This window comes from Amblyomma maculatum, chromosome 11 (genome assembly GCF_055883805.1).
Source record: "Amblyomma maculatum isolate TAMU_Amacu chromosome 11, ASM5588380v1, whole genome shotgun sequence".
In the NCBI taxonomy this organism is placed as follows: domain Eukaryota; kingdom Metazoa; phylum Arthropoda; class Arachnida; order Ixodida; family Ixodidae; genus Amblyomma; species Amblyomma maculatum.
The window spans coordinates 2,734,642-2,806,088 of record NC_139354.1 but is presented as its reverse complement, the minus strand read 5'-3'; the positions used below and the strand labels follow the sequence as shown (position 1 = coordinate 2,806,088).

Sequence of the window (71,447 nt, the reverse complement as noted above, 5' to 3'; positions counted from 1 at the left end):
TTCCACAAAGAACGCGAGACTTCTCAGAACGCTGTCATGCGGTTGGAAAACAGGTCTTGCGGACACGCTTCCAAAGGAATCTGCAAAGTTTCACACATGAGTCTCGTCTTTTGGTGCTTCGCCTACTATTGTGGCTTCCCATGACATAATGCTACTTAGTATATCCGTTTCGCATCAGAGTTCCCGGGTTCGAACCCGACCTCGGCGGCTGCGTTTCGATGGAGGCGAAACGAAGTGGCGTCCGTGTGCTGTGCGATGTCAGCGCACGTTAAAAATCCCAGGTGGTCGAAATTACTCCGTAGCCCTCCACTACGGCTCCCCTTTCTCTCTTTCCACTTTCACTCCCACCTTCCTCCCTTCCCTTACGGCGCGGTTCAGGTGTTCACAGAGCCAGTGTGACAGATACTGCGCCTTTCCCTTCCTGTGAACCAACCTAACCTAACCTAAGCGTTTTTGTATCGCCAAATAACCGCCAGGCGCAACGCGATCGCCGCGCGTGCACAGGAAGCTAGCGGAGCGTCTGCTCTGCACATTTCGCCACCACATCAGGAATGCGGCGCTGTCGTCGCGCGGCGGAACTTGAGCTTGGGTTCCCTATAGGAAGAAGGAAAAGAAAATGAACGGGCCTGCTACTGGCTCCGCAGCTAAGCCACCTCCGCTGCCTCGTGCGGACAGAAGAGAAAATAGATAAGAAAGAAAAGAAGAGGGAGAGAAAGACGCGCGCCGCAACAACAGCCCTCGTCCACCACCACCGAAGAGGTGGCGGGTGTAATGACGACCTACAACAGATAAAAATCAGTGGCTGGCTAGCGCCCGCCGCAAGCGGCGTTGACCTACCGTCCCAGCCCCGTAGGGCCAGGAACTGCCACCCTTCACCACTTCAGTACAGTAACCTCAGACTCTGTCCGCCACCATCTAGCGGCGCGAGCTGGGGCCCCGTCTCTCGGTCTTGCGTGACGTCACGCGGTCATGTGCAAATGACGTGACGTCACCGCGGCGGCTCCTATAAGGACCGTCCATCTGGCGGAAGAGGCCGCAACAAGCCAAGGGTTACCTGCCAGCCTCTAATCCGCGGGCGCACGACTCCCCGTCTTCCCCGGCCCGTGTGCCGGGGGCGGGGAAGAGGATGCCCATTTCCGTTGGAATTAAAAGTTGTGCAACCAACCAACCTGTAAGGACTCACCGCCACCATCCGATGGCGCGAGCTGGGCCCCCGTTTTTCGGTCTGGCATGACGTCACACGGTCACGTGAAATGTCATGTATGGAGGCGCCACGACACGCCAAAGCCTCGGAGTGCTAGCAGTAATGCTTTCGCAATAAAAAACTCCTTGTCTTCCACTTGCGCACCCCTTTATCTCTTTTACACTTTCGATCCCACCTTTCCTCATTCCTTACGGCGCGGGTCAGGTGTCCACAAAACGTGTTTGATAGCGAAAGTTGTCCGCAAAACGGATGGGGTTGGGGCAGGTAAGTCACCGCCGCTTGCGGCGGGGGCTGACCTGCTGCCTCCGAATTTTTATCTGTTGTAGGCCGTCATTGCACGCCGCCACTGCTTCGGTGGAGGACGACGGCTGTTGTTGCGGCGCGCGGCTTTCTCTCCCTCTTCTTTTCCTTTCTTCTCTATTTTCTATTTTGTCCGCACGAGACAGCGGAGGGGGCTCAGCTACAGAGCCAGTAGCCCCCCCGTGCATTTTCTTTTCCTTCTTCCTACAGCCACAACAACAACAACAACCGCAAAACGTCACCCCTAGCTGTAGTCGCAGTCATGTGAACACAACAGAGGAGAGATTAATTGATGAAAATGAGCTATAAAGAAAATGAATAAATGAAAAACGGAGGAAGTAAGGACAAAAGTATAAAAAATAACGGTAAAACTAAAAACAAATAACAAAAAGAATAATTGAAAGGTACCTAAAATTTAGAACTATACAATGCAGTAATTACAAAATAAACGATTTAGACACTAGAAAAGCGACGAAACGCAGAACGAGTTCATATCGAAACTAGGCACAGAACTCGCAATGCTTTCGCATTTCAGCACTTAGGCGACTTAAGTGCACCTCTGAAATTTTTACTAGTGATGCGACCATTACGTGAAAATCAGTCATTTGTAACTGATCATTCCATTAAGGCAGCCATGTCTTCTTCCTGTTGTGGAAGAAGAGGAGTACGGTACTCGGTTGCGCGCCTTTGGCATTATTCGAGCCTCACGAAGTCCAGCTACACAGCCCTGTCTCTTTTCACGGACTCTCACTGCCACGTTGAAGCATCTGTACGTGATGAGCACCCCTAAATTCAATTTGCTCCTTCTCCTCGGCTTTCTCTATGGCGGCGCAAGGTACGCGGTTGACCAGGCGTCCCTCATGGCCTTCCCCTGGTGTGACCACCCGACGGACTGCTTCGACTACGCCACGGAGCTTGCCGCAAGCTTGGACACTGCCGTCGACCCATGCGACAACTTCTTCGACCACGTGTGTGGCCGGTGGGATCGAAATCACCCCATGGACTTAGGTGGTGGCAATTTATTCCTGGTCCAGACCCGAGTGTGGAATGTCTTCCTGCACGCACTTGAAAAGCAGCCAACCCATCCTTCGCCGTCAGTTAAAAAGGCAATTCTGGCCTATCAGGCTTGCCTCAGCGTGCACAAGGACCGTCGGCAGGACGCAAAGGTGAAAAGGCGGCATTTCTAATATACAGCGCACAGCTACCAACGCAGTTACCTATCGAGCTTTGTACGCTGCCGGTCAGTGAGGGGTTCACGATGGTGTCAGCTCGGAAAGCCTCACAACTGTGCCCATCTGGGAAACATTAGAAACATTTTTGGGCGCAGTGGTAATGCCTTCCCCAGTGAGGGATTTCCGTGTAATGCTTTGCTCCACCACAAGAATCTCGATAGTGAGCGTAATAAGAATAGCAATTTAAAAAGAATATTTACGGAGGCACCATAAGACTACTTACAAGTTCTGAATTTCGACAACAGTAATGCCTCGTCGTGAGTTTCGCCGCAAAGGCCATGGAGCGTCAGGCATTATACCAACCGAATCCCGCTTCTTCCCGAGCAGTCTAACTTTGTTTAGTGCTTCAGTCAGTTGCATTGTGGATCTTAATCCAAACGTCGTATGTTCGAGTCCCTTCAGGAAAGTAACTTTCCTTCCAGCGAAATCAATTACACACTAAAGTAAATTATTGCAAGTATGCGATTGTTTTCACTTGCATAGCATGTACTGTTTTATTTATTTTTATTCTGCGAGTGACGTCATAATGAGTGGGAATGTTGGGGGTGTTTAAAATTTCTGTGCGAGGGCATGAACTACCACGTCTTTTTTGGACGACACCGGGACTCGTTGCCGTTGGTACATATAATTCTATCGCGTTGCAGTTTATTGATAGGAGTGCAAAGCTGTCTGTGCGTGTCTAGTTCAAAGTATTTCCAAGCTGCATAGCTTAAAGAACGACCGCAACTTCGTTCGCCAGCTATGAGAGTAACCTACGCCATTTGCGAAAACAGTAGTAAATTGTAGGCAAGAGAAATGGGTATCTGTTTTGTGCTGTGCACTCCAAACAAAACACTGTGTGCGTGTGCGTGTGCGTGCGTGCGTGCGTGTGCGTGCGTGTGTGTGTGTGTGTGTGTGTGTGTGTGTGTGTGTGTGTGTGTGTGTGTGTGTGTGTGTGTGTGTGTGTGTGTGTGTGTGTGTGTGTGTGTGTGTGTGTGTGTGTGTGTGTGTGTGTGTGTGTGTGTGTGTGTGTGTGTGTGTGTGTGTGTGTGTGTGTGTGTGTGTGTGTGTGTGTGTGTGTGTGTGTGTGTGTGTGTGTGTGTGTGTGTGTGTGTGTGTGTGTGTGTGTGTGTGTGTGTGTGTGTGTGTGTGTGTGTGTGTGTGTTTCGAGAGTACGTGTGAGCCGGCCGATGTCGGTCCCCAAAGTATTCAAATGAAAGCTGTGACTATACTAAACAATCACAATCACTCTAAGTGGTGAAGCTGTAAGCAAAGCTATGCTGTAAGCGAACTTCTATTGCACAATGCGGCACCATGCAATAGGTCTGAAGAAAATAAAGAAGGCCGCATCGATTGTACGGGACCTTATCATGTGCACTGATATGAAAGTCGATTCGTTAGGAGATGCATGCGAAGGAAGCAAACAATCGTAGGCGCAAAGGAACTGAAAGGTGATTTTTTATTTATCACTGAGGAAAAATGCAACTATGACAGAAATAGTTGGTTAAAAGTAAAGGTGGACGAAAAATGACATATATATATATATATATATATATATATATATATATATATATATATATATATATATATATATATATATATATATATATATATATATATATATATATATATATATATATATATATATATATAACCCTAGGGCAAGATGCAGACGTAGAGTGCACAAACTCTTCTACAGGAATATGCCGCTATCATGCTATCATGAGGATTGCATGATGACCTGAAACAAACGACCGCCTAAACTTCTAACGGCCGGATGACTGATACTTGGCAGGAAAATCATAATCACGACCGCGGCTTGCAAATTCAGTAACTTCGAAGAAATGGCACCAGCGGAAGGAGGCACGAACAGAGAGGTACAAAACATAAAGCTTGCGTCGTCTTGTGTGCCTCTCGGTCTGCGTTTTTCCGTTGGTTTTAATTATTCGAAATATGAACCACGTTCGCCAGCTGTGCACAATACGGTAACCTCAGAGCACTCAATTACACTGAACCTTAGCTGAAGGCACCGGAAATTTCGACAACCAGCGGTTCATTAACGTGCCCTGACATCGCACAGCACATGGGCGCCTTGGTTTTCGCCTCCATCGGAAAGCTGCAGCCTTGACCGAGGTTCGATCCAGCATACTTGGTCACAGTGCAGTACAGAATAGTAATAATCGCCGCCTGTTCGTATAATGATACAGATGCGTGGTGCCGTTTACGAACACACTCACTGGTCGTTTTCAGGTCATCTTCGACGTCTTCAAGGAGTTTAAATCTGACTGGCCCGCACTGAACCTCCCCGGCGACTTCAACGTCATGGACTTCCTACTGGGCATGTCCCTGGAATATGGTCTTCCAACACCGATCCTGTTGCGTCTGGAACCTTACCTGAAAACAGACAAACGCTTTGGGCTGTCGTTATCTTTCGGTGGCTTGGCAGGTTCTGAACAAAGCAATTACGATGCCGAAGTGATGAAGGGGTGCATTCCAGCCGTAGCGCCATCGCTCACAAATAATGATCTAGATGCTGTAATCGAGCGCATAATCAAAGTTTACAATGATCTCACATCAAGCTTTCAAACAAAACGATTAATACGCTCGTACAGCACCCTGAAGCTCATTTCAAATCACACCGAGCCGCACGCCTCGCTCGACATCTGGCTGGAGGTCATCAATAAGCACTTACCCCAGGATAGGCAGATCGATGCGGACGAGGACGTGCTCACAACCAACGAGACAGGCATCGTTCTACACGAGACACTTGCTACCACCAAGCGTTCGGGGTACGTGGATCTGGTCTTGTTTGCTGGCTGGAACATCCTTCTATTCTTTCACTACGGGACCTCGTACGCGCTGACTGACTGCCTTCGCCGAATGAGACCGCTGGCTTCCCTTGTCTTGCCGATCTATTGCGTCGAACTGGCCACCGAGGTGAGTTGTGATAGTACAGCATGGTGGCGCCACTGTGTGCGCAGAACCGGTTTGCATTGAAATTTAGCGTTTTTCGACCGTCTATTCCTATCCGGTAGACTCAGGCATTGCACTGAACTTTCACACACTCACCAAATGTATAACGAGTTGTCTCGGCAACCAAATGACATGAAATATTGAAATCATTATAGCGCTGAAAATTGTGGACAGTCTTCCGTAAACAATACAATCCAGTAGCCTGATAACTAAACTGAAAATTGGTTTGCACAGAATAAATTGCGCCATATATGTCGCACTTCTCGGTGGGCACCTGTAAATTGTAAATTTGCTTCTATATAAAGGAAAGGCGGCATCTCGTGGCCACCTCAACCGCGCCGTAAGGGGAGGGAGGGAAGTGGCAGTGGGAAGCATAAAGAGAGAAAGGAGTTTTGATAGAGGAGGACTGCGGAGTAATTTCGATCATCTCGGGATCTTTACCGTGCACTGCCATCGCATAGCACACGGACGCCTCTCCGTTCTCCCTCCATTGGGACGCAGCGGCAGGTGGTCTGGTTTGAGCACTCAGATTCACTAGTAGGGCGTCTGGAGCACTAAGTCACCACAGTGGGCCCCATATGCCGAGTTTTCCTCGTCTTTTTTTTTTTTCTTTTGTTCCCCACCATCGTGGCTCAGTTAAGATGCCTACCTAGTGAAACAGAGTACCCTGGTTCGAACACGATCACAGGCCGCTGCGTTTCGGTAGAGGCGTGCTGTGCGATTTCACTACACGTTAAGATCTTAAATTGGTTCACAGGAAGGGAAAGGCGCAGTAACTGTCACACTTGCTCTGTGGACACCCGAACCTCGCCGTAAGGGAAGGGAGGAAGGTGGGAATGAAAGTGGAAAGAGAGAAAGAGGAGCCGTAGTGGAGGGCTACGGAGTAATTTCGACCACCTGGGGATCTTTAACGTGCGCTGACATCGCACAGCACACGGACGCCACTTCGTTTCGCCTCCATCGAAACGCAGCCGCCGCGGTCGGGTTCGAACCCGGGAACTCCGGCACAGTAGTCGGGCGTCTTACCACTGCACCACTCCAGGAGGTTGAAATTGCATAGCACATACCGTTTCATTTTACCCTGTTTCGTAATGAGAAGCTGACAAGAGGATACAAATATCCTCTGCATAGGGAATACGTTCAGAGATCATATAATATATATATATATATATATATATATATATATATATATATGAAGGAAAGTAGCCAACAGTCGGCGAGGACAAGGAAAGCATTGGGGATGGTACTTTCTTTTTTTTTTTAATGTTTACTTGGATAATCACAGAGATTAGTAATGTAATCTGTTTTAGGGGAAAGATAATTAAACACAAAGTAGAATAAAAAACAACGTGCCGATGGTGGGAACCGAGCCCACGACCTTCGAACATCGCGTCCGGTGCTCTTCCAACTGAGCTACATCGGCCGCTGTCCCCCCTGCTACTTGCTTGGGTATTTATGTTGTCTGTATACGAACCTTGAGAGTGTTCACCCGATATATATATATATATATATATATATATATATATATATATATATTGAATAGAAGTGGGCCGAAAATACTAACTAGCAGAAACGCTCCATTGGCCTTATTTCATATCAACAGTTTTCAATTCTAATAAATTGCTATTTATTGTCAAAGCATATTTGTATACGTTTTTAATAATGTTCCCGATTACCATAAATTTCAAGCTCTTGCATTGGGTATCAAGATGAACGCAATCAAAGGCTTCAGTAAAATCTGCATCTATGCCAACTATATGAACTTTTCTTATCAAACCGAGGAACATCAAATTCTCCGTTAAAGTAAAGCTAAGTCTAATTTCTTCCTAAAAGCAAATTGTCCAGGTGAGATGAAGTCCTCTTTTTCGAAGAAAACTTGAGATATGTTTGTGGAAAAGTTTCTTTAACCGCTTTGAAGGTATAGGGAGTGCAGAAAGAGGCCGATATTTTTCACGTTGTTCCCGCCGTCCATTTTTCACATGGATGAAATAGAACAGTTAAATTGAGGATTTGCATTCGCTTCGAAAATGAGGCGTTCAGCAAGCAGGGTTAAAAATTAGGGTTAGGTAACGACGCATAATACCGATAATATATTGATTGATTCGAATTCGCACATACTCACCATCACAGCTGGGAGAACTTTAAGTGTAGAAGAAATTGACATCACTTTAGAGTCGCTTACATCTCTAGGAAATACGGAAGAGAGTGCGGGCAAGCATAAAGTAGATGAACTCACTGCGTATTCACATTTCAGGTACTGAAGCAAATGATCAATAACATGGTTTGAGAGTGCATTCTCGGATGTTCATATGCCATAAACAAGCAGTTTCTCTACTTCTAGTTTCAAATTTGTTAGCTTTAAAATTGTATTTTTTTTTTCCACAACAGCTCAGAGTTTTAAAAGCAACTCTAAGCTCAAAGTAAAGATAATAAGATCTGATTCCCTTTAATTTATCTCTTAATTTGCGGAACTTAATATGATATATGATATATATTATTTATTCACAAGGTTTGTGCCTCTGGCCTTCGTAATGTTATAGAACAGCATATTCTTAGCAGAGCGGTGCGTTCCCGACGGCACTACGGGTCGAAGCCAACGCCACCCGAGCGCGATGCGCGTAATCAGATAGAACAACGGCTGATATACAAGAAAAGTCTCACGTGTCACGTAACAGCCGCAGTTTCATTCCAAAAGTGGGGTTTCAGAATTACACATTTTCGGCGAATGCATCTTCATAACAGAACCTCTTTACCCTCTCTATAAAGGCGTTGTTTGGCGACGTTAAGGGCCACGCTCTTGAGAAAGTTATCGTCGGCGTTATGAGTGAAAGTATCAAGAATATAGCTCTGGCTGACGGTAGTTGACAGTTAACATATGGCCGTGTGGAATCTGGCCATTGGATCGGGTGACATCAGGACACCCCATGATAGATGAACTGGCATGCTCTGCCAACTCGGGCTCCGCCTTTCTGATGGATGAATGAGATCGGAATCCCTTTCGTGTTCCTTCGATTTCGAATTAGACGCGATACCCCTGCCAGTGCAGTGACGGTCGTCATCATCATCATCATCATCACCCTGACTATACCAACCACAGGGCGAAGGCCTGTCTCATATTCTTCGAATTGACCCGGTCCTCTACTAGCTGCATACACTTGACCCCTGCGAGCTTCTTAACCTCATCCGCCCAGCTAACTTTCTTTCGGCCTAGCGACGCTTTCGTTTCCTTGGAATCCAGTCTTTTACCCTAAGGCACCATCGGTTATCCTCTTTACTGGGTTACGGTCGTATGGCCTGGTAAACACGGGAATTTATGTGCCTGTCAGATGGCCTTTCCAATAATCTGGTATCTTTTTAGCGTATACATACCGGGTAATTGCGGCGCGAAAGATTCAGAAGCGCCACTTAGCATAGTTTATGTGTGCAAGAGCAAAAAGCATTAGACTTATCGGCCGTAATTTCGTATCAAACATTTCCACACGCATTAGCGTTCTGTCTGCTATTACATCTGTTTGGGTATTGGTCGCGCACCAGAACCTTGATGTTTGGGAATCCTCGCGGCAAAGCAAAGCGATCGCTTTAAAGAAATTTGTTGAAACAATGGACCACTATTTAAACAGAACATAAACACAAAGTTCTTATTACAGATTCATAAAACAACACACTGCCTTACCAATTCTCAAGCGACCGCAGGTTTGCTTCGTGATGTAGTAAACCACAGGTTTCAAATACAGGCGTAGGCAGTCCAGCGACTGGTCAATCGAGCAAACCAGGATATCTGAGACAGCAGAGAAAACCTGGCGAGCTTGCGTGGCCTGGCAGCCAACCATAGCTGAGGTGTATTTTTTTTTATTTCATCTGCGTTTATCGATTTTTGCTTCATTCGTCAATGCCGATGGGGATATCGTTGCCGTTCGCATTCGCCTCAGCCGGCTGTCTGTTTCATGGTGCCGCATTTTATAGGTAGCACGTATGTGTTCACAACAAATCACACCGACGAGAAAAGGGTTTTTCCATAACGGGGCTGATAAGGCTTTTGCCATATGAAAAAGCTACGCAATATGTGAACAATAAAGTGAATTGTCATAAAAAAAAAAAACCTTTAGTCTCCAATTTTTTTTTATAGCGCAGCTCTTTGACGCGCGTTTCTAGGTTTCGCGGCGCCGCCGCTGTCCCTCGTAACCAGCTCCATAAATAAATGAATAAATCTTGTCGTTGCCCCTCATAACATATCGGGGAAAAATGGTACCACAAGATAGAGCGTCAAGGAAAGGTGTGCAAATGACAACATTGTTGTTGTGGTTTAATTAGGCAATTAGAGCGAAAATAATTAATTGGCCCACAGAAAAGGTAAGCCGCAATGTGTGTCACACCTGTTCTTTGGACACCTTAACCGCGCCGTAATGGAAGAGCGGAAGATGTGATTGAAAGCGGGAAGAGAATAGGAGGAGTCGTAGTGGAGGGCTACGGAGTAATTTCGACCACCTGGGGTTATTTGCGGATGATACCACTTTAATGGCAGAAAGTGAAGTGGAACTCAAGAGACTTGTGATGCGCGTACAAGAAGAGAGTGAGAAGTTTGGACTTAAACTGAACATTAAAAAGACAAAGATCATGGCGTCTTGCCCTATCAAGTTCTGGAGCATGAATGGACAAGAAGTCGAAACTGTGACAGATTTTCTCTTCTTGGGCTCCAAGATTACCTCGGAAGGAGACTGCAGCCATGAAATTAGGAGACGCCTACTTCTGGGAAAGAGAGCAATGGTTAGCCTTGACCGCCTAGTAAAGAGCAGAGACATTAGTCTGCCAACCAAGATCCGTATAACTCGTGCTATGGTCTTTCCAGTTGTGATGTATGGATGCGAGAGTTGGACTGTGAAAAAGGCTGACCGCCGAAGAATTGACGCGTTTGAATTGTGGTGCTGGCGAAGACTCTTGAGAGTTCCTTGGACTGCCAGAAGATCAAATCAGTCGATATTGTCGACCATAAACCCTGACTGCTCATTGGAGGGTCAAATTCTAAAGTTAAAGCTCAGCTACTTTGGTCATCTGATGAGAAGAGAGGAGTCGCTGGAGAAAGATTTGATGTTGGGAAAGGTTGAGGGTCGCCGGAGAAGGGGTAGGCAGTGAACGCGATGGTTAGATGGCATCTTCGAGGCGCTGCAGATGAAGTTATGTGATGTTAGGAAGATAGTGAGAGACCGGAAAGCGTGGCGTGATATGGTCCATAGGGTCACGAAGAGTCCGATATGACTGAACGACTGAACTGAACTGGGGTTATTTACCCTGCACTGAAATCGCACAGCACACGGACGCCTCTCCGTTTCGCCTCCATCGAAACACAGCCGTCGAGGTCGGGTTCGAACCCGGGTACTCCGGCACAGTAGTCGGGCGTCTTACCACTGCACCGCCCCTGCGAGGCGTTTCACCTCCATCGAAACTTAATTAGAGCAAGTTAAGTGTCCGACGGGGTGGTGCAGTGGCAAGACGCCCGACTACTGTGCCGGAGTACCCGGGTTCGATCCTGACCGCGGCAGCTGCCTTTCAATGGAGGCGGAACGGAGAGGCGTCCGTGTGCTTTGCGAGATCAGCGCACGTTAATCTCCTGGTGGTCAAAATTACTCCGTAGCCCTCCACTACAGCTCTTCTTTCTTTCTTTCTTTCTACTTTATCTCCCACCTTCCTCCCTGCCCTTACGGCGCGCTTTAGGTGTCCACAGAAACAAGTGTGACAGATACTGCGTCTTTCCTTTCCTGTGAACCAATTATTATTTATTACGTTAAGTGATTTAGAGGAATGAAAAGGCCCAGTATCTGTCACTCGCGGAAGAGAAACTAGTTGGTATAGAATACGTGTAAAAAATAAAAAGCTGCATGTAATTGTACATCATCACCATCATCATCAGCTGGACTATACCGCCTGCAGGGCGAACGCCTCTCCCATATTCCTACAATTAACCCAGTCCTGTTGGACTTGCATCCGCTTGACCCCTGCGAACTTAACTTCATCCACCCACCTAACTTTCTGCCGCCTCCTGCTGCGCTTTCCTTCCCTTGGAATCCAGTTTGCGACGCTAAGTCACCATCGGTTATCCTCTCTTCGCACTACATATCTTGCCCATGCCCATTTCTTATTCTTGATTTCCACTAGAATGTCAGTAAGGAGTTATTTCTCTGAACCACTCTGCACTCTTCCTATCTCTTAACGCTACCTCTACAAGTTTTCGTTCCATGGCCCTCAGCGTTGTCTTCAACTTAAGTAGAACATGTTTCATTAGCCTCCACATTTCATACTCATATGCGAGAACAGGTGCGATGCAACTGTTGTATACTTTCTTCTTGGGCGATATCGGTACCCTGCTAGTCGTAATCTGCGAGTAATTGCCAAATGTATTCCATGCTAATCTTATTCTCCTTGTTTGTTTTTCCCTTTCATGGTCCGGATCTGCGGTTACTACCTGTCCTAAGCAGACATATTCAGCTACTACTTCCAGTGCTTTGCTATCTAACGTAAACGCCTGTTCCTTCCCGAGGCTGTTGAACATTACTTCTGCATGTTAATTTGCAAGCTTATTTTTCTTCTTTTTCTGTCTAGGTCATCCATTATTTTTTGCAGTTCATCCCTGAAGTTACTTAGCAAGGCAATGTCATTAGCAAATCACAGATTATTGAAGTATTCTCCATCTACCCTTATCCTAACTGTTCCCATTCTATGTCACTGAACATTTCCTCTAAGCAAGCAGTGAATAGTTGGTTGGTTGGTTTTGGGGGTTTAACGTCCCAAAGCGACTCAGGCTATAAGAGACGCCGTAGTGGAGTACTCCGGAAATTTCGACCACCTGGGGTTCTTTAACGTGCCCTGACATCGCGCAGCACACGGGCGCCTAGCTTTTCGCCTCCATCGAAAAGCGGCTGCCGAGGCCGGGATTCGATCCAGCGTCCTTGGGCACAGTAGTCGAGCGCCCTAACCACTGCGCCACCCCGGCAGGGCGCAAGCTGTGAATAGTACTGGGGAGAAAGACATATATCATGGCGGTACAGCAACGGTTGTTATGCACAAAGAAAGCAACAAAATGTATAATAAAAAAGTGTTAGGCAAGATCTCCTTCGCCTAACACTTTTCTCTATGGAAATTTTGTTGCTTTCTTTGTGCATAAGAACCGTTGCTGTACAGCCATGATATATGTCTTCCAGCACTTTCACGTACGGTTCGTCTACGCCCTGATTTCGCAATGCCTGTATGACCACCTAGGTTTCTGCTGAGTCAAATGCTTTTTCATAATCAATGAATGCTATGTATAAGGGCTGGTTATATGCCGAACATTTTCCTATCACCTGGTTGATGATATGGATATGATCGATAGTAGAGAACTCTTTCCGAAAACCTGTGCTATTTTGCTTCATTGCAGTCTAAGGTTGTCCTGGTTCTATTTGCGATTACTTTAGTAAATACCTTATACGTAACAGACAGTAAGCTGATTGGGCTGTAATTTTTCCAGGTCCTTAGAGTCCCCTTTCTTATGGATAAGGATAATGCTTGCGTTCTTCCATGGTTTCGGTATCGTCGATGACACCAGGCATTGCGCATACACGGTAGCCAGTTTTTCCTAGCACGATATCTTCGCCGTCCTTCAACAAATCTGCAATTACCTGATCCTCTCCAGCTGCTTTCCCCCTTTTCATAGTTTCTAAAGATTTCTCAACCTCTTTCTTCGTCAGTGGTGGAACGTCTATTTTTTTCTACTGCCAATCTCATTATTCTGCTGACTACTTTAGCTACTGTACATATCAGTGTAGTACTCGGCTACTTTGACTATCTTGTCCATATTTGTGATGACATTGCCCGCCTTGTCCCTCAGATCATACACTGGATTTTTGCCTATGCCCAATTTCTTCTTCATCACTTTAAGGCTTCCCCCGTTCTTTACAGCATGCTCAATTTTGTCGATGTTATACTTCCTTAAATCGGCTACTTTACGCTTATTGATTAGCTTTGATATATCTGCAAGGTATGTCTGGTTTGCTGGGTTTGAAGCTTTAATATTTTCGCATTTCTTAATCAAATATTTCTTCTCCTTTGACAGCTTACCGGTATCCTCTCTAACTATACTACCGCCTACTTCTACAGCACACTCGGTAACATTAATCTCTGAAATTTTTGCTCATTCCTTCTAGGCTAATGTTTTTGTTGTTTTTTTTTCCATAGAACTGTTAACATTTTTACGTAATTTAATGCAACGTAAAATTATACGACTTTATTATTCAGCAAAGAAAATATTATATTCTGGTATGCCAAATTGTCCAGTTCACTTTCGAAGCAAATTTTCCTAAGCTGGCTCTGTGTGATACATCTTTATAAAAACGCAGGCGGCCGCTTTTGCCATGGGCCGAATGGTCGTGGACTCCTTAACGCTGTCTACTGCAGTCGAAGCCACACAGAGCACCTGGTCGGCTGTACGAAACGCTACACGGAACAGTTTTTCCAAGTTATCATGGATGGATGAGAAGACGGTAGCAGGCGCCGTGGACCATGTGGACAACCTGATATCGGTCGTGCCGCTTCCGTCTCACCTCAACACCACCGCGGCCCTGGAGGCATTCCACGACTACTTGCCAGACGTGTCAGATAAGCCGTTTATGAAGTGGCTTCTGACCGCGATCCATCAGCAAACTCAGAAGCACAAGCGGCTTCTCAAGGAAGACCCCAGTGTAACCGTGCATCGCGAAGACTATACAGCGGATTTGAGTTCTGTGAACGCCTTCTATGTGCCACTCACGCACCTAATGGTGGTATTAGCCGCCTTCATGCACCCGCCTGCCGTTTCACCTAACCTGCCCCGATCAGTCAACTACGGTGCAATCGGAAAGATCCTCGGCCACGAATTGTCACACTCGTTTGACCCGCTGTTCACCAAATTCACCAGGACCGGCGAAGTGGCAACGTGGTGGAGTGATGCGTCATTCACAAACTTCAAAGCAAGACTCGAATGCGTAACGCAACAACTTGCAAACTACATCGGCAACAAGACGCAAGCCCAGAACGCCTTGTCGGAAACATTCGCGGACACCGCGGGCACCGAGAAAGCTATGCTCGCTTTTGAAACGCTGCCCTCCGCCCCTCTCACGTGGGGCTACACGCAAGAACAGCTTTTCTTCATCGCTGGCTGCTTCGAGTTCTGCGCAGGAGGTGGGTACGCTGTTGAGTCCAAACTGTACCCCGCGATGTCACTGCGGTGCAACCTTCCTGTCTCCAACCAGGAACGTTTCGCTCGTGCATTCAAATGCGCCAAAGATGCGGCACTCAACCCGACGAATCGTTGCACCTTCCACTGAACAAAAACCCGGAACCGTGCGTGAAGACACAATACATGTGGCCACCTTTTTGTGTTTTGCTTTAGCTTGCTTACATAGATTCGTCTGCGATTCTGCTCAATATTTAATTTGTGCTGCTCGCCTTAACATCTGTATCAGTGTGAAAAGCCGTCATAGCGGCATCTTGTGAAGTTCTTTCCCTTTCCGCTGCTCCTTCATGAGGCCTGCCTATATTGCGTACCTCCAGCGCTTTAAAATTGCTTTTCTAGCACTTTTAGTCTGCTCATGGTTCTACTAATCATGCGGAGTAGACGCATCTTTGGCTGTACGTGCATATTTTTTACCTGGCTTTTTTTTTTTTTTTTTTACGGTAAAGAAAAGTCCCCTCATTCAATTTGGGGGGAGGTGGTGTCCTATAAACGTTTTTATTTTTCGGAATTATAGTATACTTTAACTGTCCATATTAGCGTAAATCAGCCTCCTACACTATTCTTTGCCGATGCTTTGGCTGGACCTATGAGTCCACATTCTATGAAGTTAGCTCTGCGCTTTATAGTTTGGAAAACCTGACACAAAATCTTTGGAATTATTTCGAAATTTACCTTAAATTCTATTGCAGTAAATTTTCGGTTCACTCTTTCTGTGACAATCCTTCAAATAACCATGTTGTAAGCATTCACTTGTAGCCTCATTCTCGGGGAAAGTTGCAAACGTGAAAATCGCTCTATCTGTGGCCTTTTTGTTCTTATTCCAGTCCTTAACGGTACCCGATTCTCGCAAAGCATGAGACAAAACGTTCGCTTCATTTTTGAACTTTCTTAATTTTAAGGGAATCCCCCAAGGTAGGGTACAATTATAATGAGGGAGTATGTAATCATTGATATTCCCTCAATCGCAGCCATACAGAGGGAGTAATTACTCATTGATATCCCCCAATCGGAGTCGTATGGCTACAAAGGAAAGCTATAGAGCTTTGTCAGAAACTTTGCATATAAAAAACATTCGTCCTGGTCCTGGAGGACCCAAGACCAGGACGAACTTTAGGTGTCGTTTTGACGCTGCCGATCGTAAACAAAAAAAATACGGAAACGTACTGAATGACTGGGAAATACACACAGAATCAAGTCGATACACTTTAGATATGTATTTATACAGAAGAATCAAATAGGAGCGCATAATCGTACCACAGAAAACAGAAAATAAAAATACCTGAAAACTCGATCCTAAATATTATATTCCGTTCTGCCGCATATCTCGGAAACTAGAAAGCGAGATATTCTTATTTCTGTTTTTCAAAAAAAAAATTAATTTCACGAATGCCATATGGCCTCTTCTCGATGAACAAAGGTTAAAAAATGCACCTTAAATGTTCCGTAAATGGAGTGACAACTGGCAGCTGTAGGTTATTTGCACGAGAACTGTTTCCATGACGTTTACGGACAAAAGCAAGACCCCTTTTGTACACTTATGATAGTAAATTCAATAGCCTATCAGAGGTAAACGAGTTTAAGTGTTTAGGTGTGACGGGCTTACACCTAATCTGAAATGTCCTAGGCATACAGATATAATTTGCGCAAAAGTACAGAAGCTTGGCTTTCTGAAGCGTATATTGAGAACTGCCACAAAAGAGAGCAACCTTACAGCAATAAAATTCGTGGCAAGCCTACTTCTGAAATATGCGTCGGCTATATGGTCACACTATCATTTACCTGATATAAAGGAACTTGAGTCTGCTAAAAAAAATCTGTTTTATTTATAGGCATTATGACCGCCATTTCACCCTCGACTCATGACACCATCCATATTATTTCCTTCTCTTTCTGACACGCGCATGCAAGATCGCGCCACTCTTTTGCTAAGATCGTATATGACACATTATCTATGCAAGCACCGAATCAATTCAATAATTCTGCATTACGCGCGCTATGCAGTAGCCCACTCAACATAGTTCGGTTAAAGGCATCAGTAGGTTCCTATAAATATTCTTTTTCCTCACACCATAGAAACCCGCAATTCACTCGACGAATCATTCCGTGCCCCGCCACATGACGAATTCGCCAGTGAATTAGTGAATCGCGTGCAGCAATGCATTTCCCTTTTCCTTTCTTTCTACGCACTTAACACCCATTTCACTGCTGAATCTCGTGTAACCCTGTTTGCCATTTCTTGTTTCTTTTGCACGCTTGCTGTTGTATGATGATCCCTGTGTACGTACGCACTCCTGTAATGTCTGGCTGTGCATGACAACAACGTATGCAAATAAATAAGTGTTGAACTCTTCATTTTTTTCGCAAACTCCTACACGCTCAATTTTTGCGTTATGCGGAGCAGAAAAACCAGAGCATTCTTAGATGATATTTGAATTGCGCAATGTTCAACTAAATCATATATAGTGTAATAATTACCATGGCAGAACTGACCTAAATGCAAACTTCCAAGGATACGACAACAGAAACGTGATCATAGCTGAATAACAAATGTTATGATAGTGAACTAAAGATTTTTACAACAAACAAGTTCAAGAAGCATTATTGGCAAATGAAACGCTGAGCTGGGTCTGAGTCCATGACGATTTGGGGCCACTAAGACCCATACCACGACCCAGGTTTGGATGTGGGGTAATGGTTGACCTTTAATTTTTCCAGTTTGAAGTGCGTAATCAGTTATGAGTTATATTTTAGGTATGTGGAACCAAAAAGCCAAAAAGTATAAAATATTTTATTGTTGCTCTTTCCACTGCATAAGCCACAGACTAATTTAGGAAATTATCAAGAATTTTTGTGCGGGTTAATACGCATTGGTTTGAAGTTTCCTGCACGTCACAATTCGCCTTGGTGGGTGGGTATGTTCTCCAGAGTCTGTAATGCGTGGTGCGATTGTGGTATCTGGGGAAAGGTTCTTGGAATGGCTGCAGGTCAAAGGCAATGTTTACAGTTCCCCACAGAAATTATAATGCCCACCCCGTTACAGATTAGTTGAAGTAAAAATAACCAAGACCATTTTGAGTGTTGAACTCTTAAAGGCGAAGTTTAAGTGTCCTCCAGTTTTTTTCCAACAGCTGCCAATTTCTGAACAGAAAGTCCAAAATTGTGTCAATCTGATGTCGTTGCGCGGAAAAAAATATTTGCTTTTAACTAGAACCCTAGCTATTTACGCCTACACATCACACGTATTATGCTGCCAAAGGTAACCTTGCTACCAGAAATACGTATCGAACGCCCTCTGTTAAGAGCCACTTCTATAGCGAACTCGCAAGTTTTTCTTTTTCATTGAATGGCATTTTGTAAAGATAAAAACAGCGAAGTTCTCCAGAAACAGAGGCAGCGAAACATAGGCATCGCCGTGGATGCGAAGAGCAGAGTTGCTTTTGCGATATGCTCGTTTGATGACCGAATAAAATCGGACTACCACTCAGGGGGTTCTGAGGAAACAGAGCCTCCATCCCTTGAGTCTCAAGCTTACATTGCGGCGGTTGCGACGCCTCTGCGCTTGTTGGGCAAGCGTCTAATGTGATCTCGATCGTCAGCATCGCATGGCATCCAGCGAATGTCACTGCCATACGTGAGACAGAGCGGTGTAAACCGCTGTCAAGTAAGAGGAACAAATTGAGCAGTTAGTGATTAGGCGAGAACAAATTCCATGCACGCAAATTAGAATCCTCAAGGACAAATACAGACAGTAGCCATTAATACTCTCGCGTGTTTCCCTTAAGCGCGGAGCTTAAGTAGCCCTCTAGTTTTTTCGTACCGTAAGAGGACCAAGCAAAGCCTTTTCCACCATGCATCGTCGCCTTTGATGCATGTTTTATTCCTTTCTCGAGCATAGTGTATGCCAGGTATTGTTAAAATAAAGGTGCTCACTTTGAACGACTTTCGTGCTGCTAAGGCGAAAGCACACACTCACTATCACCCGTAATCACTTTAAAGTTATATTGCACTATTATCCAAAGCATCTCCCTCTTAATCCCCCAGAATACTTTTAATCAACCGATGTCTAACTTAATCTACCCTAATCCTTCGTTGTGCACACAGTCACCATTCACCCTAAACCCGGCGTTCTATACGGCTTTTAGAAAAAGAACAATGCTTGTTGTTGTTGGCCCCGCCGGGGTGGTGCAGTGGTAAGACGCCCGACTACTGTCCGGAATACCCGGGTTCGAACCCGACCTCGGCGGCTACTTTTCGATGGAGGCGAAACGAAGAGGCGTCCGTGTGCTGTGCGATGTCAGCGCACGTCAAAGATCCCCAGGTGGTCGAAATTACTCCGTAGCCCTCCACTACGGCTCCTCTTTCTCTCTTTCCACTTTCACTCCCACCTTCCTCCCATTCCTTACTGCGCGGTTCAGGTGTCCACAGACACATGTGTGACAGATACTGCGTCTTTCCCTTCCTGTGAACCAATAATTATTGTTGTTGTTGTTGTTGTGGCTGTAGGAAGAAGGAAAAGAAAATGCACGGGCCTGCTACTGGCTCTGTAGTTGAGCCACCTCCACTGCCTTGTGCAGACAGAAGATAAAAAAAAAAACTGATTTATTTATAAGAAGGGAAAGGCGCGGTAACTGTCTCACTTGTTTTCTGTGGACACCGCAACCGCGCCGTAAGGGAAGGGAGGAAGGTGGGAATGAAAGTGGAAAGAGAGAAAGAGGAGCCGTAGTGGAGGGCTACGGAGTAATTTCGACCACCTGCGGATCTTTAACGTGCGCTGACATGCACAGCACACGGACGCCTCTTCGTTTCGCCTCCATCGAAACGCAGCCGCCGAGGTTGGGTTCGAACCCGGGTACTGCGGAACAGTAGTCGGGCGTCTTACCACTGCACCACCCCGGCGGGGCGCAGACAGAAGATAAAATAGAGAAGAAAGAAAAGGAAGAGGGAAAGAAAGGCGCGCGCCGCAAAAACAGCCGTCGTCCACCACCGAAACGGTGGCGGGTGCAATGACGGCCTACAACAGATAAAAATTCAGCGGCAGGCTAGCCCCCGCCGCAAACGGCGGTGCCCTACCTGTCCCAGCCCCATCAGGGGATTACATTTCTCTATGCTTTGACTGTTGTTGTTGTTGTGGCTGTAGGAAGAAGGAAAAGAAAATGCACGGGCCTGCTACTGGCTCTGTAGCTGAGCCACCTCCGCTTCCTCGTGCAGATAGAAGAGAATATAGAGAAGAAAGAAAAGCAAGAGGGAAAGAAAGACGCGCGCCGCAACAACAGCCGTCGTCCGCCACCAGCGGGGGCGTGTGCAATGACGGCCTACAACAGATAAAAATTAGGTGCCAGGTCAGCCCCCGCCGCAAGCAGTGGTGACCCACCTGCACCAGTCCCAGCAGGGCAGAGCATATGCTTTGACTCCAGTCATGTGTGCTATGCATTTCCAAAAAACAGACAACAGTGCTCCTCTACCCGTTAAACCAGCTCACTGACAGCTGGTTAAGCGTAACATAAATATTTTATGCTCCAAGTCAGTAAATCGTGCGACCATGTGTTACACGACTTCTTTTGCAGTGAAAGCTACACTGTGCTAGGTTTTCAAGCCGTCGACGTTGCACCGTGTTACCGTGGCACCGTGAAAGAAGAGGAAGAAGAAGTAGAAGATGACGATGACGATGACGATGAAGAAGAGGAAGAAGACAAATAACTCGGTAGTTGGCAGAGGCGAACAACAACTGCCAGTTGCTACGACACAAGATTCGTTCGAACGATGTGACGGCTGTTATTCCGGAGTTCGACGTAGAGATGATGTCATACAACTAGAGGTCTTCTACACCCAAATGAGAATGGTCAACGATGAAAGGCAAGGGGTGCTCATACGTGAAGCGATTCCCCTATGGCAGACATAAAGCTGAAACTATAGAGTAAACTACTATGAGCAAAAGTCATGTCTTTATTTTAGTGCCGAACCAGGTTTAACCACTCCCGTATCAATTTACAAATATTGCATAAACAAATTTTATAATGTTTATTATTATTAAAAAGGACAGGTTGAAAAAAAACTTAACTGCTAATGATTCCGATGCCAATGGTTTGCCACGCAGTTTAAAAAACAAAAGCTCGCCGTCTTAGGGCGAGCATTCCAAGTGTCAGGGCACGATAGTATTGTTACATGACAGTGACAATGCCGTAAGCGAGAAACGAAGAGGTTAGCGCGAACACGAAAACAAGGGACAAGAAATAAGAAAGCCACAGTACATGCGCTGACTCACAACTAAGCCTAAGCCGTTTACTCCAAGGCCCAGAAAAACAAACATGAAGAAAACGAAACAGTCACGTGAAAAACCCCTGGGTTCACCTGCTGCATAAAAATTACTTTAAAAAATCACTTAAAAAAGACACCTCTTTGCTTGAAAGAGCAAGAGACGTCTTGCTGACACACTTATTGTCCGTTGAAATAAAATACGCTTCCACTATCTCTCTCGTTATCTTCTCTTTGTGGCGATATAAAATCTTAACACTGTCAAACTTAGGAGTGCACTTCTTCTTCTCCTTCTTCATTATTTCACACGACTGGCAATGGGATACTAGAAACGTTTTGTCCTTTCCAATTTCCAAGTTATTACAGTGTTCCTGTAGTCTCTTATTTATACACCGTCCGGTTTGCCCTATATAACTGGCTCCACAAGAGAGTGGAAGCCTATACACAACACCTGTCTTGCATCCAACATAGGGGTTTCTATGTTTCACCCCACATTCTTGCTTCTCTTCTCTTTCCCTTTGAACAGCCGGGCAAATCCTCTTCATCTTGAGCGGGGCGGTCAGTGCGACGTCCACATTATACCTCTTGCCTACATTTTTGAGGCCATGCGAAATCCTGTGCACATACGGTACCACGGCAACCTTCCTCTTCCTCTCACCCATGCTGGGCAGGGATTTCAGTCTGTGCGTTCTTTTAAGGTTCTTCAGTACCCGGCAACTGGCCTCAATAATAACTGACTCGCGATAACCGGCCTTTGCAATTCTCTTCACTTGTCTTTCAAAACTCTTGCCCATGCCGTGGTAACAAGATTTCGTCAACGCACTTAATAAGCAAGTGTTTATCATCCCATTCTTCACTAATTTGGAATGTCCTGAATTGGAGCCTAGCAACGGCTTCATCGATCTCGGGTTGTATTCCCAACAAACATGATCATCACCGAATTGAATCAAAATATCTAAATACTGTAACTAATCGTCCACTGGTTTCTCAACAGTAAATTCCAGGCCGGATCCACACTCAGTAAAAACATCCATAATGTCCTTCATTCTTTGATTGAATCCCTCACGGTCTGTTAATACTAAAAAGTCGTCCACATACCTGAAGGTGGAATAATGCAAGCCCTTCAAGTTATCCTTCAGGTGTCTGTCCACGTATATTAAGAAGATGTCACTCAAGACCGGTGCAACAAGTGAAGAGAATTGCAAAGGCCGGTTATGGCGAGTCAGTTATTATTGAGGCCAGTTGCCGGGTACTGAAGAACCTTAAAAGAACGCACAGACTGAAATCCCTGCCCAGCATGGGTGAGAGGAAGAGGAAGGTTGCCGTGGTACCGTATGTGCACAGGATTTCGCATGGCCTCAAAAATGTAGGCAAGAGGTATAATGTGGACGTCGCACTGACCGCCCCGCTCAAGATGAAGAGGATTTGCCCGGCTGTTCAAAGGGAAAGAGAAGAGAAGCAAGAATGTGGGGTGAAACATAGAAACCCCTATGTTGGATGCAAGACAGGTGTTGTGTATAGGCTTCCACTCTCTTGTGGAGCCAGTTATATAGGACAAACCGGACGGTGTATAAATAAGAGACTACAGGAACACTGTAACAACTTGGAAATTGGAAAGGACAAAACGTTTCTAGTATCCCATTGCCAGTCGTGTGAAATAATGAAGAAGGAGAAGAAGAAGTGCACTCCTAAGTTTGACAGTGTTAAGATTTTATATCGCCACAAAGAGAAGATAACGAGAGAGATAGTGGAAGCGTATTTTATTTCAACGGACAATAAGTGTGTCAGCAAGACGTCTCTTGCTCTTTCAAGCAAAGAGGTGTCTTTTTTAAGTGATTTTTTAAAGTAATTTTTATGCAGCAGGTGAACCCAGGGGTTTTTCACGTGACTGTTTCGTTTTCTTCATGTTTGTTTTTCTGGGCCTTGGAGTAAACGGCTTAGGCTTAGTTGTGAGTCAGCGCATGTACTGTGGCTTTCTTGTTTCTTGTCCCTTGTTTTCGTGTTCGCGCTGTTTATATCAATAATGAATAAGTACCAACTCGCCCAACAAAGTATCTTGGGAAGAGGTTAGCGTTGCACTGAGACTCTTTATTAGGATGGCTTGCCTCCGCAAGAGACTAAAGCACCACGGTGGCTTCGAAAGCAGCAATCGTGCTCGTTGGTCATCTAACGGTGAACGCACGCACCATTCCCCATTCGGCTGCGCTCAATATTAAAGTCGAAGAAGAAATATCTACACAAAGCCGCACAGCTAACTAGAAGGCACTGGAACATTGTGGAAACAGACGCAAGTGGCTGGAATCATTCGAGATGCATATCGGGGCCCCTTCCCTGACAAACAAAATGATAAAGCCGCGTCTCGTGATACAGCCGCGTCTCGTGAAACCGAGCATAAAACACATGGGTATTGCCCCGCCGGGGTGGTGCAAAGGTAAGACGCCCGACTACTGTGCCGGAGTTCCCGGGTTCGAACCCGACCACGGCGGCTGCGTTTCGATGGAGGCGAAACGTAGAGGCGTCGTGTGCTGTGCGATGTCAGCGCACGTTAAAGATCCCCAGGTGGTCGAAATTACTCCGTAGCCCTCCACTACGGCTCCTCTTTCTCTCTTTCCACTTTCATTCCCACCTTCCTCCCTTCCCTTACGGCCCGGTTCGGGTGTCCACAGAGCAAGTGTGACAGTTACTGCGCCTTTCCCTTCCTGTGAACCAATTTAACACATGGGTACAGCCACAGGTATGTTTTCAACGCCATTCAAAACTTCTTAATAGAAACAAAACGTCTACCTGGCTAATATGCTTTGAAGTTTTAATCTGTACATATAAATCTTACTATTCTCCTACTGCGTGCGTTAGTATTCTCTTATATATTTTGGTTTATCATATTTACATTTCCTTTTCTATTCCCTAGCATTTATTTTTTTTTTTTCCGATGTAGTTATACATCTCAAAATCTAATATCTCTGCACCCCAATTCTTGGCCGATCCCCCTGTGTGGGTATGTGCCATCACATTAGAGGAGAACAACAACAACAACAACATGGCGTAAGATCCTTTCTTGCACTACCATCACGATGATAAGGCCGCTTGCCGTTGGCTGTTGAAAGCAGCAAATAATGCCTGCAATGGTTCGCGGCAGAATTTAAGTAGAAAATTTGGTTCGCACGATTTATGGAGTTTAACGTCCCAAGTCACTCGGGCTATGAGAGACGCCGTAGAGAAGGGCTCTGAAAATTTCGACCAATTTGTGCCCTTTAATTTGCACTGACGTCGAACAGCACATGAGCGCCTTTCTTATCGCCGCCACGGAAAGGCGGCCGCGGAGGCCTAGATTCTATCCTGCGTCTTCGGCGCAGCAGTCGAGAGCCCTAACAAATGCACCAGCGCGGCGTGCTTCAGAAGGGGCATCGAGACGAAAGTTATTGCGAAACAAAAATGAACCGTTTCATCAGAAGTCGGAGTCGGACACGAGGTTTCTTTGGCATGCGGTAAATGTATGCGAGGCTGAAAGGACGCTGCAATAACACGCTTATTGTACTCGCAGACAATCTTTTTGTGGCTGAACTGAAACACTACCCTCCTCTTCGCAGCAGAACATCATCCCTTTAGACATTTCGCGGTGCGTGGTCTCGTATTTTATAAGGTTGCGTAATTTCTCACAGTATTATTACATAGAAAATATACTGCAGCTAGCACAACACTACTGGAGATTTATTACATCACTACAATATGGCCTGGAATAACTAGCGGCTGCGCCATCTGTCGGGAATCCTGCGATGCGTACGCAGGCTGCGTCTGCGGCGTCTACCCGCCGGTTTCTGTACATTTTCGTAATGCGCTTGTTTCGACGATGAACGTAGGGCAGGATATCAATTAACCTCAAAGTTACGCTCACTCCTTCAGAGGTGTAAAAAGCACAATTCTGCATCGTTGGCTGTTCTAAAGCTAATATTTCAATTAGGCCGGTGTTTAAACCGAAGCCGTAACTCAGGCCATCCATGCAAGAACCACTTCATACAGTCACACCATGACGAAAGCGCCGCCGCACCCCTCCCTAGGCTTGGCTGCATAGCCACAAGCTGCTGCCCGCGAGTATAGAAAATAGATTTCATTATTTGATTCGGATTTGTTACATGTGTAAGCATAGTATAACCGCTTTATTAAGTGTTCAGTCTAAAACACACTAGCTTTCTTTCATAACATCGCTGTCAGGTAACAACCAAAGGTTTTGAAGGTTGGTAAGTAAAAACGGTTCTTTTTGGTTAAACCAATCAATTGCAGCATACAAACTATTAAAATAAGTTATCGATAAAGAAAGCATTACGGTAGAAGAAACAGCATGTGAGGATTCTTACACACTTATGGCCTACTTGTGTTTTTCAGTCTGTTTGTTGTTTGATTCTTTTTTATTGATCGTCACATATTCCTTGGTGTGAGAGTAAAGTTTTTGTTTCTTTCATTATTTTTTCACAGTAACGAAACAACCTGTATCTTCTTGTAGTCTAGGTTGTCTTTTTTTCCATAATTTTATTTCCATCGAAATCACTACACATGACCATTGCTGCAGCTGCAATTCTCTTTTCTTCACGGAAAAGGGTAAATTATATTTTTTTTCTTAAACATTCAGTGAAATTCAAGTTCTAACAGCAAAGTATGTAAAGAGAGAGTTCTAAAACATTTGTTCATGCCGGAAACCAAGAAATGTACAGTGTACAGTTTAATTAATAAAAAAGTAACATGGCGCGAAAAACATGCATGACGGAATCAAAAGCATTGAACAGCCGTATCATCATACGCATAAAGAAATGCCTATAAAACGCACAGGTACTTTTATCAGTTCAGAGCGAAATCATGCTACAAGTTCCCACTTCACAAGAAGCTGATCATCATGCACGTAACTCTCACTTACCAATTTGTCTAAATTTATAGAAAGAGTATGATAGAAACACCTATAATTTGATTGCGAAGGCTTCTGCACACAGCGTGCATTGTCACATTCTCTCACCTGAAGGGCGACTTCGTCTATCTTATTTGGATGCATGACGGTCAGCCTGACTTTCTCTTCAAATGGCCACCTGACAAAGTTGTCCAAGTCTCCCTTGTGCAACTGCATTCCAATATGAAATGTCAGTGTGTCGGAAGTTTTAACGAACCAGACCCCAGGAGATAAACAATAGCCGCGTAGGTATACACGACGCTGTTAACACACTGCATAGATTATGTCAAAAAATTTGGACAACCCTGCAGTGGCCACAGGATTGGAGGAGGTCAGTTTATATCCCCATTCCAAAGAAAGGCAGTGCCAAATATTGTTCCAACTACCGCACGATCGCGCTTATTTCGCATGCTAGCAAGGTGATGTTAAAAATCCTGCAAGGTAGGCTGCAGCAGTATGTGGATCGGGAGCTTCCGGACGTGCAAGTTGGGTTTCGCAAGGGCAGAGGAACTAGAGACCAAATTGCCAACCTTCGCTGGATCATGGAAAAAGCAAGAGAGTTCCAGAAACCCATTTACTTCTGCTTTATTGATTATGCGAAAGCGTTTGACTGCGTAGATCACAGCAGATTGTGGCAAGCTCTCCAAGAGATGGGAGTTCCAATTCACCTCATCTGCCTCCTCAGGAACCTTTATGAAGGGCAAGAGGCCACAGTCAGAACTGGGCATGGTCTTACTGATTGGTTTCCGATTGAGAAAGGGGTGAGGCAAGGCTGCATACTGTCGCCCTGCCTATTTAACCTATATGCAGAGTGCATCATGAGGAAGGCCGGTCTGGACGAGTCTTCAGCTGGGGTGAAGATTGCTGGAAAACGTATCAACAACCTTAGATATGCGGATGATACCACTTTAATGGCAGAAAGTGAAGTGGAACTCAAGAGACTTCTGATGCGCGTACAAGAAGAGAGTGAGAAGTTTGGGCTTAAAGTGAACATTAAAAAGACGAAGATCATGGCGTCTTGCTCTATCAAGTCCTGGAGCATCAATGGACAAGAAGTGGAAGCTGTGACAGATTTTCTGTTCTTGGGCGCCAAGATTACCTCGGAAGGAGACTGCAGCCATGAAATTAGGAGACGCCTGCTTCTGAGAAAGAGAGCAATGGTTAGCCTTGACCGAGTAGTAAAGAGCAGAGACATTAGTCTGCCAACCAAGATCCGTATAACCCGTGCTATGGTCTTTCCAGTTGTGATGTATGGATGCGAGAGTTGGACTGTGAAAAAGGCTGACCGCCGAAGAATTGACGCGTTTGAATTGTGGTGCTGGCGAAGACTCTTAAGAGTTCCTTGGACTGCCAGAAGATCAAATCAGTCGATATTGTCGACCATAAACCCTGACTGCTCATTGGAGGGTCAAATTCTAAAGTTAAAGCTCAGCTACTTTGGTCATCTGATGAGAAGAGAGGAGTCGCTGGAGAAAGATTTGATGTTGGGAAAGGTTGAGGGTCGCCGGAGAAGGGGTAGGCAGCGAACACGATGGTTAGATGGCATTCTCGAGGCATTGCAGATGAAGCTATGTGATGTTAAGAAGATAGTGAGAGACCGGAAAGCGTGGCGTGACATGGTCCATAGGGTCACGAAGAGTCGGACACGACTGAACGCCTGAACTGAACTGATAAAAGGTGGAAATGGAATTCTTGCGTGCACTGTCTGCAAGACGCTCCACACCTGTTACGAAAAACTCTTTAGAAGATACATTCATTTCAGCCTGTCTGTGAAATTCGTATATTTTGTCGAGCATCATTTGATTATGGTTTCCTTTACCTTCTTCCTTCACGTGCTCTATTACCAGTGGAGCCTCTTCCAGCGTCCAGTGGCTCTCATTAATGATGTTAGCCTGTGGCAACTTTATTTTTTGAAGTGCCTTACTTAGATTTATAGAGAGCTCCGTTATTCGACCCTTCTCCGAAAATATGCATTCCCTTGCTTGTTCAGAAGCTGTGACTAGTCTTTGTATATCGCTTGTCAATTTGTCTCTATGTTCTTCGAGTGCTTCTGCCACTTCATGTTTCAATTTGTCCTTCAGTGACCGGATTTCCTGAAGCGAAAATTCAAAAGTACTTTCTTGGACCTTATCTATATGAATAGTAGCTTCCTGAAGTTTTTCTCCAACAAAATTGAATCCTTGAGCGAGCTGTTCTCCCATATTTCCTTTAAGCGTAATTATGTGACGTGAAATTTCGCTGAGTCTCTCGCACTGCACTTCTGTATCGCTACTTAAGAGCCTATGAAGTGCCTCTATTTCTCCCGAAACCTTCTGCAGTAAGCCTTTCACTGACGTCAAAATTGCTTTGTCCGCCAAGTAGCTTGACAGTGGTTCACACTTTGAGGCGGACGTTGCGTCTTGCGAACCGCATCCCGATGTCAGGTGCACGCAGACGTCGTTGCAAAGAACCCTGGCCGAGCATACGGGGCAGCAGGTTGAATGGTGTTCACAGCCTCTCTGCATGTGTCTGCATATATCTGCGGCCATCATCACGTGCCTGCATCCGCTGTCTTTGTTCCAGCAATGCACCTGAAAAAAAAAAGCAAGCTAATATGATATGGTAGATACGGTGGCATATCAGCAGCATATTTAACTTAGTTGTAATTCTGGCTGAAGCACATGAGTGATTAGCACCTCAGTTCCAGTTACGGACCTTCGAGTGTCACTTGAAGTCTGAGAGAGCGAATTCGTTACATGTTTAACAAGTATGCAGCAGAATATTTCGTATAGTACGGTATACCGGCTATGATAAAATATCATGTTTTGTGTTTGTTACGGTAAAGGCAGTTCAGTATATCCTTGCTTCTATTTGTAGAGGCTTTTAGTAAAAATGTAATAATTGAATTGACATTTTACGCTGACATTTTACGCTCAGTTCTTGCTAGTTCTTTATAAACATATGGCAATGAATTAAATTAAATTATCTACTGTGCTATTAGAAACAGTTGCAGCCAATGCCTGGACATCAATAAATCTCATGTGTGGGGCGAAGCTTTACAAATAACGAGATGTTCAATTTATTTCTTCCGGTCGCAACAAGCAATGTCGTATTTACCTGCGGTTTTTTATGTCTGCCCCATATCTGCTGGAGTCCCCACACAATTGTGTGACAGAGATCCTTCGAGCATAACATGCCACCCAGTCTGGCATGACATCTGTATCATGAGGCTGGCTGGTGTTTCTCAATGGCCATCGGGGCTCTTGAGACAGTGACAGCGATCAATACGAGTTACACTACGCGAGCGCATGCACGAACCTGCCAGCAAGTTTTAGAATGGCACCGAGAGGACGCGTTTTCTAGTTACGGGGATAGCGTTGCCTGTTACTGGGCGTGCACATCGCTTCCATTTGCTCACTAACTCTGCCTCGCTTCATCTGCTTATGATCTCATCAACAAAACTGATAACGGCAGCCAAGGCCCGAAGAATGCATTTCGTGATCTAGCTGGTTTTCAGTCATAAAATTGGCCATATCTTGTCTGATATTTTCGGTCATTTTTTAAGTTGATGCTGTTATTTATAGTCGCCGTACATTTGTACGGCTTGTGGTTTTACATTTTTGCATTTCGTCTGCAGCTGAAAAAGAGAAAGCAGTGGAAAAATTAAAAACCGGCAATAAGTAAACTGGTTTCATGATGAGGGCAAGGAAGCGGGGCGATATATTGTTGCAAAAATAGCTTCACCTCCCCAACAACTTCGAAGCACGATAGTATTGGCGCCACTGTACAGCCTTCAGGAGTTTTAATGATATCGTGCTAAGTTTCGATCTCTGGCGTCGAAATTAAGCAGAATAGAAACGGAAAGACGGAAAGGCCAGGCTTATCAACGGCGCTGCTAGCAAAAGCGTCAAGTACCCGGCTATTCTTGCTTCATGCAAAGCAGTCTCTATCAAGCATGCTTTCGTAACTAATAGCAATTACTTGTTTCATGGGCCAATTATCAAAAAAGTAGTTCTCTTTGAGGTATCACACACACAGTATTCGGTCAATAAAGCGCGGAAGAAAGTCTATGGAACAACCCACGCATAACCTGTGCAACCCTGCAATCGGAATTTGAGCAAATAATTGTGCAAAGAATGCGCAACTTGTTCTGGCATTTTCCGACATTTGCTGACCCGAAACAAGCAGCGACTAGCTCAAGCCGCCAAATTTTTCTTCTTGAACATTGAATCTTTTTTCACTTTTCTCAGGAAACAATTATTCCTTTCAAATTTTGCTTTGCGAGTGATGTTAAAAGGAATATGGAGGAACATTGCATATCACATTGTTGCCTTTCCAATAAAAGCACTCGAAAATCGACCGAAATAAAGCAGCGACTTCGTGCTTTCTTTATTCTCTACTTACCAGTCTTTTGAGAAGTTCGTCGGATGGGAATTCCCTCCAGTCCACGTCCTCTCCTTCACACCTCCGCTTGTCGCGCGGACAGATGTGTCCACCGTCTTGCATGCACTGTCCGTAACAAGAATCGCAAAGGACGTGCAGGCAAGGCAGCAATGCCATCTTCTTACGCACAAGTCCACACGCGCTGCATAGCCGATACTCTGGAAGGGGCTTCACGAATTCCACAGGCCTCCAGTCGAGGTTAGCGGAGAACCCGACCAGTGTGTATTGCGTGCTCCACTGTGGCATCGCTCAACCTGAACCACCGCCGAACGAAGGCTAACATAAACAACGGCACGAGTGCGGGGAAGTCTGCGACGTGCCAGTCACTCAGTCAGTGGGTATGGCTTTTCGCTTCAAGTACTTTTTCCGTTCCAGCTTACACGCGTAAGAAAACTAGGCCGCGATAAAACCGTTTTTCTCGTTCCTTCGATCTTGGCATAGTCAGTTGGAGATAACGGGGAAACGGCACTTTCTGTGGCGAAGCAACAAGAACGATAAAGAGCGCTGCTTACATTCTTCGATAGGTGCCGTCCTTATGCAAAGTGCGGCAATAAATAGCGTCCTGAACCGCGTCATTCATTTTATTCGCCATTTTCCTTAGCCGGTAACGGCAATTACGGTGTCGGTCTCATGGTTGGTGTACCAGAGAATGCAGTGAACAACTCTAAAATTAATAAAAGAACTGGAACGAACTTCAACAATTTCCGTACTTTTGCATTTATATATCATTTTTAGTTCTCACGTGCACAGTAACTTTAAAGTATTTTCGCATTCTCGTTTGCTATTGGCCCAGTGTTTGGTGTAAGCGCTACAGGTGGAAATAGATTTGTAATATTGAAAGAAATAGTAATTAGCACCTATCACACAAGAAGCCTTATGGCTACTAATTGAAGTTGTCCGCATCCATCTCGCAAAAACTGCACTTGGTTTCTTTTTTTCCTATTCTTTCTACACTCGTTTTTTCCTCTTTTTCTCCCCCTCTCCTCACGCCAAAAAGCAGCATTTCAGTGCTCTTTCGACTTGCGGGTTTCATTCGCCTTTCGCCACAATCCATACGCCGGCGTGGCAGCCATGCAACGCCAAAACTTATAGCCACTGCTGTAAGTGTGGGTACGTATGACGCGACAGCCTTAAATGAGTCCCTGTACGCTTGATATATCTTCAGCAAACATATAAAAAATACTGTAGGATGGGAGAGGGGTCAGATTTATTTGTCTTTTTCGTACGCTCTTAAAAAGCACAGTGAAATGCCTCACTACATTCTTAGATTTTTGTCTGTTAAGGTAAGCTACGTTGTGTCTTGAGAAATGTTTGTGTTGATGGTCCCATCCAATATGTCGAAGGAATGTATGGTGGAACAATATGCCGATTCCCCACGATCACAAGTATGAATGTGCCGAGATGAGTGCGAATTGCCGCGGGAAGTATATACTGCGCTGAAAGAGCTGACCTGCTACATGCCCTACCACGATGCATGTGAGTGCTTCCCAGGTTTTCCTTATCTGCGATGGTTCTGGTGTGCCCAGGTACTGCGGGATTATATTGGCACCTTTGTAATCTTAGGTACGGATAAGTTTGAGATTTCAACGCATTACAGTTAAAAGTCTGGTACGATGTCGGCATGGTCGTCTTTGTCATCATCGAAACATCACACGCACGCCTCTAGAAGGTGCTGATTGGTTGGTGATAGGGCCGTACTTTGACTGGTACGTAACCAGGGGGTGTGACGCCATGAGACCATATGACGTACTCGAGTTGGTATAGCGCTGCCAAGTCACGTGTGAGATAGAAGAATGATCGGAATCCCGCCTTCCCAGTTCTTTGAATCTCGAGTTAGATACGGCGCTCATAGGCCGTGCGCCGCTCGTACGTGCGGCATGGTAAAAGCAGAGCCTTATGTCTATGTTGGTTGACCTTTCATGTAGTCTGGTAGCTTAGGAAGACCTACAAAACTGTTTTCGCAAAGGATGGAGCTTAATGGAGCTGGGTAACTAGGCGGCCAGGGTTGGTAACAAAAGTAGAAAATTGTATAATGTACGTGTATTTTCCATGGTGTGTTAGAGTTCTTTGGGAGGGGAAAGTGAAAAAGCAAAGGTTCATTAAATTTCCTTTAAGATTTTTATTGTGCTATATTTGCAAAAATAGTAAGTAAACCCCCTACATCAAGGATATGTCATGACACCGCTTATAGCTCCAATTTTCCCTCTTCATACCCGTCCATTCATTTTCCTTCTTGTTAATCAGAAGTCGTTTCTCTGTGCCTCTCTTATCCCACCTCTCTCTTTTTTTTAACGTCCAGTCATAAGATACAATTTTACGTGGGTAACCACCTGACAAAGGTAAAATCCCTGATTTAACTAAGCCTTGCCAACGGACCTGCTAGGACTAGGAACAGCATGTCTACTCAGGGACCCAAGGGTCGTGGAAGGATGAATTCCGATCTCATCTTCTCATTTTAGAGACGAAGAACGAGTTGGCAGCGCCTATCGAATCGGCCACGTTATGTGGCATCGTGACTTCAAACAACCCACCAGCCAATCAGACATGTACCGTCTGTTGCAGAAGTTTGCAGCCCAACGCGCCGGGCGGAGGAGCAGTATCGCTCCCGAGAGGCGGCGCTGCACCCGCCGGCGCTGCCTGGTGACGTAGCTATAAAGAGTGAGGAGGCTTGTACTCTTCCCCTCATCCCGCGGTTGATATCGCACATCCTTGCTCTCAGCCGCAGGATGAGGGGAAGAGAACAAGCCTCCTCACTCTTTATAGCTGCGTCACCAGGCAGCGCCGTCTCTCGGGAGCGATACTGCTCCTCTTCCCGGCGCGTTGGGCTGCAAACTTCTGCAACAGACGGTACATGTCATCTGCCAATTATCACCTACCTGAGACACGACCCTTATTCTTCGCTCACAACACTGACACTGCCGAAGGATTTTTCGAAAACGCGAACGTATTCTACCGAAATCGCTGCTCTATTCTGGACATGTGTCATGTCCAGATGCCATCACACCAGAAGTAATGCGGTTCTTATGAACGCTCGCAAAATACACCAACGCACGATAAGCTAGGAAGTGTTATCCGCTGATGTCGTATTGTGCACATCTGTCTGCCGCAAAGTTTCAAAAAACGGGGTTGAGCGCACATCTGTGGATGCATTTTAAGTAACTGTTCTAAAATCCCTTTTTTTTTTTTCACACGCGCCAATGCGTGCGGTCGCTTTACGCATATTACAGTTTTATTCTGGGTGCTATAAAAAGAAAATAGGGCCTCTGACTCTGTTACTTTGCCAAAGCTGAAAACATATGCAATGTATCCAATAGTTTTGTGACTAATTACTCTCAATAAATAAAGCACTTCAAATTTTAACGCCTAATTTTGTTTCCCGTTTTTTTGCTCAATATTAGTTTCAGAGACACAGGGAAAATGCCAACAATGCAAACACGGGGGCCAGTTGGTTGATCATACTCTGGAATACTGCGCTACTTGATAGACAGAGACAAGTGGAAGACGACACACGAATGAAGCGCAAACTTACAACTATTTATTTTATCGACAAAACACGTACATATATGCATATAGCATTCTTATCAAATCACAAACACATCATTCATGCGTGTGATCACGCACGTTATCACTTCGACCACAACTCCGCATCTGCACAGCTATCATATCTAGCTCCTCTTTTGTGAGAGCCACAGATGATGTACTAACGCACGTATCTTTTTCTGCTGACTCAATTAAGAAGGCTTCTACGATTTCTCTTTCAATTCTTTCCTTTTGTTTGCCTACAATTTCAGTCCTGTGGAATAATGGTCTGCAGCCAGTTTCGCATCGCAAGCAATGTTGCGCAAGATTTTCAGGGTGGCTGATTTTCCCACAGTCATTATGATGTTCCAGGATGATGATGATAACTCTTTATTTACTCCCAAAGAAGGGGAACCAGCCGAAAGACTGGTTGCACTGCTTAGAGAAGGTCAGCAGGGATCCCTTGGGAGCCTCTTATTAACACATCTTCCCGTTTGTCCGATGTATTGTTTTCCGCACGATATCGGGATCTTGTAAATGATTTCATCCTGACAAGGTATGAACCTTTTTTGATGTGCAATTTCACATTCCTTCCTCTTGCCACGCTTGTCATGCTCATTTACTGCGTTACAGAGGCTTATCAACTTTTTTGGCGCCCTAAATATCACCTTCACATTATGTTTGTTTGCTACCTTCTTTAATCCATGTGACAGTTTGTTTATATACGGAATTACAACACATCGCTCTCAGTTGCCCCCTTCTCCCTGCACCTGCGTTTTCTTCGTTATGTTTTTCAGCAGCTTTTCTGCCACAGACGAAATGACACCTGTACATGGCAAAGGGAGACCGCAGCCTAAAACCTGAACTGGAAAGCAGGGATGTTGTAGCATGCTTTCGATACGTAGATGATTTTTTGCTTTTAGTACAGAAAGATCTGGTACGGTCGACGCGGATATGATGGTCGCGCTTTTCAAGGGCAAGTTCAATGGGCTTGACTTTACCTACGAAGTACCTGATAAAGGGATGGTAAGGTTCCTCGATCTACAAATACAGGAGACCCCCATGCACACATGCTGGTGGTATCATACCAAAAACGAAAAAGCCTCATGAGATTCGATTCGAGCCAGTCCAAGTTTGTTAAAAGGAGCGTTGCCCACTCGTGCATGTTGCAGAACATTAAGAAGTCCTGCGATCACAAAATGACAGAAAGCATCGGCATGCAAATAACCCGGCTGAAAGCCAGTGGTTTTCCAGATAGTGTCATTTCGTCTGTGGCAGAAAAGCTGCTGAAAAACATAACGAAGAAAACGCAGGTGCAGGGAGAAGAGGGCAACTGAGAGCGATGTGTTGTAATTCCGTATATACACAAAGTGTCACATGGATTAAAGAAGGTAGCAAACAAACATAATGTGAAGGTGATATTTAGGGCGCCAAAAAAGTTGATAAGCCTCTGTAACGCAGTAAATGAGCATGACAAGCGTGGCAAGAGGAAGGAATGTGAAATTGCACATCAAAAAAGGTTCATACCTTGTCAGGATGAAATCATTTACAAGATCCCGATTTCGTGCGGAAAACAATACATCGGACAAACGGGAAGATGTGTTAATAAGAGGCTCCTGGGACATCATAATGACTGTGGGAAAATCAGCCACCCTGGAAATCTTGCGCAACATTGCTTGCGATGCGAAACTGGCTGCAGACCATTATTCCACAGGACTGAAATTGTAGGCAAACAAAAGGAAAGAATTGAAAGAGAAATCGTAGAAGCCTTCTTAATTGAGTCAGCAGAAAAAGATACGTGCGTTAGTACATCATCTGTGGCTCTCACAAAAGAGGAGCTAGATATGATAGCTGTGCAGATGCGGAGTTGTGGTCGAAGTGATAACGTGCGTGATCACACGCATGAATGATGTGTTTGTGATTTGATAAGAATGCTATATGTATATATGTACGTGTTTTGTCGATAAAAATAAATAGTTGTAAGTTTGCGCTTCATTCGTGTGTCGTCTTCCACTTGTCTCTGTCTATCAAGTAGCGCAGTATTCCACAGCAGGAAAAATGCCCCTGCCGAAGTGACTCCGTGGTTACTGCGCTCGTCCGCTAAGCCCAAAGACGCGGGATAGGATTTAACCGACGGCGGAGGCCGCTTTTGATGGAGGCGAAAAGCAAGGCGCACGTGCACTGTACGATGTTAGTGCACGTTAGTCAGCCAGGTGGTCGAAATTTCCGCTACCGCTAAATATGTCTCCCTTCATAACTTAAGTAGCTTTGGGACGCTAAACTCCATGAACTAAACCAAGCCTAGTTGTGGCGTCCTTATTATAATGAGGCCCTGTGCAGCTAAGTGACACGCAATGCCAAAAATTGTCTGCAGTTCCTGTTGACTATCACAGAGTTTTCGTTTTCCTAAAACTGCAGTGGTCTGTTTTCCGAGAGGGGGATCGGAGGAGCTTGGCGGGGCGGCGAGGTTGAGCGGCGAAACTGCGGAAGGGAACGGCGTCTGGAAGGCCAGTAACCACGAGACGCAGTGGAACTTTCAACTTTCTGGAGGGGGTGATGAATGTCGGGAATAATCAGGCAGTGAACGACGGTTAGAGCTGGATAAACGGGAAGGATAGTCTGTTTCGAATGAATCGTACCCACGACGTCCATTTTGGAGCCGGCGATGACAGAAACTGAAAAAAATAGCCCCAGTAGTCGCAGTAATAACTAACAGGCCGGTCTGGGTCCCAGGTGGAGTAGTACGAAGGCGCCGCTGCGGATGGTGCCAATTCGGCGACATGGGCACTGGGAGGCATCGGTTGTGTAAGCGCTCCAAATGCAGGTGGCAAAGATGGGATCTGGGATTACGTTGGTGCAGGAAAGATGGTGGGGGAGGCTGTATGGAAGGGGAGGAAGTCTTAGAGGTCAACTCTTATTTGAGGATGCTGCGTAGCCCGGCACTTGGAGGCCGTGGCTTTGTTACGGAGCGGCACGCATCCCCTTGAGCTAGTGGCTCGTCACGAATTAGTCCAAGGATAAGTGAACGGAGGTGGCAGTCGGTAGTGAACAGAAAGGGAAGTCGGGTCGGGTTGAAGTCGAATTGACTAAAGTTCGTCGAGGCATTGGCAAGTGGAGATGATGGCGTCGACAGTGGAAGAGTCTTGCATGACCAAGGTATTAAAGACGAGAGATCCAATCCTCCTCATGACGTGGGGGACTCGATCGGCCTCTGGCATGATAGCATTAACGCACCGATAAATTACGAGGACATCTTATGTATAAGAAGCATCAGGTCTCATTGGATCGCTGAACTCTGCCACCAGCTTCATCTTGGCGGACTTTCGAACAGTAGGAGCACAGAAAATCTGGCGTAACTTTTGTTTGAAAGAGATCCACTTCGTAATTGTCGATTCATAGATCAGAAACCAGGTTTTTTCAACATCAGTTAAATAAAAGGACATATTTATGAGCTTAAGGGAGTCGCCCCATCAGTGGAAAGCATTGACCCGGTCATAGCTATCGAACCAGTCATCAGCGTCGTCACCGCGGACACTGGCAAACATCTGGAGGTCGCGCTGACGGCTGCTCATAATCCAAATGCAAGGGGAGCTGGGGTGGAATCGGAAGAACCCGAAACACCGGCATTTCCATCTTGGGTGGCGACGATGGTTATCGACGATCGATAACGCGGCGATCGAAACTGAGCTCCAGGTAGATGCAGGTAACTAGGTAGCGAGGGAATCAAAAAGCCCCTCCACCACGTGTACCAACGGGCTTGGCGGACCAGGTTTATTAAGACCTGAAACCCGAGTCAAGCACCGAAGCCTACCGCCCTAAGCGATGACGATCAGTATCAACAAGAGAGAAGGATGAAGATGAAGCATGGCATGGTGCACCGGTGTGAATTATGAAGCGCCGTACAGCGCTCACAATATATAGTATTGTGTTATGTTCCTAAAAACCTAATTTGTTTAAATTACCTTATGTGCATGCACATCAGAAAAGTGCATTTTGACTAAAAAAAATACCGAGGCTTGCTTTCCTTACAAAGGCCATTTATATGAAGGACGGCCTTCTCAATTCGCTGCCGCTTATCGCCTCAGTAGTCGCCAGGAGGAGGACAAAGCATTTATTGACGCAATGATATTCGGGGCCCCCTGGGTCCCCGCACGGTCCCACAACACTCAAACTTTCATGTTCAATCTGTCGGCAGCCCGGCGAACCGCGATCTTTCGCTTCGCCGGGTCCTGGGAGAGTAGTGTCTCCCAGTCTTCCCAAGTCCGGAGTGGCACCGATCCGCCGGTGGGAGGAGACTCCGGGCAGGTTAGTAGGATATGGGTGAGTGTTGCTTTAGGGGCTTGGCAGAGGGGGCAGGTTGGCGGGATAGATTGATAGTGAGATAATAGGGAGGGAGTGGGGAGGGTCCTCGTCTGCAATCGTCGCCAGAGATGCTGTTCCCAGGTGTGTAAGGGAGGCCTGTGGTGATGGATATTGTTGTCGTTCGGCGCGAAGGTGTGGGTGAGCTCAGCGAAGGCATGCATACGCTCCTTCCCTGAGTTTCGCCTGTGCCCGGTTTCTTGATCTTCGGGCCAAGGAGTCGGCGGCCTCGTTGCCGGGGTTTCCCGAGTGCGCAGGTACCCAGATGAGCTGAACGCGTCAGGGGTGACGGGTGGTTGGTGTGGCTAGCAGACATTTGGCAGAGGTGTACCCTGCCTCTAGCGTAATTTAAGATTGCGGTTTGGGAGTCGCTGATGATGTAATTGGCACTAGTGTCTGTAAAGGCCATGGTGATCTCTTCAGCCTCTTCTGCGGTGGTGCCTGGTAGCAGTTCGAAACTGAGGGTCGGTATTTAGTCGGTATACTATGGCCGTAGCTCCCAGGTCGTCTACAGCTGCATCTACCCAGACCACATCCGGGGCGTCCCCGTACCACTTCTGCAGTGCTTACGCAGTCCTGCAGCCTTGATCCCGCAAAGGGTGCACGTTTAGAGGTAGCGGTTTGATGTAAAAAGATTCCCTGATGTGGTATGGAAGCGGGTTTAGTTATGGGTCATTGACAGGGATCCGAATGTTAAGTTGGTGCAATATTTGTCTACCTATGGGTGTGGCAACAAGGCGTATGTATTAGGCTTGAAGTTTTGCTTCACTTGATTCGCGTATTGTATTATGCAGCACCAGGGTAAACAGTTTCTCGTTTCTTGTGTTCCCTGGTAGATTCAAAGCCGCTGTTGTCGCTTGCCGAATCATGGCGTCTAGCTGTTGAGTTTCGCCTGTGGTAAGATAAGGGGTCACGTAGAGGATACGACTAACTGTGTAGGCATGGATTATGCGGAGAGTATCAGTCGCCAGCAAGGCATCTGTGGTTATGCAGCTGAAGCTACGAGTGCGTGCCGCCAGTTTTTCGGCCGTTTTTGCGAGCTCTGGAGCGCTTGCAAACACAAAAGTTATGAATAATATGCCCGAATTATTTGGCGCAGCCAAGACAGTTCAGTTCAGTTCAGGCGTTCAGTCGTGTCCGACTCTTCGTGACCCTATGGACCATGTCACGCCACGCTTTCCGGTCTCTCACTATCTTCTTAACATCACATAGCTTCATCTGCAATGCCTCGAGAATGCCATTTAACCATCGCGTTCGCTGCCTACCCCTTCTCCGGCGACCCTCAACTTTTCCCAACATCAAATCTTTCTCCAGCGACTCCTCTCTTCTCATCAGATGACCAAAGTAGCTGAGCTTTAACTTTAGAATTTGACCCTCCAATGAGCAGTCAGGGTTTATGGTCGACAATATCGACTGATTTGATCGTCTGGCAGTCCAAGGAACTCTTAAGAGTCTTCGCCAGCAGCAGCCAAGACAACACACAGCAAAAAGGAGGATACACGGGTGCTTACTCACGAATATTCAATCAAGTGAAAGCGATCGTCATACAGGGTGTTTCAGAAAATGTTTTAAGGCAGTTTAAGTAATAACGCGTTCGAAATAAGAAAAAACAATATTTCCAGGAACAAACTTTTTCACGGCAGACACAGCATGCAGCAGAATAGTTCTAATTATCTAAATAACTAACTTTTTATTATCTAAATTTAGTGCTTATTCCTAATTTCTAGTTCTAGAATTGAACCAGACGATGTAACATCAGTTTCTGAAAAGAAAGCTCTTTTTTCAAAGCCTTGCACCACGAGGAAATCCTAAGATTTTCCCTAAGAAAGCGATACTCACCGAAATACGCAAAAGCACAGTATAGATAGCGGCTTATGATGACGACGTCTGATGATGAGCAGTGGCAACGGTACTCTGTTCGACGATTGCAAACGTTCATACATCTCCTGACAGTTGAACTGAGTGCCTGTTGCCACTGTTCACGTCACCACCGGACGAAATTATAGGTTAAGATTAGGGGTACGTTTGATACCACCCCCGCATCCCAGCTTAAAATGACAAAGAGGCCGTAGCCTGGCGGCGATTACAAGGCGGAAACTCCACAAGCCCCGTTCCGGTTGTTTCACACCCAGGTAGATGAGGGAAAAGATAACTGTAAAACCTGCGAATCAAGGGGGACTCTCGCCACATTATTTGGGAATGCCCAAGATCCGCGGGCGCAAGCGACAACGTTAAATGCAGAGGAGCCTGGGAGACCCTGCTGCGAAGCGAGGTCCCCTCTGACTAGAAACGAGCCATGCGACTGCTGGCTGAAGCCACGAAAAACCGATATATATCTTCGCCAGTCTTTAGTCACGGAGATCCCAGCCCCCGTTCCTCAAGCCTGCACGCCAGGAGCGGTGAGTAGAGGGCCTCCTGCATCGGTGGAAAATATTTTAATCAATCAATCAATCTCTCAATCGGTACGCAGTTCAAACTGCAAGCCATATTGCGTCATGTACATTATTTTGCCTCGAAGCCTGATGAAAGGGAAAGGACATTCAGTCATCGCTAGCTGCATGGTCGTTATTTTTAGAAGGGACGGAGCAAAATAAAATGCATGTCACGTCACCGTACAGCAGGCAGTCCGAAATTGGCGCTCTTTTCATTGTATCACGTCAGTTTCGGACGTCATTTCTGTACATAGTTTGCTGTGCGCCTCCTGCGGAAAGTTTCGCTTTCGCAAGGAAAGAAGCGTTGGATTTCCTGTCGCTGCAAAGTTTCAGAAAATGAGTTCTTTGTTTCAGAAACTCATGTGGCATCACATTGCGCTTCGAACTCCCTTTGCGGAATAAATCACCAAACTCTGATATTTGGGAAATTAATTACTTGTTTTCCTTAATAAGATCGACCGATCCTGCTTGATATTGTGTCCGACTAGGGAGAGAGTGTATTCCTCAAATATTTATTTATATACTGAACCTGTCTTTTTTAATTATTTAGTCGTCCGTGAAGCACCCTGTATATAACACTCCCTTTCCGTGCGCACACGTACAAGATGGCAAGAAATTACAAGCAACAATTTTATGGGAGTAGGCATGACAGGAAGTTTTTCTCAGCCTCACAGAGGAGGAAGCATGTGTCACTGACACAGTTCGAACACGCATTACATTATTGCGAAAGCATTTAACAGCTCTTGAGTGGCGCTCACCGTACGTGTGCGCAGAAACTGTGCACTGCAGAAAGTATCCACTCCATCTGTCAATGAATTACAAACTTGAGGCTATGAAAATTGAACGCGGGCTCCCGGCGTTCGAAACAGGGATGCCTCCACCACGATGTTTTTCTTATTGCACTCAAAATATACAACGTCAGCCATATTTTACTAGTACAGGTCACGAAGATACGTTTTTAAGAAACTGGTACATTCACTAGATGCACCTTTATTCATGTTCAAACGTCGAATCGTCTTGGCGTGATTAGAACCATGACGGTTCTTCTCAGTTTAAGGGCAAACACGCGCACACAGCGAAGAAGGTAGTAAAAGCTTTCGCTTTTGATATAATCTAGAGCGCTGGTTATCGCGATCGAAGAGCCGGCACAAAACGATAAGCATCATGCCTTTTGCGGACAAGACCTAAAATGAGTCATGGTCAGTTAGGTAAAATGCGTGCCTTTGCTTTGCTGTATAACAGAAAAAGCTGATAACGCCCTTGCATCTCACTGTTTATTATCAATCGGTTTCCAACAAAAAGCTTCGCTGTTGGTTCCATACTGATGGTAGAATGTTGAATTGCACATCAGTGCGCATCGCCGGTACGGAAAGATCAGCCCGCAAACCTCGACGCACGAAGATTTTAAGCGGTGAAGGATGCTGCCTGCAAGCCCTGAAAGCACTCTGGTCGGGTTTTCCCCTCAAGTAGATTGGAGGCCTCTAACATTCCTTAAGCCTATTCCAGCGTATCGAGTGTGCAGTGCATGTGGCTTAGTGCGCAAGAGGATATATCTGCTGCCATGCATGCACGCCCTGTGCGAGTGTTGCTATGACAAGTGCGACCAGGAAGACTCGCACACTTGTCCTCTCGACGGTTATGAATGCGAGAAGCAGGACGTCGATATGAAGGACTTCCCTGCTGACGAGCTGCTAAGCAGAGAGGTAAGTGGCCTGGGGAAAAATTAAGAATTCCTCAGAATTGTACGGTTTTCCTTTCGTGTTCGCTTTAGCATCTTAGTCTTTGCCGAGTGAAATGTTCGGGCGTAACTTCGTTTTTTATTCATTGGACGAAGATGGCCAAAGAGGGCAGTTTGTATTGCATTTCAGTGTTGTTTGAGAGAGAAAGAGAGAAAGAGGAATAGTAGACTAGAAAAGGAGAGAGACTAGGCGATGCCCAGTAGGCTGCACTAAATGTTGGGAGGGGAACAAAAGGAGAAAAAGAAAATTCTCTCGGTGGAAACGAGGCAATGAAAACAGAAGCTTGCACTGTATATGACTAGTTCTTAAAGGGCTGTCGGAAGAAACAAATTCGAAATATGTTTATGTACTTTCAACTAACATAACGTTAAGCGTTGTACTCGAGATAACCTTTCATTTATACCGATGTTGCTAACCTGTTCGCACTCCAGAGAAGACTGAGAAGATTTTATTGCTCTCGGTCATGTGAAAGTGTTATATTCTTTGACTTCGATGGCGTAATGAGGTGAGAGGGGGTGTCGTTTCCCAGTGTCACGATATTTAGTGCTATTTACGTGCTTTGTGAGCTCCATTTTACGGTCATGTGTGCTTTTGCAAAAGGGCAGCGCAAAATACAGCACCCACAGGAGCACCTGTTTAAGCTTTGGCCTGTGCGGTTGCTTAGCCCTCGAATTTACCTGATGCTCCATTGGAGTGCCTATCAGAAAGGCGCAAAAATATTTATCAGTGGCAAACAGCACTTTGCAGCAAGTTTACCTATAGCTGCACAAAAATTAACACCCAACATATCAGCAGTGCGCAAAATTTGGCCCAGGGCTATCTGGCAGCGGTAGGGCACGCAGACATCGTCAGCGACGTCACCTTGAAGTTAGGTTCATGTTACGTACCGCTCTGACGAAGCCGCTTTGTCCCTAATGGGATTTTCAGGGGCGCTCTTTGAAGCCTGAATTGAGTCCTGGTACATATTGTGCGAAAATGTAGATCTATGGAATTTCAACTATTTCCGCGTTTGTGTGCCAATTTATGAGCTTATCTGAGACTTCATCATTAAAACCGCAGCTTGGTAATTAGAAGTTTAATGGCGGAAGGTCAAAGATGTTAAAAACAATGTTTGACTAGTAATGTGTGAAATAAGGTGCGACAAAATTCGCTGGGTGTAAACACCGACACTAAAATTCAGTGTAAACAGGTGGAATCGAAGGATAAAATAAAAATTGAATACGAGCTAATAGCGGAGCCTTGGCACAAGCCGGAGGGCGAGGAGTTTCCTCCTACCGTGCTTGGTTGCACGCGATCTTTGTTCGGTGCCAGGCTACCCTTTGCAATTAGTCGCCCTGAAATGAAAAGATTAAAACTTTATATGCTCATTAAAATTCCGATTGTAGGTAAATAGTGCATGACGTCGTCGAATGATGCAACGGGGTCATCCCCTTTTATTTGTTTGGTTTGTGGGATTTAACGTCCCAAAGCAACCCAGGCTATGAGAGACGCCGTAGTGAAAAACTCTGGAAATTTCGACCACCTGGGATTTCTTAACGTGCACTGACATCGCACAGCACACGGGCACCTTGCTTTTCGCCTCCACCGAAAAACGGCCGCCGAGGCCGGGATTCCATCCCGCATCCTTGGGAGCAGTAGTCGAACGCCATAACCACTGCGCCAGCCCTTTTTAGTTGTGAAGGATGAAACGGTATACAGTATTCATAAAGTTTTCTAAAATGAGCGTGACTATATCGTTCATAAAATGGACCCATGAGGAGAGCATGCACTACTGAAAGTGCGCCACTGCAGTCCTCACATTGCGGTGAATGTGTGCCTAAAAGCAAGTAGTTGTGTGTAAGATGTGCGTGACCGATTCGTAATCATGAGTGTACCACTTTGTAAAACCGAATTTTGTTAAGGCAACCTTTCCATTATTTTATAGTTAGTTTGACTAACTGCAACAGGGTGGCCATGCGGGCTAGTTGGTTTGAATCAAGCATAATGCAACCAGCGAACAAAACGGAACACAAGGAGTACACAGGACAGCGCTGGACTGTTTTATTGCAGAGTGGTAAACCCAGGAAGCCAAACGACACATGCGTATCAGCGCGTTACACCCACGTGATGAGACCCCTTTACACACTCAACCAACAGCCTCCCTCCCCACCCCAACCAAAATGCATTGACACAGGGAAACTTCTTATTACTTTTTCCGCCTACACGCGTACACTATTTTTTATCAACCTATATTCTTTATCCGTAAGGAACAGAGATGGAGCGCTAACGCACTTATCACTGCCTTGCAACCTAATGTGAAAGGCTTCCAGTATTTCCCTTTCCTCTTTGCTCTTTCTTTTTCCTACTATGGAAATCTTGTCTAAAGCCGGCACGCAGCCTTTACATTGTCTACAGTGACGCGGAAGGTTATTTGCGTCTAACACACTTTTCAAGGAATTATTGTGTTCGCGTGCCAGGTCATTCACACATCTACCGGTCTGGCCGGTGTTTTGGCGCCATCTGTGCGGAAATTTGCGAAATGAGTGTATTTATTCTCCGCTTCCAACTCGCTTTGTATTATTCTTGGACACTAAGCTCTTATTGTATTTCGCATGTGTAAAATTACATTGGACCGGCGTTTTCAACCACGGTGCAACGTCTTTTTGGACAAAAACCAGATATTCTAGAGAAAGATCAATTTCATCTCATTCTATTACAGAACACAACTTGAACTATTGTCATTTAAATGAAGCACTCAATTGTACGAACTTTGTGAAATCACCCCACAGAAGCTCCATTGAAGGCTTTGCAAACGCCCTTCATTTTTACGAAAATCATTTATTGCTGATTTCAGTTCCACGAACCTTTTCCTCTGCGTCATCCTGTGTCTCCCACTCATACCGACCACTCAACAAGCAAACCTCGCACTTTTTGTTGATTATTTTTACGTTGGGGACCACGCGCGACGGAAAAGAAGCTTAGCTTTACTCGCGGAGCTACTTGTGTAAACGTGCGTTATTTGGACTGGGTAACGCGCCTCGCGATTTGCTGATGACATTGCCTTGCTAAGCAACTCGGGGGATGAACTGCAAATAATGATTGATGACCTAGACAGAAAAAGTAGAAAGGTAGGCTTGAAAATCAATATGCAGAAGACTAAGGTAATGTTCAACAGCCTCGGGAAGGAACAGCAGTTTACATTAGGTAGCGAAATACTGGAAGTAGTAGGCGAATATGTCTACTTAGGACAGGTAGTAACCGCAGATCCGGACCATGAAAAAGAAATAGCAAGAAGAATAAGATTGGGATGGAGCGCATTTGACAAGCACTCAGATTGTGACTAGCAGCTTACCGGTATCGCTCAAGAGGAAAGTATACAACAGTTGCATCTTACCTGTACTCACCTATGGTGCTGAAACGTGGAGGCTAACCAAGAGAGTTCTACTTAAGTTGAGGACAACCCAGAGGGCTATGGAACGAAAATTGGTAGGGGTAACATTAAGAGATAGGAAGCGTGCAGAGTGGGTCAGAGAAATAACTTAGGTTACCGACATTCTAGTGGAAATTAAGAAGAAATTGGCATGGGCAGGACATGTAGTGCGAAGAGAGGATAACCGATGGTCGCATAGGGTAACAAACTGGATTCCAAGGGAAGGAAAGCGTAGCAGGGGGCGGCAGAAAGTTAGGTGGGCGGATGAGGTTAATAAGTTGGCAGGGGTCAAGTGGATGCAGCTAGCACAGAACCGGGTTAAGTGGAGAAATATGGGAGAGGCCTGCACCCTGCAGTGGGTATAGTCAGGCTGATGATGATGATGAACGCGCCTCGCATGAATCGGGGCTTTATTTCGGTGCGTCACAGCCATCGGCCCTTTTCAGAGGCCTTCCAAAATATTTGTGGTGAAGAAAGGAAGTGTACAAAGTATGAATGTCAACTATAGGCCCACAGTTTATACTTGAGTGAACGTTAATTGGAATACGCCGCTTCACTTGCCGAATCGGTTACCAACGGGTCCAAAAAATCGGGAAAAGAACATGGCCTTATTACATCCCCGTTTCCTTGAACCTTGCTGAGAATATATTGTGATACTGATTTTCCTTCGTACCGCATTTTTTTGAGAAGGTGAGAACTTTCTAGTTAAATCCGACTGCCCTGAAAGTTCAGAGCGCAGAAGCTAAATGCCGTTCAGTATTGAAAATCAATGTACAGCTTAGCGTTTCTAAAATGAACTGAAAAAAAAATCGTCAGATATATATCTTGTTACTTTAGCCAAGCAAATATAAAAGTCCCAATTTGAACGATTTACCTCATGTATGAGCAATAAATGATAACTTTTCTTACTGAATTGTTCTTGCCTCCTTGCAGGTCAAGTGCTGGAACGAGAAAAATGGCTGCCAGTATGTGACGACTGCTTTGGGAATGGCACAGCATTACCTGGAAGAATGTCAAAACCACTCCGTTGATTGCCCCAAGTGCTCAACTGTTGTTCTTAGCCAAGATATTTGCACTCATCTCAGGTCGGATTCTTGCAGCTCTGCAAGAGTTATTGAATCCCTGGCCAAGGCACATCCTTCCCACCAGGATGAAACAGCCTCTTCAACTTCCTTTGAAGGAACCTTCGAAGAACATGCCGCTGAAATCATGTCATGCCTGCGACCGATGGCTCTTGATATCAACATGCATGGTGAAAGACTGGATGAAATTTCTCTTACCTTAAACATGCTGAAGGAAAACCTGAGCCATGAACTATCTTCTTCAGTACGACAAAACGATGATAGCGTGGCAAAATCTTTACTTCAAATGGCTACGTCTGTCGAGGAAATCAAAATGGCTTTCACCGCTACCACCGACACAGCTGCTACTTCTTCGACAAGTCTAGTAAGTTTAGAGAAAACACTAAAAAGCGAATTGACTAAAAGTTCAGGGAAATTATCGCAGGTTCTCACTGCCACGAAAGAGATCAAAGCCAACCTGAGGGATAAAAGTCAAAAGACATTAAACTGCATCAGAGATGTGCTTCAGTACGTAGAGCTGCAGGGTGCGCGCTGCGTGTTTGTTGTACCAGGTCTCAAAATCCTCGAGGACACTGCGTGGGAGCATGGCTCTGCTGATTATTTCAGCAAGAAGGTGTACCTTCACGGCTACTGTCTGGAGCCTGGTGTCACCCTCAAACAAGCTTCTCCGAATGAACCTACGACACTTCACGGTTCTTACATCTTGCATAAGGGTGAAATGGACAAAGATCTTCCGTGGCCATTCATGCCTGCGGTAACGTTAACCGTCATTCATCCAAGAGGAGGGGAAGGGCGTGTACTGGAGTGTGTATCAAAGACTTCCCATGTTTTGAATAGGCCAACTCGGCCAATTATAAAGTGTTTTGATGAGAACTTCCTCGATTTCCAGGGCCTTTGGAACAATGGATACGAAGAAAATTTGAAGTTCCGTGTAAAGTGGGAGCTGTTCCTCTGAATGACACATTAGTCCGTGTGGAAATTATCCGAGCTTGAGTACTTTCTTTTGCAACAAATTTCTTCTCAATATTAGCGGTGCCGAAACGCAACCAAATGCTCTCAAAAAGTACTATTTCAACAGTATCTGTTGCATCAGCCATTTACAGCGCTTCGAAAATTGATTTATTTGTTCTAATTGATAACATGTGTCCACGTTTATGAATTTAGAAACTCTGTTAATAAATGTTTTTTGTTGCATCGAATGTTGCGAGTCTACCACAACCATTTGGTATTACTGTCGTCTATTTTTCTCAAAATCCACATTTCTGCTTGGTGAATTGACCAAGTAGCTTCTATTTGGTCTGGTTGGTTCTATATATCACCTTAATTACCGAGGGCAATCTTATTGCCGTAAATAATCATCGCACGCCGTCAAATAAGCTCGTTGAACATATACGCAATTCGAAGGTACCCTCCCCCCCCCCCTCCCCCCCCCCCCCCCCCCCGGAATGGCAGTATTTAACAAGTAACTACAGCCGAGCGGGGGCTAGCCTGCCACCGAATGTTTGTCTGTTGTAGGCCGTCATTGCACCCGCCACCACTTCGTAGGTCTACGACGGCTATTGTTGCGGCGCGCGTCTTTCTCTCCCTCTTCCTTTTCTTTCTTCTCTATTTTCTCCTGTCTGCACGAGGCAGCGGAGGTGGCTCAGCTACAGAGCCAGTAGCAGGCCCGTGCATTTTCTTTTCCTTCTTCCTACAGCCACAACAACTACAGCCGAGCGATCCGAAAACCTGAACGGCGCAACATATGCGTCTATGCTGAAACGACATATACTATGGTGAGGAAGGCCAAAAGTAAATAAAAGTAATGTGCCTCTGCCCGTGCCACTAAGTATAGCGGGCTACGCTGAAACGACAGTCAGCATTGCTCTTCTCGCAATAAGTATTCGTTACTCAATCGTAGCGGGTAGAGGAGAGCCTGCCACAAGTTTGGAGGCAGTGGCCCATGGGTGTCCAGGCGGCAATTGCGACGCCTCCTTCTTGGTTCTGTGGACGATTGCTTCGACCCCGAACGCTGCCTCGCACTTTGTATTGCATCTCATGCCTCTGCACCGTACTTTCTCGTGAGAGTCTAGACGGCGAGCTACGCCGTATTTGCATATTTAGTTGGATCTTGATTGAGTCCAGGGCTCGTACTTCACAAAATCCGCGTCTTAGTTAAGCGAAAAATTGTGAGTATGCTTCTCCCAAGTTGGCAGTGTGCATCGAATGGCACTCATTATTTGGTGGGTTATGTGACGTAATGAGACGTATCGATGGGTAGGCAGATATGGGAATCGAACCCTCCGGGACCCTTGGATCTCGAGTTAGGCGTGCAACTCGTGGGCCACCCTGGCAGGCTCGTACAGCTTGGTTGGAACGGAACTTCATATCGGGTGAGCTTTCAAATAATGTGGAAGGGTGCGACAATATGGTAATGAGCATGTGGGAGATAGCTGAGGCAAAAATTAAGGATGAATAATTAAACTAGTAGTAAACGCATACACATGAAAGAGGATACGCAAAGGCAGCTGCAGGTGGTAGCCATTAACGCTCTAGTGTCATAACATTAAAGGCGGAGACTAAGTGTTTCTCAATTTATTTTACCATTGGATGACTCAGCCATGTAGCTTTTTGCCCTGCGTTGTCGCCATCGTGAATTTACTCGCCGACCAACGCCATGTGTATGGCAGGTGGACATAAAAGGGTTAAATATATTATTTCACCACAGCTCACCAGACTCCATATTTAAGGCACTGAAATCTCCGTATTCTACGCTATTTAAGCAACTACAACATAACCAGTCATTCATAAGCCACAAACCACAAGCATCCACACGCATTCCAACTTTTAACAAAACATAATTCACCGGAATTACTTTTCCCACCCTCATGCTAAATATTCCTGACTACTACAGTCGATTCCGTATATATCACACTCAAAAGGAATGCGAAATAGTTCGATATAACGATAATTCGATATATGCAACCTGCCATCAGATGAGCTTCTCTTAATCCCACGCTAGCGGTGCGCGCTTACTGCAGCGGTATGTTGCCAGCCGGTATAGAGGCAGCCCGCGGGTCGTTACGGGTGTGGAGATCTACGAGTTGGTGCTCTAAGCACTATACCGAGGCATTAAACGGAGAGGCCTGTAAAGCAGGACGGGTGGGTTTGATCAGCTGTGCTTGGTAACTTCCGGCTCTAACAAAATGTTTGACGTCCCGTTTGACGTCATACTGAGGTGAATCAGGCCTATCGAACGAGGTCATCCGACGGTCTTCCCGAAGCGAATGCCAGGCTGGGAACTTGTAGAAGATTGTGTTGAAGTTGTGCCGAGGGCTTCCAATGTCGGTTGCGAGCGCTACCTTGCAGCAGTCTCCTCCGCCAGCGGAGACAAGGGAACAACTAAGATGCGCGCAATTTAGTCGTACTTGCTGTGCGGCTATTGGTTGTAAGAACGCTACGCTATCGTTGATTTCAGCGGCTGTCGTGACCAGCTGAGCCGCGACACCTCAGTCCTCCGGTGATTCGAGGTGATCGGATTGAACAGTCTGCCACTTGAAGGACAAGAAAAAAACATGCAACTGAAATCACCGTCGCGTCACCACAATTTAGATCCGGATACGATACAAAAGCTTGGTGTCTAACGCTACAACTGAAAAACACCTTGAAACCTGTTTTTTATTACAGTAGATATGAACTGATCGAGGTACAAAAATTCTATAACCACCAGAGGCGAAAGAATATTATTCAAAGCAACCACCAGAGGCGAAAGAATATTATTCAAAGCAAATAATCATCCTGGTATATCTGGTATATCTGGGCTTTTTCTCTCTAAGAAGGTTTCAAAAGAAGAGTCTAAATCTGGCAGAGATAAGGATGTGGTGTCCAAGAAGCTACGTCGTCATCGTCGGCTTCGTTGTACGTGAACAAAAAATCTCGGTCGTTTAAAGAATAGTGAGATTCAAGAACAGCCTAAATATGTCCCGATGGACGCAAATATTTTCACGAAGGTTCCTATACTTCTTCGAACATAAGTATGCGGAATAGACAATTTCGTCCATTTTATGTGGAGTGGGAATCGTATTCTAGAGCATTATACCAACGAGGCACTCGGGCGCGCACCCGCGCGGCGAGCGTAACATTTGGCCAGGCATCGAAAAAAAGGGTGCATTGGGAGTACCTCCACAACCGCATTATGCGCACGCGCCTGCTCGCAGAAAATTTGATAGGGGTAGATCCGGTCGCCGCATTTCTCTCTGTTCTCACTGCGCGTGTCGTGATACCATCAAAGCATTTCATCGGGTGTGGTGTTCAAATCAAAGCTGCTTCGTACGGCGCTTTGAGAAAATCCATCTCTGATCTTAGCATGTCTAATTCGGTGTCTAGCACACTATAAACGCAATAATAACTGAGGTAAAAACTAAGTTAAAACAGGATACAATTTACGCCTTCAGCACTGAATCAGACCATACGAGAACTATCGCAAACATTAGATCAGAAAGACTGGCTTCCGCCCACTACGGCCGGTTGATTGAACTTCGGCTTCTCCGGATGACAGCACTGCGCGTATTAAAAACAAGCACTCCAGAGCGAACACTATTTTCAATCGGACTCGGCAATGGACTCATCAAGCAGTTTGATAGCGTTAGCGCAGCAAGAAAGCGGCAAGGTATGCAGCCAATCTGGCTCAAAGTGCGAAAAGTTATCTTGAATGACCATGAGGAGAAGCGCCCCTTAGGGGCATGACGCGCTGTTTGGCATATCGAATTTTCCGCGCAGCGGGAGCTCGATAAACGCGAACACCATTACTACACTTTTGCATGTGATTTTGCAGGGGATATTCTGAGAGTTAGATATAGAGCATAATTCGATACATCCGGAATTGAATGTATTGCTTTCTGTTAACTATTGCTATATTTGCGCTACATACACCCATTCACTATCCTGCAGTGCACACCCTGTGGCTTTCTGATGAAGCCACGCCTATTCTGCGTGACTATTCTTGAGAACATGTCCAAGTTAGGTATATGTATTGAGGCGAAAAGCAAGGCGCTTGTGTGATGTGCGTTGTGCGTTGTCAGTGCGCGTTAAATGATCTCAGGTGATCGAAACTGCCGGAGCCCTCCACTTCGGCGTCTTCAAAGTATGAATCGCTTTGGGATGTTAGACCCCATGAACCAACTAACCGATTGGTTGGTTGGTTTATGGGTATGGTTTATAGTATGGTATAGTTTATGGGTATGGGTTGGTATGGGTAATGTATGGTTTATGGTGTTTATAGGATAGGGAGGATGGTAGGGTAGGCTGCGTAGGCTGCCCGTACGTTCAAAATGCAAAACGCTTATGGCACGCAGCCTGTGCCATCTTCGAAGTCAGAGGGCCGCTGAACAGTCAAATCATAATTAAAATGCAAGAAATGTACGTGATGTCATAATTACGTGCAGCTTAGAGTGAAAAAAAGTTGCTGAACGCCGCCAACTTCAGCGCGACAGCTGACACAAGAATGAAAAATGACACGATGAGTGCCGCCCACCAACGCCATTTTAAAGCAAAAACTGTACTGTCCTCAACGAACCAATGCCATCTGTGCGTAAATTTCCCCTGAAGTGCTGCGCGAGGAGCCGGAGCCGCCCACTTCTTCTTTTGGTGCTGGTTCACTACTTACATTTCGCACATCTGCTTTTTCTTCTCCATCACACACCCAGAAAACTTTATTTGTACCGGCACATATATCTCCAGGAATATACAACATTGCCGGACACAATGCACTGCCTACGAGTTTCTTGCATACCCTTCCCCTCCTCGGAAAGCACGGCACATCTGATCCGCCACCTAAGTATTCCCCCTTGATGTTAAAATAAACACAGTAGGCACACCTATGCTGATTATTTGCTCATAGAGCGCAAAGTGGGAAACCATTCGGACGACAGAGTTTCAACAGATACTCCTTGTTATCCCCTTGACGACACGGAAGCCATAACGGCATTGCGAAGGGCATAAGCTGCAGCTCCCGTTCTTCGAAGGGAAGTGAGCGCGCGGCTTACAAAGACGGTAGCACAACGGATATCTCATGATTGTCGCCTTGACGACGGCCAAAAAATGTAGCAAATAAGAGCGCGCTATGATAGGGCGCCACTCTCAGTTTCCGTAGTTAGAAGTGAACTGGCCGTGCACGGCGGAATATGCCTCCGAGAAATATGCAATACACGTTGGTTTAATTTTCGAAGGAACTTGACTGGAGGTCTCTGCACTTCGTGGAGCCCCTTCCATCGAACAGGGTCTGCGGTGCCTGTGGATTGGTGCGGCCGATGACTGTGTTGCTTCCCTGCACCCACACACTGTGATTTCCCTGCTACGATCAGAGCGCAGAAAAAGGTCAACACGCTTGTCCGTTCGACGATCACGAGTGCCATGACGAAGACGTCATCTTTGTGAATTTTCCCGCCGACGAATTGTTCAAGAGAGAGGTAAGCTGGAATCGTTGTCCAGCGATATTACAGCAACGCCCCTGTTGCAGAATTCCTTATCCGTGTGAGACCTCAATTGCTCACTAATCCACGAGTTTTATTCAGATCTAACTCGGGAAGCAAACTTTCTGCTGGGGAGTGAATTTTCTCCGCATAAGCCACTTCCCTGGCGATCAAAATACCTCGGGACGTGGGAGCGAGTGGTAGCGCTGCCTTTCGAGTAATCTACCGGCACACGCTCTCTCTCTCTCTCTCTCTCTGTCATCTCTCGCAAAACGCTCTGTACAGTTACCGTTGTCTTAAGCGTGCCGTGATAGAAAAAGTCATCAGGTGACACTTTTATGGTTTGCGAACAGACTCTAAGGTTATTGCCGATGCCAGCCGCTGTAATCGATGTAAGTGCAATTATTTTTGAACTTCTGTGTCCGCTTTGCTCTCCAGCTTTCTTTTTTTTTTTTTCGTTCCTTGGCATGACAATCCCCTTCTATCGCATTTCTTTCTGGTTTCAGCACAAGTGTTAACTGCAATGACATGCAGCATGTATTTTTTGCTTCAACTCGGGCTCGGTATTGAAGGCATTCGCCTCGGAAAGGGGGAGGGGCCGCGAGCCGTAACCCGCACGGCACAGACCAAGGAGAGTGAACTGCATTTACTCCGGAAACCAAAAAAGAATTACAACCCGAATTGCTGTCAAATTGCCAAGCGGAAAGAAAACACACACACAACAGCCAACGGCGAAAAGGGGAAGCAAAAAAGTACACGCGAACCAAACGTTCGCGCCCCGTCAAATTCGCATTGGAACAGCCACCCAGCTATACCAAGGTATCTTGCTACTTGCGACATGGCTATACCAGCCACGAGGGTAAAACGCTCGGCACGCTAGACAAAAAGCACCGCTGCCTTCTTGTCGGGTCCGGCTGCCCGCACACGCATGTTCCGTGCGGCGCGGGTTGTCGGGGCGAGCTTTAAATGTTTCAGCTGCAGCGATGCGAAAAAGTACCCGCAAAAAGTAAGTGTAAACTTTTACGGCAGCCTCACGAACACAACTGAAGAGCCTATTGTCAATCTTTATTTCTGATGTTGCGCTTGTTCTTAAAATAATGCCATTGTGATGTTATATATGGGCCCAGGTCCGTTCAGGAGCTCTGGGCAGGTAGCAGAGCAGGTTCATAGACACACGGACGCTTTTCTTTTCTTGACCAATTAACGTAACTGGCACAGACATGCATACAGCCTAGCTTATCCCAATAGGATATGTCCCAACACAAAACCGTCCTACTTCTGGTTTGGGACTTCCAGTCGCCCGAGGACTCGGTAGCGCGGCAGGCCACGCTCCGGCGTCTGTATCCGGCGTCTGCTTCACAGTCCGGGGTACCGCGTCACGCCCGGGTACTGCAAAGTGCGGCACCAGTGCGGCAGCACAAGTGCGGCGGCCAGGCACGCTGGAGCGGTTGAGCTGCCTCCGCAAGATGTTCGCCGGATGGCGAAGCGCTGGGCAGTACCAGACCTCGGACCAGGTGCCCGACAGGTGCTGGCGAGCCGGCCTTGAACGCCAGGCCCAGGACGATGAACTCCGCCGCCAGCGACGCCCAGGAGCGTCCGACCCGTTCGCTTGCCGGAACAAACTCACGCGCACTGGCACGCCCCGCACGCGGCCACACTTCACTTCCTTTCGAGCCGCCCGCACGCTCGCCACAATCACCATCATCACAGCCATGTTCGTCTTTATTTCTGATGTTGCGTTCGTTCTTAACATAACTGCCATGTTCGTCTTTCTTTCTTCGTTTTCCTTGCTATCCCAGCCTTCCTAACACTCAAAGCAGTATACTACCTTAGCTATAGATGCCTTGCTACAACTCAAGAGACATCATTAGGTGAAAAATGAGAGCCACTCATATGAAGAACGAAGTTGTTAGACTAAATTAAAATACGCAAGATTACACGCCTTCTTTTCTTTTTGAAACAAAAAAGCCGCTGCTTTAGGCACGCGGTCTCATTCGGCGATCGCAGTGACAGACCCAGGCATAAAACTAACGGCGTTTCCGTACGCAGGTTATCGAAGCTACGCATGATGCCGGTTTCCGTTAATGAAGGGAGTAGTTGTGAGAGTACCGATCTGTCTGCGATGGACTTGGTAGGGAGCGTGTGTGGAACGCAGTCGAGTACGTGTTCCATAGTATGCCATGGTGTTTGGTTGGTGCTTACCATCTCTTGCATACAACGCACACGTAGGCTCAACGGGATGTCTTTACGAAATGCGACCTCTTGGATGGCAAGCTGAGTTTGCGTTAGTCTCTGCCCGGGGTGAGGAATGGCTGCAGTCTCGTTTTCCTCCTGAGATGAAAACAAAAAACTTCATGGTTTAATTTAACCTTGATTCTTCTTTAAATGATTTCTACTGAAATATTACAAAGGGCAAGGACTTTCATCATGCAGCAGACTAAAGTTAACGTAAAAAGGAAATGCCGGAGGTCTGTGCAAGACATTATAGAATGATTAATTCAAATTGCTCGAAACTTGTAGTGCAGTACTATGGCAATCCAGTGTTGTGTCCTTGTCACTGCCACCTTCACAGCTGCGCACACCAGCAGCGCTGTGAACATCATTATTGCTTTTATCATCAACACGATATCTGAAATTTACAACATCTTTTAATATTGCAAACACATTGCGCAAATTGGGTGCTTTCTTCATACAAAATTCAATAGAAAAAATACTATTTTAGAAGGGAATGTTCAACTCCTTTCACAAATGCCTAAAGGTATCTCATAATTGTTGCCGCTTACATATCTTAGCCACAAGTACAAGTTTCATATATTTGTAGGGGAAAAAAAGGAAGGACGCCGTACCAGTGTCTTGAAGAGAAAGGTTAATAGATATTACAGCGATCACAGTTCACATACATACAATCAAAACCAATAAAGTGATGTTCGACACCATGTAAGAGGGTCGCAGAATAAGACACATGAGCGCCGGTATACCTGATAAGACGGGATCGATTTTACTACATAGGATCAAGCTTGGGAAAACATCGGATAGGTGGCGCTTGGATTCGGGTTCCGCTGATAAGGGTCTTAAAATACAAGGCCTTGAAATACCTAGAGTAGCAAAATATAAATATCTGGGGGTATGGGTAAACGAAGGATTGGCATACATTGGAAAGCATGAGCAATCCCTTAAGGCCAAAGGGCGAAGGAATGCCGGGATAATGAAGCATAAGGCATTGTGGGGATACAATAGGTATGAGGTTTTGAGGGGTATTTGGAAATGAATTCTGGTGCCCGGACTTACTTTCGGAAATGCGATTTTGTGCCTAAAATCAGAGGTACAGTCGACATTAGAAACAAATCAGAGATCCGTTGGACGATTAGCACTAGGTGTCCACGGCAAAACTACAAATGAGGCGGTACAGGGAGATATGGGCTGGGCATCTTTCGAGGTGCGAGAAGCTCAGAGTAAAGTATTATGTGAGGAACGCCTGAGGAAATTGGACAGTAACAGATGGGCAGCTAAAGTATTTAAATACCTGTACTTAAAAAGCGTTGACTCACAATGGAGGAAAAGAACTAAGAAACTAACTAGTAAGTATGCTAGTAACAAGGACGGAGAAAGAAAGAGCATTAAGCAACAGGTGAAAAATACAGAAGGTAAAAATTGGATAAATTCGATAAATCCGATAAAAAATTGGATAAATCCTGCCCTTGTCAAGCCATGAAGATCCCTGCCTGGCTGCCTGCCTTGATGAGAAGCTCGGAGAATAACCCGCCTACGGTCTGGTTCTTCACAAGACCGTTTCAAAGTACGATACGATGCCAGTAACCGGCGTGTCACGTACTGTATTGGCGCTTTATTCAGGCTGTGGCGTCCAATTCGGCTCCGCGGCCTACCTCAAAAACTCTTCGCCCACTATGATGGCCCATATGTTGTCAAACGCATCAGTGATTTAACTTATGCAATAGCCCGCCTAACCGCATCGGGTCGTCGGTCTGTCAAAACCGAACTATGTCACGTTGCCCGCTTGAAGCCGTGTCAGCCTCGCACGGCTCATGAACACGCCCAGAGGGCTTCGGCTGAGTAAGGGGGAAATGTCATGCTACTGACGACGATGAAGGATTGTGACTGTGTGGCAGAAGAGGAAAAAGAGGCGTTGGTCTTTCGAGGGCTAGTAGGCTTCACCTTGTACCGCTGCCACAGCACTGTAAAAAAACACGCCCTTTCTTATATCACCGTAACAATACATTATATGTCAGCAGCAGCAAAAGTAGCAGCAAAAGCAGCAGCAGCATCAAAAGCATCAGCCCCAAAAGCAGCAGCAGCACCAGCAAAAGCAGCAGCAGCAGCAGTAGCAAACGCAGCAGTAGCAGCAGTACCAGCAGCATCAAAAGCAGCAGCAACTAAAGCAGCAGCAGTAGCAAAAGCAAAAGCAGCAGTAGCAGCAGCAGTAGCAGCAGCAGTAGCAGCAGCATAAACAGCAGCATTAAAAGCAGCAGCATCAAAAGCACTAGCCCCAAAAGCAGCAGCAGCAGCAGCAATTAAAGCAGCTGCATCAAAAGCAGGTGCATCAAAAGCAGCAGCACCAAAAGCAGCAGCACCAAAAGCAGCAGCACCAAAAGCAGCAGCACCAAAAGCAGCAGCACCAAAAGCAGCAGCACCAAAAGCAGCAGCACCAAAAGCAGCAGCACCAAAAGCAGCAACAGCACCTCGACGGTTTCACCCGTCAGCTGACCACGATGAGACTTCCGAATTCTGCATTCACGCATGTCTCGACTGGACTTGCCGCCTCGGAAATTGAGACAGTGCGGAGTGGGCCTGATTTCGGTATTAGATGCCGTCAACGACTCAACGAGGGGTCAAGTAAAACATCAGACACAGTTCCTATTACATTGAGAGGTATTAGTGTGCGACATCCCACTTTTCTGTGGCTTGTCCACAATTTACATCATTCAAAATCGATGATAAGATTCGTACATTTTATCGGCATTCACCCTGTTGCACTTGCTGCACTTGTCTTTTTCATCTTTGTTGCCGTGATTAGAGCCACCTCGGCACAAGTCGCACCTGCCGCTTCATGCCCATAGTAGTCGAATGATTTGCATACCAGATCAGCCGCCTCTGCATCGGATGGTTTCTACCGCACTTAAAATGCACGCGCGCAGATTGCGGTGACAACACAGCAGAGCATTTATTGAGACCTTTCTTGGCAAAATAGCACACCTGTATATTTTTATTGCAGCCTACCGCAGCGCTGCCGCCAGTTAGCCAGACCACCTTTCGGGCAGTCATAGTAAATTTTCAGTGGCACCCTCTACAGATCGTGGAACTTGCGAATAAATTTTGCGCGATAGAGTTTGACGTTGAGATGAACGCTATCATTACATATTATATAGGCGACAATAACAGCCATCTGCTGAAATAGTCGTTCATTATTAGGTAGTCATTGCAATTCTCTGCATTTTAAGAATGCCACTTTTCGAGAGTGGTTGAGCTCTACGATACTGACTAGGCCCTGCACATGCTGCAGTGGTTGTGCTTCCTGGTTGGACACTGTACAACATGTTCTTTCCTGTAAACTACCAGCCAGGGAAGGCCTGAAAATCGTTTTGAGATTTACTCAAGCTGAAGATCTATTTGAATACTTCCTCTCTGCTGCAAATATTGCTTCCAAAACGATCCAGCCTCGTGACCCTTCCCACTGCAGCACGTTTACGCATAATTTGCACATATGCTGCGCATGCTGTAGCATGGTCGAACAGACGACAGCACTACTACCACTGCCTCACTCTAGATACCCTGTTGGCTACCAAGTTTAGCGGGCGAAAATTGCGACAACCCCGTATTGCGGCAGCCGCCTTAGTAGTCCTGCGCTGGAGTTTTTGTCCCCGGTAGCGCCGCCTCTTGGCGGCCAAAAAAAGCTGACTGGATAGTACAACGACGGATCTGCCTATGCTGTAGTGCATATTTCACAACCTTTCTAAGTCGACTCGCGCGTTTTCTGCCCCTCGTCGTCTGCCACGGACATCGTTGAGAGCATGTAGTAGCCTATCAAAAAAAAAAAGAAAAAAGAGAAGCGCTTCACGTGCCTTCCGACGAAATGTTCAAAGCGTGCTGCCGCTACCAGTTTCGAGTAATTCTTCTCCACACTGATGCGTGCCTCTTGCTTGTCCTACACTCGAGATGCTTTGCAATGCCGTCCACCCGTGCAACCAGAGCTCAGATTTCACCGATGTCGGTGTCAACGCCGTAGGCACACAGACTCTCTCTCTCTCTCTCTCTCTCTCTGATGTTAAGTGTTCGTGCCATAGTGGCCAGTTTTGCCGCAATAATGTCACGTGAATAAGCTTCATAGTTTACAGCTTTATCATAGCGGCCTCTTTCGAGCCAGATTCCTCGCAGGTTCCGCTGTGCCATACTTCATTCCCCCTTCTTGTTGCGCTCCTTTGCAGCCGCTGGAGAATGAGTGACCTGGGAACCCCGCCGGGGTGGCGCAGTGGTTACGGCGCTCGACTACTGCGCCCAAGGACGCGGGATCGAATCCCGGCCTCGGCGGCCGCTTTTCGGTGGAGGCGAAAAGCAAGGCGTCCGTGTGCTGTGCGATGTCAGTGCACGTTAAAGAACCCCAGGTGGTCGAAATTTCCGGAGTCCTCCACTACGGCGTCTCTCATAGTCTGAGTCGCTTTGGGGCGTTAAACCCCACAAACCAACCGAGTGACCTGGGAATTATATTATGTTGATATAGAAGGTTTGCGTGCATCACTATATTGGCCTAATCTTTTTCCGTTTAGAGGATGCGTTTTCACTTTCTAATTTCCAGTTACTGGCTGAAGATATTTTTTCATTCGGTGATTAATTCTGGTGGGACCGCAATCGGAGCCTCGATCCTCTAAACCGCGAGTCTGATGCATTACCTCCAAACTAGCTCCTCATTTCTGCTTGAGTCGTTCATTAGCTCATGCATATCGAGATAGTATATCGAGACATTAAGAGAAGCTATCTGTCCTGCAGTAAGGTTTTCTATCTACTATGGTATGACGCTTATATACAGAATGCGTTCTGGTCACGGATCTTCAAGATTATGGAGCATAATTCTTTGTGTCCAGAAGATAGGCACAGCGCTCTGGTGTGCGCAGAACGGGAGACAGCAGACATGTTTCAGATTGTGACTGGGGCGATGTCTGTTACCGAGCACTGGAGGTAACGTTTGGTAGTGGCGACGACAACGCCTCCCCCCTCCTCGTCTATTCAAGCGATCACAGCTAAATATGTCAAAATCAGAGAGGTAGATCGAAGTTCTGAGCTATTCGGGGTAGTTGAATCTAACCGTGTTTCTGCTAGCAGAATGGCTTTGGATTAAATGGTGTCAATGATATGGTGAAGTACATCGAGTTTCGGTAAAATACTTGATATTAGTATAAAGAACATTCATATGATTCTGATTTCGATTTCGATTTGATAAGGTGTTAGCATGGTGCTGTGGTGGGAGCGGGATTACCTGCTGTTGGTTTTGGATGTATACGTAAGTTTTGTTGTCGATTGTCAGCTTATCGTTGCGAAGCTTGAGCTTTTATTCCAGGATTAACAAAATGCAATAAAATATTTTCGAACCTGTCAAGTATTTAGCGAATAATCTTCTGAGATGGCATAACCCGAGTCTCTTAGCTTTCTTGCACTAGAAAGAACTAGCTATTTTGCTTTGAAGGAATAAAAGTTAACGATGATTGGCCTGTTTTTATTAACATCAAAAGTGCATACGAGGTGGGCGCGCTCAAATATGTCTTTCTAAGCGTTATCTCTAGATGCTCTTGACAGAGATGTATTACCAAGTTTTTCCGACTCTGCCGATGTCTCCTGGTTTGTATTCTTAAAGCCGTAATAAAATGCGTCAATAGCGTAGGGACTGATCAATACACATAAAGCAGTTATAAGCAGTATTTATGGATGGGCAAAGCACAAGACTTTACAGCGGAAAATGCATTGTTTCAGCTTGCAGCCTAGGCTGCTTGCTTGCCTGACTGTGCTTGCGAGAAAAAGAGCAGCAGTATTGGTGAGCTCTTCAGTAAAAGTTTACACAATCTGGCTACTACTCGATCGGTGTTCGAGTTGTTCCTTGCGGTCACCAGTGAGGTCCGAGCTAGTTGAGAGGCGCCTGGCTCTCAAAGAAGAGTCCCAGCCCCGCTAGTAATCTCACAGTGTATCTAGCTCCCGTTATCTGTCCTAATATTCAAACCCCGATGATACCGCCATCCGTCCCGCCGTGATAGTAAACCTGCGGAGAGTTTTGTCTAAATGAAGTATTAATATCTGCAGTTCATTGACGAGTTAATGGCGGGTAAGGTCACAACAACACATACAATTATGAGGACTGTTTTGACGCTAAAGGCGCCTTGCGTTCGTTCGTACGGCATTCACTGCGTCACCATCGTAGTAACGAAGAAAATATCCTTGGCGAAGCAGTCATTATTTTCTCAACGGCACAAAAAAGCGTGAATTGCAAGTAGGGGCATTATTTAAGTGCACAAAATTCCAGAAAAATATACCTTTTGGAATAGTCTCAATTTCATTAGACGACACACAATTTTCCTGAGCCGGCATGCTCTAATAAAACGCTCACATAAAAAGGTAATGCTTCTGAAATCAACCCGCAAAACAGTCGGCAGAGGCAGCTGTGCCGATAATTTGCTCCTAGGCTGAGAAGGGTTAGAGGGTTTTCAATGACGTATGTGTAACGGATATCCCAGTGATTGTCGCCATGACGATGGGCACAGAGCAGATAAGGTCTCGCTGTGACGAGACACACGTTGCATTTGCCACGGCTTGAACGGAACTGAGTACGCATTCTGTAATATGCCTCCTGGAAGTATGCAGTACACGTTGGTCGGCTTTTCTAAGGAACTCGACTGGAGGCCCCTACAGTTCGTGAAGCCCCTTCCACCGAACAGGGTCTGCAGCGCTTGTGGATTGGTGCGGCCGAAGACGGTGTTTCTTCCTTGCTCCCACACTCTGTGCCTGTCGTGCTACGATCAGTGTACCGAAGAAAACTTGCACGCATGTCCGCTTGACGGTTACGAGTGCCATGACGAAGACGTCATCTCTGTGGATTTCACTGCTGATGAGCTGTTCAAAAGAGAGGTGAGTGCGATCAATATTACATAAAAGCACTCTTTTAGTTTCATTATGCTTCAGGTGTACGGTGCCAACAGAACCACAGAGCTCATTGGTCTTACGTAGAAAGCATAATGTTTTCAAGTGTGTATTACACTCTACACTGTCAGCACTGTTACCTCGAATGCTCCACAGCGTGGTCTGGACTGTCGTCAGTGCCATGACAGTCGTCGGTGTATGTTTTCGGCAGCTGATATCTGGAGCGCGGTTTGATATGACTACTTATTAGCCGTCTGGGTAAACGTTATAGAAGAAGTAAGGCGGACACCAGGCCGCGCTACACTGCATTTAATTCCCGGCGGTTCCCGCTGCCGTCAACACCACAACATGGCACTCAGTCTCTTGAAGCGCGCTTTCTTCGTCCCAAAACCTCTTCTTCGCCCTCCTCTTTCTTCCTGTTGATTCCAGCACAAATCAGCAACACGCTCCCCGCCCCGAGTTGAGAGGTAGCTACAGAAGACCACCAACAGTGCAGAACAAGATGGATCCGTAGGGGCGTGGCAGCACAGACTCGAATCACCCACCGTAGCCCACACTCTGTCCTAGTCCTTTTAAGCATTCTTCTGCTATACGCCGTGCAACAGATTGAACTTATTCGTCAGCTGAGTGACCACAGTACACAACTCAACATCAATCCCTTGGTTCGTGTAGGAGTAAGTATGTAACGTGCCACCACCTGGATAGGTTACCTGCAGCCTGCGGCATCCCATATGATGACAACCCGCGACTGATCAATGGCGTCGAATATGCTGTCATAGAGTTGGACATCGGAAGTTGCTGGCACTCGTTGAGCATCCACTTCAGTTTCGCGTCGTGGTCCACCTGGTGGTTGCAACTGTTCAACCATATCTTCAGGTATCGGCTGTGACACCACTTGCTCTTCTTCCAGGTGACACAACTACACACTCCATATCAACGTTGCTAGGACAAGGTCAGTCACATTCTAAAAAGAAAAGAACACAAAACGGAGTGGTGCTCGCTATCCTAAACCAGTTCACATCCTTCAAGAGTAGCCACCAAACCAGTGCGTCCACAGAGATAGAATACGTGCGTCTCCGATGTGAGGAATTCATCATGCGCGGCACAAGTCTTCTGCGTGCAATAAGCATCATCCCGATCGCACCGTGCCCTCTCTAATTTCAAGCCATTGCAAGCTGTTTCTGTAGTTCGACCGCACAATACCGCAGGTGGCACGAACCTCACATCGGTGGGCCCCTTCTTGTGTGGCACAGCCACATTGAACGGCTTGGTTGCTGCAACCTCAACTCGCCTAAGCTGCGACTCAGGAGCATTCTACACATTCGGCGGAGCTACAGCGACCGTCTGACCGACGCCATCGTCACAGCAGGCCTGCCCCACTGTTCTTACTTTAGTAGGCTGTGAATATTCGTACTGGCATTTCGAATAATCCGTGTCTTCATGAGCATGTCATTCATCGCGAGCATCTTCCAGGCCATCATGCGCGGCGTCAACCTCAGTTGCCCTGACGTTCTGAACTTCGTTTCGTTGCTCTTCGCTTTCTGCCCCAACTGCGTACACAACGAGATTAGACGCTTCGCTGCTAACAATCTCTGCAATGTTCGCAGGCACCTGCACTTCGCTCGGGACGCTCTGAATACCTACCGACTTCACTCCGTCGCACTTTATCCGCACCTCTGTCTCATTACATAGCGATTCGCTGGCTTCTATTCCTTCGGGAGGATGCGAGCGATAATGTTCCTGGTCTGGCACTATTGCTGTTACTTTTTGTTCAGCTGCTGTCTTCATAAAACGACGGCTGTCGGCAGCGGGAGTAGGCGCCTGAAGGCCCTCGATGCGGTGGCGGAGGAGCGTAATAGTTTGTGTAGAAGCCTCCTCGAACTATAGAACAGACGTGAGGTCTTCTACATAAAAGTCGATTTGACAAGCTTGCATTTTCTCATTCAGCGTGCGTAAATGGTCGTTGAAGGTTGTCAGTCTCACGTGAATGATCTTTAAGTCTAGAATAGTCCCATCGTTTGATTTCAGTAATTCACTTGCCTCATGGCAGAGCCTGATCTGAAACGCTCGTTGAATGGTAGTTTAACAAAACTCGTTGAATGACGCGCTTCCTTTGGATGCGGACCCTCTAGCTTCGTCTCTGTCCGAGGAGGTTCATTTGAGGAGCTCCTGGTATCTTCCTGGGGGGTCGTTGGCGTTCCTCTTGTAAACTCCAGGAAGGATCGTTGGAGTAGTTCACTTTACCCTGCCCGGTTTTGGCATCAAAATATAGAAGCAGGGCAGAAACCAGGCCGCCTCTACACTGCATTTATTTCATGGTTGTCCTCGCTGCCGTCAGATGATGATGATGATGATGATGGCCTGAGACAAAATGGCACATACCCACGGAGGGGGATTGGCCAGGGTGCATTGTATATTGTAAATATTTATGTTCAAGGACTGGTGTATTCAGATAAATATGGATATTTAACTAGAATTTGGAAAAAAATAAAAAGGAAAAGAAAATGTAATGAAATCGCACCTTGCATAGGAATCTACCTGTTGAAATTATGTAATCATGAATAAAATCGAAAACTGGTTTTAAGGCATATCCTTTGACGCTTGCTCCGAAGGAGAGGAGAACTGGAATGGTTAGTGGAAGGCCTAATCTCGAAAGGGGGAGTTGCTAAGTAAATTTTGCGGAGAGATGGCCCAGTCTCTTCGCGTGCGCTTTCTTCGTTCCAAAACCTCTCCTTCACCATCCTCGTTCTGCTTGCTGATTCCAGCATGAACCTGCAACAAACGTGTCGCCGCACATCGCTCGTGACTGCGGTCAAACACAAGCGCAAAGATGGTTTGGTTTAATTTGCGGGGTTTAACGTCCTAAAGCGACTCAGGCTATGAGAGACACCAGTAGTGGAGGGTTCCGGAAATTCCGACCCCCTGGGGTTCTTTGACATGCACCGACTTCGCACAGCCCACGGGCGCCTTGCTTTGCGCCTCCATCGAAAATAAGCCTCTGAGGCCTGGATTCGATTCGCGTGATACCGTTTTCTCAGCTGTAGGGTCCTCTGAAGAGCGTAACCTGGAGACAAATAGTAGATATGTTGTTAAAATGAAATAGAGCATAATAAACGCCTGCACTTCCCATTGTTTCCGTGGCGGAATATTAACGCTGCGTTTTTGAACGCAGAAACAATGGTTTGAAACCACTTCCTGCGACGTTTTCTTTCTGTACTTTTCTTTAATTCACAACTATAAATTAACATAACATATTCCATGGGGCTATGTTCCGTTTTATGTGTCTTTGAATACAAGTAGTCGTAAAACCAGCCGCATACGAGCCAGGAGGCAACATCGAATGTTGTGTGTATGGCCATGCTGACAGTTTCATTCCGTAATTATTTCGGTAAAAATCTAACGTCTTCAGTGGGTATGTGTTACCTTTAGGTTGCATTCAGAGACACTTCTGCACCGGAATCACCACTTACCCCGTTGACATGAAAGAAGTAAGGAGAGAAAAGTTCCGAGACCATTGAAAGAACGAAATTACGCATTCGATCCCGCAACCTTGGGTACAGCAGTCGAGTGCCCTAATTAATCACTGCACCACCGGGGCGAGGCTTAACCGCTTAGAAAACGCGTTACAGTTTGCTTATCTTCGAAATCTGGCATGTCTTGCAGCTGCTCGCGCACCTTTCTAGTTAGGCCTAAAAGCTCAACAAGTTTGGTTTGAAGAAGATGAACAACTCTAGCTGGAATATTTATTTGCCATCCAACCATACACGCAGCATGAACCTGCGGTTGCTAGGCCTTTCCTACTTTTTGCAAGCGGCAGCTTTAAGGCGAAACTTGAAAGACAGGCGCGCCAGCAGTTGTACGCCATGCCGAGTTGCCGAGATAAGCCAACTGCAACGTGTTTTCTGGCGCTTGTGTTTGACCGCAGTCACGAATGAAACGCGACGATGAAACGCTACGGCAAGACCACGCTCACTCCGAAGGCGGAAGACGAGTCATGTCAAATTGCGCTCCAGCTATCGTCCGCCGCAGCAAACATACCGTGCACTGTTTCGGTTCCAGAGGACAGTGCTTCACTGCTCTTGCGTCAGTCCAGGCTCCGCAGCCGAGCATTCGGGGTAAGCTTGATAACGGCCGTATGAGCTCTGGACGTGCTCCGAAGGGGCAGGTCTGTTACAGGCTTTTAAAAAAGGTTGCATTTAATCTAATAGCGCAGGATTAGCGCAGCATTGTGTTTGGCCTGGCCATTGCACTTTCCCGCTGCCCGTACCAGTAACACTACAAACAGCATTAGTGCTTTTTGTCAAACAAAGTAAACAATAGAACCCTGCTAATGCGTCATTTGACTTCGCGGAAAAGCCGAAAAATCAGACAAAATGAGGACTGAGAGTAGAGGACAAACTGACACGCAATTTGCCTCATTTGCTTGTTCAGAATCAGGAGTGCTGTGTGAATCTCGCCACCGCCCCTAGATCGAACTTTTTACCTTCGCACTTGGTCTAAGGCCGTTACAACCGACGTAAAGGTTGGTTCTTGGAGCAGCTCATTTGCTTCTGCTGTTGTGCCCATCGGCACGCTCGGTCAAGACCTCATGGACGGCCAGAATCGCGGATGCGATAACGACATCGTCCACATAAACATAATCGCGTTCGCAGTTTGCGCGAACGGGACCGCGCGTATATAGCGCTCGTACTCGGCACGAGGTCCCATTCGAGGCAACCGCTTCTCAGCCACAAAACGGAGCCATCATGCCATCGTCAAAGGCTAAATGGCATATAAGATGCTTGGACATAATTTTTATCACAGCAAAAACGGTGTCATAACATTTCATGGTCTTATAGTCATTAACGGCGCCGTGTCGGCTTCATTTGGCGGCTGAGACGAAAATCCTTTGGCTACAGAAATTTTGACCAAGACTGTACAAAGAGCTGCTACGTGTCACCAGTGCGCATGTGCAGAGCATGGGTCTATGTAAGTGCAGAGTTTTACCAATGCGTGACCCTATCGGTTGAGGGAGAAGGGAAGAGCGAGGCGCGAGTGCGCATGCCCATAATGCTGTATTGAAATGGCGGAAAGGTTCGCTAGGTGGGAAAGCAGCATGAGCACTGGCCCTTCAATACTTTTTTATCCTCCTAACCGGTAGGGTCACCCTTTGCTAAATGTCGCTAATTGAAAATACGGAAGGCAGTACCTATATACCAGCAAACCAACGCGAATCACGTCATTTAAGACTTAAATATAATAATAGAAACTGCGGAGGTTTATACCGGTTAAGCCCAGTTATCCGATAATAAGCTTTGCTAATCATGACTACTCGTGAGCCTGAAGCCTACACGAAAGGATTGACGCACCTCATTCATTGCGAGGCTGAACAACCAAGTAACGAGCAATTTGTTACACGTTCCGCTTAGTCACGCGGTCAGTGAACATTAAAGAACCTCACGTGGGGGAAATTTCGGGTGCCTTGCACTACCGCGTCTCTAGGCTCAAGGTCAAACGCACCAGTAAATGACATTGGGAGTTGCAGTGCGAACTGTACAGCTCATACTCTAAAACTATCTTGCTTGCAACAAAATTTCTTTTCACCGCTGGCACTTTGACCGTTATTTGAAGTCCAATAAAATTTGACGCTTTCAGGACCGTAAAGAATGTCATTTGAACTTCAAACACTGTTATAGTTGGAAGCCAACAATGTAGCCACTGCTTACACGCGCACATATATAAGTTGGCTCATAAAAGCAGCATGCCATCTTATCATTTCAGGTCATGTGCTGGAACGAAGGAACTGGCTGCGAATATGTGGCTGTCGCCTCGAAGATTGCCCAACATTTCCAGCACAATTGTCAACACCACACCGTCCGCTGTCCAAAGTGCTCTGCCAGCATCCCTCATCGCAGTGTTATCCCGCACCTGAAATATGGCTTCTGCCCCCCGGTGGCACCACCTTCGTCTGATGGCGAAGGGCAGTTGGAACACAGCAGCGCCACAGGTTTTGGTTGCCCTTTGCAGGGAACAATTCAAAAGCAAGTGGAAGAAGTGAAGGAATTTCTTCGGCAAATCGTCTTTTACAATAAGGCACAAAGTGACAGACTTAACAAGATCTCGTACGCGATAAACAGTTTCAAAGAATCCAAAGAAGAAGTTTCAAAGAATAGTTTCAAAGAAATTCAGCAACACGAAGTTACTGCTGAAGTTAATGTACGCCCAGAGAGTTTCACAGCAATCATGTCTAAAATAGACGCCTCTAACGAGGAACTAAAAGCACTTTTGGCTCAAAGGTGTGATACAGTGAGTCTTTCCGAAAGCATGAACAGATTGGAGAAGGCTCTGAATGATGGACTGGCTAATGTAGCGACTCAAATTCGCGAAAATTTCCCAGAGAGCGCCCCTGCTGTCGAACCTGCAACTTCAGCGCAAACAAGTGAAGAACTTGGTCAGAAGACATTGGTCAAAATCGAAAGCATTCTGCGGTGTACTGACATAAAGAGGAAGCTTTGCATGTTTGTTGTTAAAGACTTCGAGTTGCTGCACGAAACCGCCATGAAGTCAGACTGTGCTAAGTTTGAGAGTGAGGTTGTCTGCCTAAGTGGCTACAATTTGTCACCCGGCGTTTATCTCAAGAAAGACGGCAAATCGGTGAGACTTTACGCATGGCTCCGCCTGTTTAAGGGCAACCTGGACGACGTTGTGCAGTGGCCATTTAACTCAAAAATCAAGGTGGGCATCATTCATTCCTACGCAGGCGCTGACCGCGTGTTTGAGGTTCAAGGTGATCCCTCGTCTATATACAATCAAAAGCCGACGGGCTGCAGTAACCGTAGTTCTTACCTCTCAACACCGTTGCTCAAAGTCGAAGATCTCATCAAAGACGGCTATGTGAAAAATCGTCAACTGCATGTAATGTTCGAAATCATTCCGTGACCGCTTCCAGAATACAAAACTGTTATGAGCTCGCAGCGGAAACCTCCAGAAATGAGTAGCACCTGTTGATTCAGCACACCTGTTCACATTGCAGAAACTTAAGGAGCTTCGTTGACAATCATTCGCGTCACCTTAGCCCTTCTAATATTTACAAATTCCAAAAAGAGTGCGGGTTAGCACTTAATGTGATGTCAGAAATAAAACGGTTTGTTCCATAATTTGCTTAAGTTTTCTTCTGAGGTGAAATTACGGCTTTTTTTTTTTGCTTTTTTTTTTTTTGCAAAACCTAGCACACCCTCAGCAAATCAAGCCAACGGCTGCCTTTCTACCCAGTTGGAATTGCAGTCGCTCGGAGCGAGCATCGCACTGCGCCACGTTTCAGTGCTTGCGAATTCTCCACAAGATAGAAAAACTAGCCTGATATTCAGACATCCGCATTCGAGTCTACATTGGCGGACACGACAGGTTGCCATGAACATGGTACGTTCGTCATACATAGGACTTCAACTGGCTCAACAGCACACTACACTGAGCAAGTTTTGCGATCCCTTCCGAAGGAAACTTCTATGTGTACAGCCACTGGTGAAGTGACTTTCCTGCTCCTATTGGGAAATTTTAGAACTGATCAGTAATAACGAGATTCCGTTTTGGACTTATCTTTAACAATGTAAAAGCCTGCATAATTCCTGCCACACGGTGTGAAAAATCAGAGCATATGCATTTCTGCCCGCACAGCTCAGTACTCTCTAATATATAAATATATACTAAATAATGAGGTTTTTTGTTTTCAGGTATTTAAAAGAGAGAAGCCAAAGTCCCGGGCACAGTGTAGGTACAGGGAGGCCTGCAAGCGAAACACAGCCCTAATGGCAAATGCAGCCAAATATATATATGTGGTCCCAATGCTACACCGACGAATGATGGAGCAGTTCAAAATGCTGAGCAGAATACTTGCATGCATCCATGTATTCGTGCCTAGTTTTTATCGTTGCTGGGTATTATAAACCCACATTTGACTAGGTCAGCTGTGCCCTTTTGTTTGATATTCATTTCTGCAATGAATGGCTCGGTAGTGATTAAATTCTGAAGGTTCGCTGCAACCAATAAATGTGTTGTTGTTTTTTTAGTATTTGGTTATGATAGAGTTAACACTGAGACACGTTTTTACTATTGTGCGAATTGCTTCATCTCGAGTGATTTTTCTCGAGTTTTTTCTACATGAGCGAATATCATTTCGATTTCGCATGTTATTCTAGCGGGCCTATCTATAGCCGGTATTGGGATGTTGCTGGGCGATGCATTCGCAAGAAGTCTAATCTGCATTACCAAAACATCGCAAGCGCTATAAGTAAAAAAGCACCTTCTTCTTCACTGAAAACTACAACACGACCTCGGGCTTTTTTTTTTTTTTTTTCATGCATATTCACAACCTCGCAGCTCGCTCTAATATACTGTGTCGGGCCGCAGTTTACGTTTCATGCCTGTGACGATTGAGGACGTTCATCGAGAATTCTTTCGTCTTATGCCGTGCTATGGAAGATTTGTGTGTGCTGATTAACATCCCAAAAAGACTCGGGGCATCGTAGTGTAAAGCTCGAGACTGTTTACACATCCTGGGGTTCTTTGATATGTTTTCGCATTGCGCAGCCCGGAGTAGCCGCGGTCGGAACGGAACACGTGTCTCCCGGCTTGGTATTTGAGCACCCTAAGTGCTCAAGCACCACCGAACGAAGCACGAAACCAATATAATAAATCCAATGCTTATACCGTCTTGGTGAGTTAAATGAACGAAATATTAAGTTTTAGCTCCGCATTTTCAAACTACCTTCGACATCAGAATGCTGCAAACATCTGAATATTTCTTGGCAT

General features: G+C 46.0%; 4 protein-coding genes across 4 annotated transcripts; 3 read left to right on the top strand and 1 right to left on the bottom strand.

Moving 5' to 3' along the window:
* The first annotated feature begins 2,165 nt into the window (after positions 1-2,165).
* On the top strand, positions 2,166-15,020 carry LOC146172660 (neprilysin-11-like). The gene is made up of 3 exons (XM_084584332.1): positions 2,166-2,670; positions 4,966-5,652; positions 14,055-15,020. Exons 1-3 carry the CDS (start codon positions 2,281-2,283, stop codon positions 15,018-15,020), a joined length of 2,043 nt encoding a protein of 680 aa, XP_084440458.1. The 5' UTR covers positions 2,166-2,280.
* A 12,662-nt stretch (positions 15,021-27,682) lies between these two features.
* LOC146172659 (uncharacterized) lies at positions 27,683-30,954 on the bottom strand. The gene is made up of 2 exons (XM_084584331.1): positions 30,498-30,954; positions 27,683-28,684 (listed from the first exon to the last, which is right to left on the bottom strand). The coding sequence occupies exons 1-2, from the start codon at positions 30,780-30,782 to the stop codon at positions 27,683-27,685; spliced, it is 1,287 nt and encodes a 428-aa protein (XP_084440457.1). The 5' UTR covers positions 30,783-30,954.
* An 11,170-nt stretch (positions 30,955-42,124) lies between these two features.
* Positions 42,125-48,286, top strand: LOC146172658 (uncharacterized). Its single transcript, XM_084583232.1, has 2 exons — positions 42,125-42,549; positions 46,928-48,286. Exons 1-2 carry the CDS (start codon positions 42,265-42,267, stop codon positions 48,029-48,031), a joined length of 1,389 nt encoding a protein of 462 aa, XP_084439358.1. The 5' UTR covers positions 42,125-42,264; the 3' UTR covers positions 48,032-48,286.
* A 13,989-nt stretch (positions 48,287-62,275) lies between these two features.
* Positions 62,276-69,796, top strand: LOC146172657 (TNF receptor-associated factor 3-like). Its single transcript, XM_084583708.1, has 2 exons — positions 62,276-62,648; positions 68,421-69,796. Exons 1-2 carry the CDS (start codon positions 62,364-62,366, stop codon positions 69,576-69,578), a joined length of 1,443 nt encoding a protein of 480 aa, XP_084439834.1. The 5' UTR covers positions 62,276-62,363; the 3' UTR covers positions 69,579-69,796.
* Positions 69,797-71,447: the final 1,651 nt, after the last annotated feature.

Coding starts and splice junctions, on each gene's coding strand:
- LOC146172660 (XM_084584332.1), top strand. CDS start 2,281: ATGAGCACCCCTAAATTCAATTTGCTCCTTCTCCTCGGCTTTCTCTAT. Junction 2,671..4,965: donor ACCGTCGGCAGGACGCAAAG/GTGAAAAGGCGG, acceptor GGTCGTTTTCAG/GTCATCTTCGACGTCTTCAA. Junction 5,653..14,054: donor GCGTCGAACTGGCCACCGAG/GTGAGTTGTGAT, acceptor ATAAAAACGCAG/GCGGCCGCTTTTGCCATGGG.
- LOC146172659 (XM_084584331.1), bottom strand. CDS start 30,782: ATGCCACAGTGGAGCACGCAATACACACTGGTCGGGTTCTCCGCTAAC. Junction 28,685..30,497: donor ACGAACTTCTCAAAAGACTG/GTAAGTAGAGAA, acceptor TTTTTTTTTCAG/GTGCATTGCTGGAACAAAGA.
- LOC146172658 (XM_084583232.1), top strand. CDS start 42,265: ATGCTGCCTGCAAGCCCTGAAAGCACTCTGGTCGGGTTTTCCCCTCAA. Junction 42,550..46,927: donor ACGAGCTGCTAAGCAGAGAG/GTAAGTGGCCTG, acceptor GCCTCCTTGCAG/GTCAAGTGCTGGAACGAGAA.
- LOC146172657 (XM_084583708.1), top strand. CDS start 62,364: ATGCCTCCTGGAAGTATGCAGTACACGTTGGTCGGCTTTTCTAAGGAA. Junction 62,649..68,420: donor ATGAGCTGTTCAAAAGAGAG/GTGAGTGCGATC, acceptor TTATCATTTCAG/GTCATGTGCTGGAACGAAGG.